This window comes from Triticum aestivum, chromosome 5B, assembly GCF_018294505.1.
Source record: "Triticum aestivum cultivar Chinese Spring chromosome 5B, IWGSC CS RefSeq v2.1, whole genome shotgun sequence".
Classification (NCBI taxonomy): domain Eukaryota; kingdom Viridiplantae; phylum Streptophyta; class Magnoliopsida; order Poales; family Poaceae; genus Triticum; species Triticum aestivum.
The window spans coordinates 206,726,773-206,798,861 of record NC_057807.1 but is presented as its reverse complement, the minus strand read 5'-3'; the positions used below and the strand labels follow the sequence as shown (position 1 = coordinate 206,798,861).

At 43.3% G+C, this 72,089-nt stretch overlaps 1 protein-coding gene across 5 annotated transcripts; it reads right to left on the bottom strand.

Annotated features, from left to right (window-relative positions):
• Positions 1-38,627: 38,627 nt before the first annotated feature.
• LOC123111020 (protein argonaute 1B) lies at positions 38,628-48,489 on the bottom strand. 5 transcript variants are annotated; one of them, XM_044531674.1, is made up of 23 exons: positions 48,216-48,489; positions 47,299-47,519; positions 47,010-47,212; positions 46,804-46,920; positions 46,608-46,723; positions 45,751-45,860; positions 45,426-45,532; positions 45,210-45,348; positions 44,996-45,085; positions 41,317-41,418; positions 41,174-41,245; positions 40,911-41,033; positions 40,640-40,805; positions 40,436-40,557; positions 40,230-40,370; positions 40,005-40,144; positions 39,859-39,921; positions 39,724-39,787; positions 39,506-39,641; positions 39,350-39,423; positions 39,169-39,263; positions 39,058-39,089; positions 38,628-38,955 (listed from the first exon to the last, which is right to left on the bottom strand). In XM_044531674.1, the coding sequence occupies exons 2-23, from the start codon at positions 47,515-47,517 to the stop codon at positions 38,837-38,839; spliced, it is 2,550 nt and encodes an 849-aa protein (XP_044387609.1). In that variant the 5' UTR covers positions 47,518-47,519; positions 48,216-48,489; the 3' UTR covers positions 38,628-38,836. The 5 variants fall into 5 exon arrangements, with proteins under 5 accessions (XP_044387609.1, XP_044387611.1, XP_044387610.1 ...); XM_044531676.1 differs by having other exon boundaries at positions 39,506-39,584; XM_044531675.1 differs by having other exon boundaries at positions 47,299-47,524; positions 48,216-48,476.
• Between the last annotated feature and the right edge of the window lie 23,600 nt (positions 48,490-72,089).

The following is a 72,089-nucleotide window of genomic DNA, read 5'->3' as shown; positions in this document are numbered from 1 at the left end:
TTATTATGTTAAATTGGTTTACTTTATTAGGTCAATTTAATTTATGAACGTTCGTTTGTTTAGATCTATTAGTGAACGTTTTCGTTCATTTAGTTCTGTAAGCGGAGGTTCATCCGATAGATTTTTTTTCTTTCTACTTTTATTTTCGGCCAGCGACCTATGCGCGAATAAGTTTTATCGCGATTTAACCCCTGATCTTAAAACTAGCGTAACTTTTTGCTTGTTTATCCAAATTTGATGAAACCAATGCCTAAATCTTTGTAACAATCTCTTCTTTCCAGTTAACCAACTAGAACATGATTTTGACAATTTAAAATTTGAGTTTAGTTCAGATTAGTAAACAATCTTGTTTCGTTTGTATCTTGAGTTTCGTATTTCCGTTTGAGTTGTTTCTTTTTGCAAATCATAGCAAATCACATGTACCTACTGTTAAGATCTAATTCACATGAAAATAATGTTGTTAAGTTTTGTTTTCTGTTTAGTTTAGATGTTTGCTTGTTTTGAGTTTGATTTGGATCTTTTCTCGATTTCTCTCTGTTTCGTTTGAGTGATTGCTTGTGTATGCTACTGTTTGTCTACGCTAGATTTCCCAGAGTGCGAAGCTTGTTACTACGAATCTCTAGAGTTTTCAGATCGTCAGCAAGACAAGTTACACTTTGGTCGTACTTTTCTATACCCAGTTTTACTATGCATTAGTTTTGCCCCTCAAATATTTGCATGAGTAGGATTGGGAACATGTGGTTTGGTTGTATTATTTGAGGTAGGAACCTAATACCTTTTGATCACCCTGGGAATATACGTTATGCTCTATTATTGCTTAGCCATGCTCGTAGATGGGGATTGGATCGTGATTCACATGGGAGTTATGAGAGTTGTTAATCAGGGATAACATTAAGGTGGCAACTTTAATACACATTTGGGTGGAGTAGTTGGGGCACCTGGAGAATCCAGTGTTTGTCCATTTGGGAAACCCGGAGTACCCGTGTGATTTTTCCTCGGTTCGCCACCCAGGCTCAAAGGGATCATATGATATTTCATGCCTAGACACTTCTGTGTGCGGCCACAAGCCATTATCGGCTCTGCATAGTTGAGTAAGTTGTATGAGCTCTCGAAGAGGTGGACTAGCAGATGTAGGAGAAAGTAGGTGTACCGGCCTGCCCGGAGTAGAGAGTTAATGCTTCAGGAAGACTATGTCTCGATCTTTCAATCATGGATGCGGTCGAGTCTTGTGGGGAAAAGTGCACAACCTCTGCAGAGTGTATAAACTAATCATGGTTAGCCGTGTCCCCGGTTATGGACATCTTGAGTATCTGAAATTGGATATTATTGTCGATCTCATCACTTTTAAATTATTTGAATTGGTTTTAATGATGATACTTGTTTAATTGGGATTTGAGTTGGAGGAACCTTCTCAAATATTGGTACAACTTGAGAGTAGTAAATAAAATTTATTCCTTTGTTGTAGGGAAAAACTAGCTTTATGCAAAATCGTAAATTTAGAGCCTCCACCAGCCAAATATCGCATGTAGATAGAGTTCTTGCATGCATTGCTTTACAGTGTAACTCTGCCAGCGTATTCAATGTGCTGACCTACACGGCTGCAATGTCTCATGTTGCAGACTACACAGACGATGAATAAGGTGTGATAGGTTGTTGTTGTACACACAGCTATGTCGTTGGAGTTGACGGACTCATTTACCTTCGAAGATTCCACAGTTATTTAGTTTAGATGGCCTTCAGCCATATTATATTTGTGTAATCATACTCTTTATGAGAACTTGATGTAATAAGTGTGTGATTGAACTTTGTTGTAATTCCTCGAGTACTGTGTGTCAGCATTACCGATCCATGGATGACACTTAAACACAGAGACTCTGGTCCATTGGGATCATGGTCGCTACAAGATGGTATCAGAGCACGCGCTGACTGTAGGACACGACCACTAGAATAAGCCACATGATTTCTCTACTTTGCTCATTTCTAATTCTCCTCTGTTTCTACTCTATAGATGGCGGACCCCAGGAACAAGTTCACTAAGCCAGATGACGACACCCTTTCGGACAACACTTGAAGGAAGTCACTAAGTACTTGAACATCGGACTACCAAGCTTCACTAGGACTTTCTCTGCAACTTTACCGGAAGAGGAGCGCTGCAAGATCAAAGTCTGGGTACCTGGGAGGACGTTTCGCCAACAATTGAGCCTATTGATTTCTACCTAGATGCACCAAGCTAGAGTTTGGGAAAGAGCATGGCAGCCCACATCACTTTTGGACGCATATGTGAAGTGTATCACAAGGAGCTGGAAAACACTATCTATCAAATATGCAGACGCCGAGACAAAGAATGGGAGATGATTCGAACCAGGAAGGATGGATCAATTGTAGCTTACATTCAGGAGATGGGTGATCATATTCGCCGACAAGAGAATCAACTATGCTTCAACATGAAGAAGATCAAGAAGCTGATGAAGAAGAATATCGAGCTAGAAGAGGAACTCAAGTTTACACGCGATGGATATGAGGAAGAGATTGTCGTACTACTGGAGAAGCATGAATATTTGAACAGGAAGCTAGGACTACCCATGGATAACCATAAGCGGGAACCTGCAAAGGAGATCCGTTCGGAGGACTACATCATCTTGGATGACACCGACACGGATAGTAATGCAAATGACGACAGTGATGATGACTACGTTGACGAAGCTGGAGCAGATATCATGGAGTCTTCCTCTGATCAAAATTTCTAGACGACCACCATGTTACTAGTAGTATTCTTCCAAGTAGTTAGCATTGATCGAGTTTTTAATCGTAGTTTAGATCGTTTGTGTGAACCTTGTGTGATATTGAATGAAGTGAATTGATTGTGTTTGTCTCATGTGCATATGGGTAGTGAATCTCTCTTAGACCTTATTCTATTCTGTTTTCTCACCCCTTCTAACCCATCAGATGCCTCTGAGACATGACAATTGATTCGTGTTCCCACCGGAGCTCACTCAGTTGATCCAGCGGTAGAATGCCTTGATGAAGTTCAGAACCAGAACCAAGGCAACAACAACAACACCAACCCACCGCCACCACCCCCTGTTGACAACCTAGCCTGTTTTCTAAGGTTGAATCAGCCGGTGTTCTCTAGCAGCACGGAGCCGATTATTGCAGATGTTTGGCTCCGCAAGATTGGAAGAGAGCTGACCACTGCAGGATGCACAGATGCGGAGAGAGTGCGCTTTGCCACACATCAGCTTGATGGACCCACAGCATCTTGGCGGGAGAACTTCACCACCACTTACCCCATTAATACAGTTACATGGGATCAGTTTCAACAGGCTTTCCGCACCGCCCATGTTTTAGTAGGAGCTTTGAGCATGAAGAAGCGTGAGTTTCGCAACTTGCGCCAAGGAGGTCACACAGTGGGATATGTGGATGATTTTAGCAAGTTAGCACGTTATGCCCTAGATGATGTGGCCACAGATGCCACGAAGCAGGAGAAGTTTCTGGAGGGACTGAATGATGAGCTGAGTATGCAGTTGATGGTGGCAGCATTCAACAACTACCAGGAATTGGTAGATAGGGCCCTCATGATAGAAGGTAAGCAACAACAGATTGACAATCACAAGAGGAAGTATGGACAGGGGAGGTACACTTCTGGAGCTCAACAGAAGCCCCGCTATTCCCCGTACTCGGGAGGACATACTCATAACCATGGAGGACATACACACAATGGAGGAAGTTCGCACAACCACAGTGTCCCCAAGAATGGCAATGGGAATGGAGGAAGCAACAGTCAGAACCGTTCCAACCCCGCAACACCAGCCAAGAGGGATCTGAGCCACATTACTTGTTTCAAGTGCGGGAAGACCGGACATTATGGCACTGAATGTCCTGAAGCAAAGAATGGAAATGGCAATGGAGGTTCTACAAAGAAGCCCAACCCCTTCACCAAAGGTCAGGTGAACCACGTCAGTGTGGAGGAGATTGAGGATCAACCCGACGTAGTTGTCGGTAAGTTTTTTATTAATGCATTTACAGCACTTGTTCTTTTTGATGCTGGTGCATCTCATTTATTCATATCAAGGGGATTTGTGGATAAGTATAAGTTGCCAATAGTAGCCCTCAAGTCACCTATGTTAGTAAGTTCCCCAGGAGCGGAGTATATGGCTAGTAGGGGATGCTATCAGTTGCCAGTAACCATAGGTAGACATGTTTTCCCCACCGACCTGATTGTCCTGGAGTCACAAGGATTGGATGTGATATTAGGCATGGATTAGCTATCCCAGTTTGAGGGAAATATCGATTGCGCCAGTAAATCAATTCTTCTCACCACCCTGGAAGGAAGGAGGATCAAGTATGTGTCTAGGCATGTGCCAAGAAGGACTCAGGTGAATTCCTTATCAGGAGTTGTTCAGGAGGAAGTACCAGTGGTGAAGGATTACCCTGATGTATTTCCTTAGGAGTTACCAGGCATGCCACCGGATCGAGAAATTGAGTTTTTGATTGAGTTATTGCCAGGCACTGGACCAATATCCAAGAGACCGTATCGGATGCCCGCAAATGATCTGGAGGAAATTAAGAAGCAGATTAAGGAGTTACTGGAGAAAGGTTATATTCGACCAAGTTCATCACCTTGGGGAGCCCCAGTGCTCCTAGTGGAGAAGAAGGATGGATCTCTAAGGATGGTTGTTTTTTATTGTGCACTGAATGAGGTGATGATCAAGAATAAATACCCTCTGCCGATGATCAATGATTTGTTTGACCAGCTGCAAGGAGCTAAAGTTTTCTCCAAGATTGATCTTTGATCAGGTTATCACCAGTTGAAGATTCGAGTGCAGGATATACCTAAGACAGCTTTTACCACAAGGTATGGGCTATATGAGTACACAGTTATGTCATTTGGTTTGACTAATGCCCCTGCCTATTTCATGAGTATGATGAACAAGGTGTTCATGGAGTTTTGGATAAGTTCTTCGTGGTGTTCATTGATGACATATTGGTCTACTCGAAGAATGAAGAAGAGCATAAGGAACATTTGCGTTTGGTTCTCGAGAAGCTTACGGAACATCAGTTGTATGCCAAGTTCAGCAAATGTGAGTTCTGGTTAAAGGGAGTTGGATTTCTCGGACAAGTTATATCCGGAGAAGGAATAGCGATAGACCCTACCAAGGTTGCTTCTGTCACTAAATGGTTGGCACCTACCTCAGTGGGAGAGATCAGAAGTTTTCTTGGACTCGCAGGTTATTACCGGAGATTTATTGAGAATTTTTCCAAGATTGCAAAGCCCATGACGGAGTTATTGAAGAAGGATACCAAGTTTAAATGGACTGAGGATTGCGAGGCCAGTTTTCAAGAGTTGAAGAAACGTTTGGTTACAGCCCCAGTGCTGATTCTCCCAGATATACGCAAGGATTTCCAAGTGTATTGCAACACTTCACGTCGAGGACTTGCAGGTGTGCTTATGGAGGACGGAAGAGTTGTTTCATATGCCTCATGACAGCTTCGACCTCATGAGTTGAATTATGCTACGCATGATTTGGAGTTAGCTGTCGTAGTGCATGCGCTCAAGACATGGAGACATTTTCTCATCGGTAACCGTTGTGATGTTTACACAGATCATAAGAGTTTGAAGTACATCTTCACACAAAAGGAGTTAAACCTCAGGCAAAGGGGATGTTTGGAGCTCATAAAAGATTATGATATGAGATTGCATTATCATCTCGGAAAGACCAATATCGTAGCAGATGCGTTGAGCGGTGAGAGTTATGTTAACACGCTCATCACCGTAGGATTACCTAAGGAGTTAGCAGACAACCTTCGAGAGCTATGCTTGGAGATAGTTCCGAAAGGTTATGTTGCAGCTTTGGAAATTCAGTCCACTTTGTTGAGTAAGATCAGAGAAGCCCAAAAGATGGACAAGGAGATTGCTGAGATAAAGGAAAGGATGAGTAAAGGAAAGGCTAAAGGGTTTCGTGAGGATGAGCACGACACCTTATGGTTTGAGGATCATATTTATGTGCCTAATGACCCTGAGATCAGGAAGCTGATTCTTCAGGAGGCTCATGATTCACCTTACTCAATTCACCCAGGCAACACTAAGATGTATCTGGATTTGAAGGAAAGTTTCTGGTGGACAGGAATGAAGAAGGATATTGCAGAGTATGTAGCATCAAAAACCAGCCGGATTGCTACAGCCGTTGCCGGTACCCGAATGGAAGTGGGATAAACTTGGCATGGATTTTATCACTAGATTACCCAGGACTCATTCAGGCTATGACTCTATCTGTGTTGTAGTTAATCGCTTGACGAAAGTAGCCCATTTCATCCCTGTGAAGACAACTTATATGAGTGCTAAGTTGGCAAAGATATACATGACCAAGATCGTATGTCTGCATGGAGTTCCGAGGACCATCGTACCAGATAGAGGAACACAGTTTACTTCAAAGTTTTGAAATCAGTTGCATGAAACTTTTGGTACCAGGCTAGAGTTCAGTACAGCCTTTCATCCACAGATAGATGGATAGATCGAGAGAGTCAATCAGATTCTGGAGGACATGTTGAGAGCTTGTGCGCTAGATTATGGATCTATTTGGGATGACAATTTGCCCTATGCAGAGTTCTCCTATAACAACAGTTACCAAGCCAGTTTGAAGATGGCCCCTTTTGAAGCTTTGTACGGAAGAAGGTGCAGGACACTATTATCATGGGATGAAGTTGGAGATCAACAGTTGTTCGGACCAAACTTAATCAGAGAGTCTAAGGAGAAGGTTAAGTTAATTCGAGACCGACTCAAGGTAGCCCAATCCAGGCAGAAGAGTTACGCAGATACAAAGCGCAAGGAGGTAGCTTATGAAGTCGGAGACAGAGCATATATTCATGTGTCCCCACTACGAGGAGTTAAACATTTTGGAGTCAAGGGAAAGCTAGCACCACGTTTTATGGGACCATACAGAGTTTTACAACGCATGGAGAAGTTGCCTACAAGTTGGAATTACCCGAAGGATTGTCAGGAGTTCACGATGTGTTTCACGTTTCCCAGTTGAAGAAGTGCCATGCAGAGATGGCCGGCATTCCTCTGAGAGATACAGTGTCGCTGGAAGCAATTCAGTTGAATAGTGATCTGACCTATGAAGAGAAGCCAATCAAGATTCTCGAGTTTTCCAGCCGTGTTACTCGCAGCAAGGTTATAAAGTTTTGCAAAGTTCAGTGGAGCCACCATACCGAAGAGGAAGCCACCGGGGAGGGAGAAGAAGATCTTTGCAAGGACCACCCAAACCTTTTTGCTGACCAACCCGAATCTCGAGGGCGAGATTCATCTTAAGTGGGTAGGTTTGTAACATCCCAATTTTCAATTTGGATGTTATAAATAGAGCATCATATGCATATCATATTTTATTTGCATTTTGGTTGTGATCCTAGAAATCTTAGGCAACTCAAGGACCCAAGGAGAGAGTTGGAGATTTCACAAAAAATTCATATTTGAATTTAGTTCAAATTTGAAAAGGGGATCAATTTGATTTTAATATTTTCTCTCCAGTTATTTCCAACAACAAAAATAAATGAGAGAAGATAAAATGACTTCTTCAACACAAGAGAAATATTGGAGAAGAAGTTTTAAAATCAAATTATTATTTTATTTGCTATTTTATTTGAATTAGAGAAAAAAATGCATTTTTGAAAATTGCATTTTGTTCCAAAAATGTTCATCTTGTCCTAAATATTAGGTTTGGACGGTGAAAATTGTTTATGGAATTTTTAGAATTTTTTTATATTTTATTAGGATTTTTTCTCCGCGGCGAAATTATTTTAAAAAAAGTTCCGGACTGAACTGGGTCGAAGGCCCAGCCGGCCCAGCTCGTATGCCACCGCCTCTACCGCCCGTGCGGACGCCGAACTCTGGCGAAGAGGAGTCCTAGTCAGACCCCCCCCCCATCGCCCCTGCCCAAGCCACGACCCCGGGGCCCCTTTATAAGGCCACTGCCGCCGCCCACCTCCCCTTCATCGCCCGCGCCGCCCGTGCCCGACCCGAGCCGCCGCCGCCTAGGAGTCGCAGTCGCCCCGCGCCACACCGTCGTCGCCTCGCGCCGCCGCCAGGAGCCCCGCCGCTGACGCCCGACGCCGCCGCCCCATCCTACGCCGCCGCCGGATCCTGCCGCCCCGCCGTTGACCGGTATAAAAGTCGTTTGGTTTTTTTTGGTTTTTCTCAGTTTAGTCGGTTTATAGGTTAGATTGGCTTATTTTATTAGGTAAGTTTAATTAACCAACATTCGTTTGTTTAGATCTATTAGTGAACATTTCCGTTCGTTTAGTTCTGTTAGCAGACGTTCGTCCAATATTTTTTTAATAAGTTTTATCGTGATTTAGCCCCTGATCTTAAAACTAGCGTAACTTTTTGCTTGCTTATTCAAATTAGATGAAAGCAACGCCTAAATCTTCGTAACGATCTCTTCGTTCCAGTTAACCAACTTGAACATGATTTTGACAATTTAAAATTTGAGTTTAGTTCAGATTAGTAAACAATCTTGTTTCGTTTCTATCTTGAGTTTCGTATTTCCGTTTGAGTTGTTTCTTTTTGCAAATCATAGCTAATCACATGTATCTACTGTTAAGATCTAATTCACATGAAAATAATGCTGTTAGGTTTTGTTTTCTGTTTAGTTTAGATGTTTGCTTGTTTTGAGTTTGATTTGGATCTTTTCTCGATTTCTCTCTGTTTCGTTTGAGTGATTGCTTATGTATGCTACTGTTTGTCTATGCTAGATTTCCCAGAGTGTGAAGCTTGTTACTACGAATCTCTAGAGTTTGCAGATCGTCAGCAAGGCAAGTTACACTTTGATCATACTTTTCTATACCCAGTTTTACTATGCATTAGTTTTGCCCCTCAAATATTTGCATGAGTAGGATTGGGAACATGTGGTTTTGTTGTAGTATTTGAGGTAGGAACCTAATACCTTTTGATCACCCCGGGAATATAAGTTATGCTCTATTATTGCTTAGCCATGCTCATAGACGGGGATTGGATCGTGATTCACACGGAAGTTATGAGAGCTGTTAATCAGGGATAACATTAAGGTGGCAACTTTAATACACATCTGGGTGGATTGGTTGGGGCACCTGGAGAATCCAGTGTTTGTCCATTTGGGAAATCCCGGAGTACACGTGTGATTTTTCCTCGGTTTGCCACCTAGGCTTAAAGGGATTATATGATATTTCATGCCTGGAAACTTCCATGTGCAGCCACAAGCCATTATGGGCTCTGGCATAGTTGAGCAAGTTGTATGAGCTCTCGAAGAGGTGGACTAGCAGATGTAGGGGAAAGTAGGTGTACCAGTCTGCCCGGAGTAGAGAGTTAATGCCTCAAAAAGACTATGTATCGATCTTCCGATCATGGATGCGGGAGAGTCTTGTGGGGAAAAGTGCACAACCTCTGCAGAGTGTATAAACTAATCATGGTTAGCCGTGTCCCCGGTTATGGACATCTTGAGTATATGGAATTGGATATTATTGTTGATCTCATACTTTTTAATTAATTGAATTGGGTTTAATGATGATACTTGTTTAATTGGGATTTGAGTTGGAGGAACCTTCTCAAATATTGGTACGACTTGGGAGTAGTAAATAAAATTTATTCCTTTGTTGTAGGGGAAAAGTAGCTTTATGCAAAATCATAAACTTAGAGACTGCACCAGCCAAATATTGCATGTAAATATTGTTCTTGCATTCATTGCTTTACAGTGTAACTCTGCCAGCATATTCAATGTGCTGACCTACACGGCTGCAACGTCTTATGTTGCAGACTACACAGACGACAAATAAGGTGTGATAGGTCGTTGTCGTACACTTAGTTATGTCGTTGGAGTTGATGGACTCATTTACCTTCGAAGCTTCTACAGTTATTTAGTTTAGATGGCCTTCAGCCATATTATTTTTGTGTAATCATACTCTTTATGAGGACTCGATGTAATAAGTCTGTGATTGAACTCTGTTATAATTCCTCGAGTACTGTGTGTCAGCATTACCGATCCAGGGATGACACTTAAACACAGAGACTTCGGTCCATTGGGATCGTGGTCGCTACATGGACATGTGCCCAAGAAGCTGAAGAGAGTGAACATGTTTGATGAGTTCAGATGATTGAAACTGAATTCAGAGTTGTTGCACTTGTAATTTTTTGGCAAAAACTACAATGAGACTCTTTGAAACTGTTAGAGTTCAGATGATTCAATGCTATTTGAAACTACATTCAGTGTTGTTGCACTTGTAATTTTATGGCAAAAACTACAATGAGACTCTTTGAAACTGTTAGAGTTCAGATGATTCAGTGTTGTTGCCAACATGAAAATTACAATGCACTTGTAATATTTGTACTCATTCAATGGATTGATTCACTGAATTCAAAATGAAAACTGTTAGAGTTCAGTGCAGAATCAGTGGCTTTATTCACTGAATTCAAAATGAAAACTGCAACGAATCAGTGGTTCATTTATCTCTTCACTGGTTTTGTACTTAACTGCATAAAATAAAAAAATATAAACAAAAGAAGGGTGGCCTGGGTCTCAAAACCAGGACCTGTTATATTGAACATTGGGGCCAATGCCAATGGGGTAAGTACTAGTGCTTTGATCAAGGGCGGGTACTAAACTAACTATTTAATAGTTGCTAGTGGCTTAACGGCCCATGCCTTTTCGGTTTCCTTCCCTGCTCTTTAAGCCCACCCACCCACCGCTCCACTCTCCACTCACCTCCAGTCCATAGTCCACCCACGTCGCCTCGGTTACCCCGCTACCAAACTCCCACTCCTCCGTCAAGAAACCCCCGCCGCCGAGCACCACACCGTCGTCGACGCCATGGAGAACAGCCCCGCCTGGCAGAGGCTCATCGACGACCTGGCAGGCAATGACAAGGCCATGCGTGCCAACCTGAAGGAGATCGGGCGGTGGTTCCCGAGCATCAGAATGATGCGTCACCACGCGCGTGGCCTCCTCAAGGTCATGACCGAGGACGAGCTGGACCGCGCCATCACCGACCCCAAAGGTATCTCTCCGGTGTTGGTCCTCCGTTTCGGGATGCAGGAGACGCGCTCCGACGACCCGCGGCAGCGCGCTCGGTGGTGGATATACCAGTCCGCCACCACGCCGCGGCAACTTGATCTGCATCACGTTTCCTCCAGGATGGAGCGCATCAAGGACGTCGAACCGGTCTGTTGGGGATCGTTGCAGAAATTAAAAAAATTCTACACATCACCAAGATCAATCTATGGAGTAACTAGCAACGAGAGAGAGGGGAGTGCATCTTCATACCCTTGAAGATCGCGAGTCGAAAGCATTGCAAGAACGTGGATGAAGGAGTCGTACTCGAAGCGATTTAGATCGCGGTGGACTCTGATCTAAGCGTCGAACAACGGCACCTCCGCGTTCAACACACGTGCAGCCCGGTGACGTCTCCCGCGCCTTGATCCAGCAAGGAAGAGGGAGAGGTTGAGGAAGAGGGCTCCAGCAGCAGCACGATGGCGTGGTGGTGATGGAGTGGCAGTACTCCGGCAGGGCTTCGCCAAGCTCTTGCGGAGGAGGAGAGGTGTTGGGGAGGGGAGGGGCTGCGCCTTGGATGTCGTGTTGCAGCCCTCCCCTCGCCCCTCTATTTATAGGGAGAAGGGGGAAGGGGGCCGGGGCGGCGGCCAAGGGGAGGGGGCTTGCCCCCCAAGCAAGGGGGCGCCCCCTTTAGGGTTTCCCCCCAACCCTAGGTGCATGGGCCCAAGGGGGGTGGCGCCCAGCCCTCCAAGGGGCTGGTTCCCTTCCCTCTATAGCCCATGAGGCCCTCCAGGACAGGTGGCCCCTCCCGGTGGACCCCCGGAACCCCTCCGGTGGCCCCGGTACAATACCGGTATGCCCCCGAATATTTCCGGTGACCGTATGACAACTTCCCATATATATAAATCTTCACCTCCGGACCATTCCGGGACTCCTCGTGACGTCCAGGATCTCATCCGGGACTCCGAACAACATTCGGTAATCACATACAAATCCTCCTAATAACCCTAGCGTCATCGAACCTTAAGTGTGTAGACCCTACGGGTTTGGGAATCACGCAGACATGACCGAGACAGCTCTTCAGCCAATAACCAACAGCGGGATCTGGGTACCCATGTTGGCTCCCACATGTTCCATGATGATCTTATCGGATGAACCACGATGGCGAGGATTCAAGCAATCCCATATACAATTCCCTTTGTCAATCGGTACGTTACTTGCCCGAGATTCGATCGTCGGTATCCCAATACGTCGTTCAACCTCGTTACCGGCAGGTCACTTTACTCGATCTGTAATGCATGATCCCGTGACCAACCACTTGGTCACTTTGAGCTCATTATGATGATGCATCACCGAGTGGGCCCAGAGATACCTCTCCGTCATACGGAGTGACAAATCCAAGTCTTGATTCGTGCCAACCCAACAGACACTTTTGGAAATACCTGTAGAGCACCTTTGTAGTCACCCAGTTACGTTGTGACGTTTGGTACATCCAAAGCACTCCTACGGTATCCGGGAGATACACAATCTCATGGTCTAAGGAAATGATACTTGACATTAGAAAAGCTCTAGCAAACGAACTACACGATCTTGTACTATGCTTAGGATTGGGTCTTGTCCATCACATCATTCTCCTAATGATGTGATCCCATTATCAATGACATCCAATGTCCATAGTCAGGAAACCATGACCATCTGTTGATCAACGAGCTAGTCAACTAGAGGCTCACTAGGGACATGGTGTGGTCTATGTATTCACACATGTATTAGGGTTTCCGATCAATACTATTATAGCATGAACAATAGACAATTATCATGAACTAGGAAATGTAATAATAACCATTTTATTATTGCCTCTAGGGCATATTTCCAACAGTCTCCCACTTGCACTAGAGTCAGTAATCTATTTACATTGTGATGAATCGAACACCCATAGAGTTTTGGTGTTGATCATGTTTTGCTAGTCAACGGATCTGCGACATTCAGATCTGTATGCGCTTTACAAATATCTATGTCTCCATCTTGAAATTTTTCACGAATGGAGTTGAAGCGACGCTTGATGTGTCTGGTCTTCTTGTGAAACCTGGGCTCCTTGGCAAGGGCAATAGCTCCAGTGTTGTCACACAAGAGAGTCATCGGGCCCGACGCACTGGGAATAACTCCTAGGTCGGTAATGAACTCCTTTATCCAGATTGCTTCATGTGCTGCCTCCGAGGCTACCATGTACTCCGCTTCACATGTAGATCCCACCACAACGCCTTGCTTGCAACTACACCAGCTTACTGCCCCACCATTCAAAATATACATGTATCCAGTTTGTGACTTGGAGTCATCCAGATCTGTGTCGAAGCTAGCATCAATGTAACCCTTTACGACGAGCTCTTCGTCACCTCCATAAACGAGAAACATATCCTTAGTCCTTTTCAGGTATTTCAGGATATTCTTGACCACTGTCCAGTGTTCCATGCCGGGATTACTTTGGTACCTTCCTACCAAACTTACGGCAAGGTTTACATCAGGTCTGGTACACAGCATGGCATACATAATAGACCCTATGGCCAAGGCATAGGGGATGACACTCATCTTTTCTCTATCTTCTGCCGTGGCCGGGCTTTGAGCTGAGCTCAATTTCACACCTTGCAATACAGGCAAAAACCCTTTCTTGGACTGATCTATATTGAACTTCTTCAATATCTTATCAAGGTATGTGCTTTGCGAAAGACCTACGAGGCGTCTCGATCTATCTCTATAGATCTTGATGCCTAATATGTAAGCAGCTTCTCCAAGGTCCTTCATTGAAAAACACTTATTCAAGTAGGCCTTTATGCTCTCCAAGAGTTCTATATCATTTCCCATCAATAGTATGTGCTACGTCTTGAGCTTGCGTTGGTTTTCCTTGAAGAGGAAAGGGTGATGCAGCAATAGTAGCGTAAGTATTTCCCTCAGTTTTTGAGAACCAAGGTATCAATCCAGTAGGAGGTTCCTCAAAAGTCCCACGCACCTACACAAACAAACAAATAACTCGCAACCAATGCAATAAAGGGGTTGTCAATCCCTTCACGGCCACTTGCGAAAGTGAGATCTGATAGAGATAGTATGATAAGATAAATATATTTTTGGTATTTTATAAGATAGATGCAAAAAGTAAAGATGCAAATAAAAGTAGATTGGAAGCAAATATGTTAAGAGATAGACCCGGGGGCCATAGGTTTCACTAGAGGCTTCTCTCAAGATAGCATAAGTATTACGGTGGGTGAACAAATTACTGTCGAGCAATTGATAGAAAAGCGGATAATTATGAGATTATCTAGGCATGATCATGTATATAGGCATCACTCCGCAACAAGTAGACCGACTCCTGCCTGCATCTGCTACTATTATTCCACACATCGACCGACTCCTGCCTGCATCTAGAGTATTAAGTTCATAAGAACAGAGTAACGCATTAAGCAAGATGACATGATGTAAAGGGATAAACTCATGCAATACGATATAAACCCCATCTTTTTATCCTCGATGGCAACAATACAATACGTGCCTTGCAACCCTTTCTGTCACTGGGTAAGGACACCGCAAGATTGAACCCAAAGCTAAGCACTTCTCCCATGGCAAGAAAGATCAATCTAGTAGGCCAAACCAAACTGATAATTCAAAGAGACTTGCAAAGATAACTCAATCATACATAAAAGAATTCAGAGGAGATTCAAATATTTCTCATAGATAAACTTGATCATAAACCCACAATTCATCAGATCTCAACAAACACACCGCAAAAAGAGTTTACATCGAATAGATCTCCACAAGAGAGGGGGAGAACATTGTATTGAGATCCAAAAAGAGAGAAGAAGCCATCTAGCTAATAATTACGGACCCGAAGGTCTGTCGTAAACTACTCACAACTCATCGGAGGGGCTATGGTGTTGATGTAGAAGCCCTCCGTGGTCGATTCCCCCTCCGACAGAGCGCCGGTGAAGGCTCCAAGATGGGATCTCGCGGATACAGAAGGTTACGGCGGTGGAAATTGTGTTTCGTTGGCTCCCTGGATGTTTTCGGGGTATGTTGGCTTATATAGGAGGAAGAAGTACGTCGGTGGCCGCCCGAGGGGCCCACAAGATAGGGGGCACGCCCAATAGGGGGGCGCCCTACCCTCTCGTGGCCACCTCGGCTGCTTCTTGACTTGCACTCCAAGTCCTCTGGATCACGTTCGTTCCAAAAATCACGCTCCCGAAGGTCTCATTCCGTTTGGACTCCGTTTGATATTCCTTTTCTTCGAAATACTGAAATAGGCAAAAAAACAGCAATATGGGCTGGGCCTCCGGTTAGTAGGTTAGTCCAAAAAATGAAATAAATGTGTAAAATAAAGCCCCTAAACATGCAAAAGGGGTAATATAATAGCATGGAACAATCAAAAATTATAGATACGTTGGAGACGTATCATGCATCCCCAAGCTTAATTCCTGCTTGTCCTCGAGTAGGTAAATGATAAAAAGAGAATTTTTGATGTGGAATGCTACCTAGCATAATTCATAATGTACTTTTCTTTATTGTGGCATGAATGTTCATATCCAAATGATTCAAAAATAAAAGTTCATATTGATAAAATAAATAGTAACACTTCAAGCATACTAATCAAAGTAATCATGTCTTCTTAAAATAACATGGCAAAAGAAAGTTCATCCCTACAAAATCATATAGTTAGGCTATGCTTCATTTTCGTCACACAAAGATGTTCCCAACTTCTATACCCCCGATGACAAGCCAAGCAATTGTTTCATACTTAAATAATCTCAAAAAAATTTAACCTTCACACAATACATGAGCGTGAGCCATGGATATAGCACTATGGGTGGAATAGAATATGATCATGGGGATTGTGTGGAGAAGACAAAAAAGAGAAAATCTCACATTGACGAGGATAATCAACGGGCTATGGAGATGCCCATCAATTGATGTCAACATGAGGAGTAGGGATTGACATGCAACGGATGCACTAGAGTTATAAATGAATGCTCAACAAAATAAAACTAGTGGGTGTGCATCCAACTTACTTGCTCATGAAGACCTAGGGCATTTGAGGAAGCCCATCGTAGAAATATACAAGCCAAGTTCTATAATGAAAAATTCCCACTAGTATGAAAAAGACAACTTATGAGACTCACTATATGAAAAAACATGGTGCTACTTTGAAGCACAAAAATATGAGACTCACTACATGAAGAACAAGGTGCTACTTTGAAGCACAAGTGTGGAAAAAGAGATAGTAACATTGCCCTTTTTATTTATTTGCTTTTTCCTTTTTTACTTTTTTGGGGCCTTTTTTTGGCCTTTCTTTTTTTTCTCTTTTTTTTCTTTGGGCATTGCTCTAATAATGATGATCATCACACTTCTATTGATTACAACATATGAGTTACAACTCGAAACTAGAACAAGATATGACTCTATATGAATGCCTCCGGCGGAGTACCGGGATGGTGCAATGAATCAAGAGTGACATGTATGAAAAATAATGCATGGTGGCTTTGCCACAAATACGATGTCAACTACATGATCATGCAATGGCAATATGACAAAAGTAAAGTATGTCATGATGATGATGAACGGAACGGTGGAAAGTTGCATGGCAATATATCTCGGAATGGCTATGGAAATGCCATAATAGGTAGGTATGGTGGCTGTTTTGAGGAAGATATAAGGAGGTTTATGTGTGATAGAGCGTATCGTATCACGGGGTTTGGATGCACCGGCGAAGTTTGCACCAACTCTCAAGGTAAGAAAGGGCAATGCACGGTACCGAAGAGGCTAGCAATGCCGGAAAGGTAAAAGTGCGTATAATCCATGGACTCAACATTAGTCAAAAGAACTCATATACTTATTGCAAAAATTTAGAAGTCATCAAAAATCAAGTACTACACGCATGTTCCTAGGGGATAGATTGGTAGGAAAAGACCATCGCTCATGTTTCAAATTTGTTACACAACTTTAACCATACGTGCATGCTACGGGACTTGCTAACTTCAACACAAGCATTCTATAAATTCATAATCACCCAACTAGCAGGACTTTAATATCACTACCTCCATATCTCAAAACAATTATCAACTATCAAATTGATCATAGCATCCAATTCACTTCCTATGATAGTTTTTATTATACCCAACTTGGATGCCTACCATTCTAGGACCAATTTTATAACCACAGCAAATACCATGCTGTTCTAAAAGACTCTCAAAAATATATAAGTGAAGCATGAGAGACTAGCAATTTCTTCAAAAATAAGTCACCACCGTGCTCTAAAAGATATAAGTGAAGCACTAGAGCAAAAACTATCAAGCTCAAAAGATATAAGTGAAGCACATAGAGTATTCTAGAAAATTCTAATCAAATAGGCTTTTCCCAAAAGGTGTGTACAGCAAGTATGATTGTGGTAAACTAAAAAGCAAAGACTACTATAATACACGATGCTCCAAGCAAAACACATATTATGTGGCGAAGAAAAATATAGCTCCAAGTAAAGTTACCAATGAACGAAGACGAAAGAGGGGATGCCTTCCCGGGGCATCCCCAAGATTAGGATTTTGGCTATCCTTTAATATCTTGGGGTGCCTTGGGCATCCCCAAGCTTGGGCTCTTGCCACTCCTTATTCCATAGTCCATAAAAGCTTTACCCAAAACTTGAAAACTTCACAACACAAAACTCAACAGGAAATCTTATAAGCTCTGTTAGTGAAAGAAAACAAAACCACCACATAAGGTAATGTAATGAACTCATTATTTATTTATTTTGGTGTTAAACCTACTGTATTCCAACTTCTCTATGGTTTATAAACTATTTTACTAGCCATAGATGCATCAAAATAAGCAAACAACACACGAAAAACAGAATCTGTCAAAAACAGAACAGTCTGTAGCAATCTGTAACTAACGCAAACTTCTCGAACTCTAAAAATCATACCAAAATAGGAAGTCCTGGAAAATTTGTTTATTGATCAGCAGCAAAACGAATCAACACAAAAGCACGTTCCTGTAATTTAACAAAATTATATTCGTGCGCGCAAAGTTTCTGTTTTTCAGCAGAATCAAATCAACTATCATCATAGGTTATCCTATATGTTCTACTTGGCACAAACACTAATTAAAAGATAAAAACACATCTAAACAGAAGGTAGATGCAAGATTTATTACTAAACAGGAGCAAAAACAAAAAAACATAAAGAAAATTGGGTTGCCTCCCAACTAGCGCTATCGTTTAACGCCCCTAGCTAGGCATAAAAACGAACATAGATCTAAGTAGTGCCATCTTTGGCACTAAATTCATAAGTAGAGAACTTGTGATCTCTAGGGATTTCTCCCCTTTTAGCAATGGCTAAACCTTTAGGCAAAAATTTAGGAAATTCATTGGTAGCAAAAGATTCCTTAACGATAGAGAGACAATTGGGAAGAACACTTATGGATTTGAGATCCGTGTCTCCCTTACTAGAAGATTCACCCTTATTTTTAGGAACATAAATAAACTTGGCAGTTTTAGTAGGGGGTTTTGGAGTGTTTTTCATGGGGGAAAACGCGGAACCTAAGTTTGTAATGATATCCTCAAGTTTACCGATTCTAGCAGAGTCTAGATCTATTTTTTTCATTGACTATAGGTTATTTTTCTTTAAGATTTTTCAAAGTAACTCCAACCCTAGATCCAAATTGGGTAATGTGATTATGAATCTTTTTATCCAAATTTTCAATCAACTCAACAGTGGCAATCTTATTTTCAATAATATCAAGCCGTTGCATCACATGTTCTAAAGTTAAAACCGTTCCATTGACCAAAAGAGGTGGTGGGCCAAACAAATCTAACATAGCATTATAAGCATCAAACGTATGGCTACTCATGAAATCACCTCCGGTAGCAATATCAAGAACACATCTATTCCAACGAGTAATGCCTACATAAAAATTGCGGAGAAGAACGGATGTAGCAAGCTTCCTAGTAGCTTTATATTGGGCATTGCAAATTCTATGCGAAGCATCTTTTAAATTTTCTCTCTCCCTTTGCTTAAAATTGAGAATTTCTTGTTCGGGAGTGAAAATAAGGATAGGAGGACTAGCCATAATGACAAGGTAAACGAACTAACACATGAGCAAACAAAAGGCAAGCGAAAGAGAGAGAGAGAGATTGGGAAAGAGAGGGTGAATAAAACGAAAAGGGTGAAGTGGGGGAGAGGAAAACGAGAGGCAAATGGCAAATGATGTAAATGCAAGGGAGATAGGTTTGTGATGGGTACTTGGTATGTCTTGACTTGAGTGAAGACCTCCCCGGCGACGGCGCCAGAAATCCTTCTTGCTTCATCCTGAGCTTGCGTTGGTTTTCCTCGAAGAGGAGAGGGTGATGCAGCAATAGTAGCGTAAGTATTTCCCTCAGTTTTTGAGAACCAAGGTATCAATCCAGTAGGAGGCTCCTCAAAAGTCCCACGCACCTACACAAACAAACAAAGAACTCGCAACCAACGCAATAAAGGGGTTGTCAATCCCTTGATGGCCACTTGCGAAAGTGAGATCTAATAGAGGTAATAAGATAAGATAAATATATTTTTGGTATTTCATAATATAGATGCAAAAAGTAAAGATGCAAATAAAAGTAGATTGGAAGCAAATATGATAAGAGATAGACCCGGGGGCCATAGGTTTCACTAGTGGCTTCTCTCAAGATAGCATAAGTATTACGGTGGGTGAACAAATTAATGTCGAGCAATTGATAGAAAAGCGAATAATTATGAGATTATCTAGGCATGATCATGTATATAGGCATCACGTCCATGACAAGTAGACCGACTCCTGCCTGCATCTACTACTATTACTCCACACATCAACCGACTCCTGCCTGCATCTAGAGTATTAAGTTCATAAGAACAGAGTAACGCATTAAGCAAGATGACATGATGTAGAGGGATAAACTCAAGCAATACGATATAAACCCCATCTTGTTATCCTCGATGGCAACAATACAATATGTGCCTTGCAACCCTTTCTGTCACTGGTAAGAACACCGCAAGATTGAACCCAAAGCTAAGCACTTCTCCCATGGCAAGAAAGATCAATCTAGTAGGCCAAACCAAACTGATAATTCGAAGAGACTTGCAAAGATAACTCAATCATACATAAAAGAATTCAGAGAAGATTCAAATATTATTCATAGATAAACTTGATCATAAACCCACAATTCATCAGATCTCGACAAACACGCCGCAAAAAGAGTTTACATCGAATAGATCTCCACAAGAGAGGGGGAGAACATTGTATTGAGATCCAAAAAGAGAGAAAAAGCCATCTAGCTAATAACTATGGACCCGTAGGTCTTTGGTAAACTACTCACAACTCATCGGAGGGGCAAGGATGTTGATGTAGAAGCCCTCCGTGGTCGATTCCCCCTCCGGCAGTGTGCCAGCGAAGGCTCCAAGATGGGATCTCGCGGTTACAGAAGGTTAAGGTGGTGGAAATTGTGTTTCGTCTGGCTCCTGGATGTTTTCGGTGTATGTAGGTATATATAGGAGGAAGAAGTACGTCGGTGGATGCCCGAGGGGCCCACGAGACAGGGGGGCGCGCCCTATAGGGGGGTGCGCCCTCCTATCTCGTGGGAACCTTGGCTGCTTCTTGACTTGCACTCCAAGTCCTCTGGATCACGTTCGTTCCAAAAATCACGCTCCCGAAGGTTTTATTCCGTTTGGACTCCTTTGATATTCCTTTTCTTCGAAATACTAAAATAGTCAAAAAACAGCAATATGGGCTAGGCCTCCGGTTAGTAGGTTAGTCCCAAAAATGATATAAATGTGTAAAATAAAGCCCATAAACACCCAAAAGGGATAATATAATAGCATGGAACAATCAAAAATTATAGATACGTTGGAGACGTATCAGTCATCAAAAATCAAGCACTACGCGCATGCTCCTAGGGAGATAGATTGGTAGGAAAAGACCATCGCTCGTCCCCGACCGCCGCTCATAAGGATGCACAAGCCAGGTAAACTTCATGTTTCAAATTTGTTACACAACTTTAACCATACGTGCATGCTACGGGACTTGCTAACTTCAAGGCAAGCATTCTTTAAATTCATAATCGCCCAACTAGCATGACTTTAATATCACTACCTCCATATCTCAAAACAATTATCAAGTATCAAATTGATCATAGCATCCAATTCACTTCCTATGATAGTTTTTATTATACCCAACTTGGATGCCTACCATTCTAGGACCAATTTTATAACCAAAGCAAATACCATGATGTTCTAAAAGTCTGTCAAAAAGATATAAGTGAAGCATGAGAGACTAGCAATTTCTACAAAAATAAGTCACCACCGTGCTCTAAAAGATATAAGTGAAGCACTAGAGCAAAAACTATCAAGCTCAAAAGATATAAGTGAAGCACATAGAGTATTCTAGCAAATTCAATCAAGTAGGCTTCTCCCAAAAGGTGTGTACAGCAAGGATGATTGTGGTAAACTAAAAAGCAAAGACTAATATAATACACGACGCTCCAAGCAAAACACATATCATGTGGCGAATAAAAATATAGCTCCAAGTAAAGTTACCAATGAACGAAGACGAAAGAGGGTATGCCTTCCCGGGACATCCCCAAGCTTAGGCTTTTGGCTATCCTTGAATATCTTGGGGTGCCATGGGCATCCCCAAGCTTAGGCTCTTGCCACTCCTTATTCCATAATCCATAAAAGTTTTACCCAAAACTTGAAAACTTCACAACACAAAACTCAATAGGAAATCTTATAAGCTCCGTTAGTGAAAGAAAACAAAACCACCACATAAGATACTATAATGAACTCATTCTTTGTTTATTTTGGTGTTAAACCTACTGTATTACAAGTTCTTTATGCTTCATACCACTTAATACTAGCCATAGATGCATCAAAATAAACAAACAACACACGAAAAACAGAATCTGTCAAAAACAGAACAGTCTGTAGCAATCTGTAACTAACGCAAACTTCCGGAACTCTAAAAATCCTACCAAAATAGGAAGTCCTGGAAAATTTGTCTATTGATCAGAAGCAAAAAGAATCAACGCAAAAGCACGTTTTCGTGATTTAACAAAACTAAATTCGTGCGTGCAAAGTTTCTGTTTTTCAGCAGAATCAAATCAACTATCATCATAGGTTATCCTATAGGTTCTACTTGGTACAAACACTAATTAAAAGCTAAAAACACATCTAAACAGAAGGTAGATGCAAGATTTATTACTAAACAGGAACAAAAACAAAAAACACAAAGAAAATTGGGTTGCCTCCCAACTAGCGCTATCGTTTAACGCCCCTAACTAGGCATAAAAGCGAAGATAGATCTAAGTAGTGCCATCTTTGGCACTAAATTCATAAGTAGCCCGCATGATAGATTCATAACATAATTTGAATTTCTTTCTTGGAAAGTGCTCCATGCCTTTCTTTAATGGAAATTGGAATCTAATATTCCCTTCCTTCATATCAATAATCGCGCCAATCATTCTAAGGAAAGGTCTACCAAGAATAATAGGGCAAGAAAGATTGCAATCTATATCAAGAACGATAAAATCCATGGGCACCAAATTTCTGTTTGCAACAATGAGAACATCATTGATCCTTCCCATCGGATTTTTAATGGTGGAATCCGCAAGGTGCAAATTTAAAGAGCAATCATCAAGATCATGGAAACCTAGAATATCACATAAAGTTTTCGGAATCGTGGAACACTAGCACCCAAATCACACAAAGCAAAACACTCATGAACTTTAATTCTAATCTTTATAGTAGGTTCCCACTCATCATTAAGTTTTCTAGGTATAGAAACTTCCAAATTAAGTTTTTCATCATAAGATTGCATCAAGGCATCAACGATATGTTTGGTAAAAGCTTTATTTTGACTATAAGCATGAGGAGAATTAACAACGGATTGCAACAAGGAAATACAACCTTCTAAAGAACAATTATCATAATCAAATTCCTTGAAATCCGAGATAGTGGGTTCAATACTATTTAAAGTCGTGACCTCTCCAATCCCACTTTTACCAAATTTAGTATCAAGATCTAAAAACTCCGAATTCTTGGGACGCCTTCTAGGTAAAGTTGACTCATCATCAGTCCCATAATTATCAAGATTCATATTGCAAAACGAAGATCTAATAGGAGACGCATCAATAACTTTAAGATCTTCATCATTATTTTCATGGAAACTAGAAGAACACGCCTTTACAAAGCAATCTTTCTTAGCATGCAATCTAGCGGTTCTTTCCTTGCACTCATCAATGGAAATTCTCATTGCTTTTAGAGACTGAATGATATCATGCTTAGGAGGAGAAGATCTAAGTTTAAGAGAATCAACATCAAGCGAGAGTCTATCAACATTCCTAGCCAAATCATCAACTTTGAGCAATTTTTCTTCAAGCAAGGCATTAAAATTCTTTTGAGAGATCACAAATTCTTTCACACTATTCTCAAAATCAGAGGGCATCTTATTAAAATTACCATAAGAATTATTGTAGGAATTTCCATAATTATTAGAGGAATTACTAGGGAACGGTCTAGCATTAAAGTTTCCTCTATAAGCATTGTTTCCAAAACTATTCCTACCAACAAAATTCACATCCATAGATTCATTATTATTCTCAATCAAAGTAGACAAAGGCATATCATTGGGATCAAGAGGAGTATTTTTAGTAGCAAACAATTTCATAAGTTCATCCATCTTTCCACTCAAAACATTGATTTCTTCTATAGCATGCACTTTTTTACTAGAAGATCTTTCGGTGTGCCATTGAGAATAATTAGCCATAATATTATCAAGAAGTTTTGTAGCATCTCCTAACGTGATTTCCATAAACGTGCCTCCCGCGGCCGAATCTAAGAGATTTCTAGAAGCAAAGTTCAAAACGGCATAAAATTTTGTATGATCATCCATAAATTCAAACCATGAGTAGGGCAATTGCGAAGCATCAATTTCATTCTTTCCCAAGATTGGGCAACATGCTCATGATCAAGTTGTTTAAAATTCATAATATCGTTCCTAAGAGTGATAATCTTAGCGGGAGGAAAATACTTAGAGATAAAAGCATCTTTGCACTTGTTCCAAGAATCAATACTATTTTTAGGCAAAGACGAAAACCAAACTTTAGCACGATCTCTAAGTGAAAACGGAAATAACTTCAATTTAACAATATTGTTATCCGTATCTTTCTTCTTTTGCATATCACACAAATCAACAAAGTTGTTTAGATGAGTAGCGGCATCTTTGCTAGGAAGGCCGGCGAATTGATCTTTCATAACAAGATTCAGCAAAGCAGTATTGATTTCACAAGACTCAACATCATTAAGAGGAGCAATCGGAGTACTAAGGAAATCATTATTATTGGTATTTGAGAAATCACACAATTTGGTATTATCTTGCGCCATGGCAACAAGTAATCCAACACACAAGCAAACAGAAAAAGGCAAGCGAAAAAGAGAGGAGATTGGGAAAGAGAGGGCAAATAAACGGCAAGGGTGAAGTGGGGGAGAGGAAAACGAGAGGCAAATGGCAAATAATGTAAATGCGAGGGAGATGAGTTTGTGATGGGTACTTGGTATGTCTTGACTTGAGCGAAGACCTCCCCGGCAACGGCGCTAGAAATCCTTCTTGCTTCGTCTTGAGCTTGCATTGGTTTTCCTTGAAGAGGAAAGGGTAATGCAGCAATAGTAGCATAAGTATTTCCCTCAGTTTTTGAGAACCAAGGTATCAATCCAGTAGGAGGCTCCTCAAAAGTCCCACGCACCGACACAAACAAACAAAGAACTCGCAACCAACGCAATAAAGGGGTTGTCAATCCCTTCACGGCCACTTGCGAAAGTGAGATCTGATAGAGATAGTATGATAAGATAAATATATTTTTGGTATTTTATAAGATAGATGCAAAAAGTAAAGATCCAAATAAAAGTAGACTGGAAGCAAATATGAGAAGAGATAGACCTAGGGGGCATAGGTTTCACTAGAGGCTTCTCTCAAGATAGCATAAGTATTACGGTGGGTGAACAAATTACTGTCGAGCAATTGATAGAAAAGCGGATAATTATGAGATTATCTAGGCATGATCATGTATATAGGCATCATGTCCGTAACAAGTAGACCGACTCCTTCCTGCATCTACTACTATTACTCCACTCATCAACTGACTCCTGCCTGCATCTAGAGTATTAAGTTCATAAGAACAGAGTAACGCATTAAGCAAGATGACATGATGTAGAGGGATAAACTCATGCAATATGATATAAACCCCATCTTTTTATCCTTGATGGCAACAATACAATACATGCCTTGCAACCCTTCCTGTCACTAGGTAAGGACACCGCAAGATTGAACCCAAAGCTAAGCACTTCTCCCATGGCAAGAAAGATCAATCAAGTAGGCCAAACCAAACTGATAATTCGAAGAGACTTGCAAAGATAACTCAATCATACATAAAAGAATTCAGAGGAGATTCAAATATTTCTCATAGATAAACTTGATCATAAACCCACAATTCATCGGATCTCGACAAACACACCACAAAAAGAGTTTACATCGAATAGATCTCCACAAGAGAGGGGGAGAACATTGTATTGAGATCCAAAAAGAGAGAAGAAGCCATCTAGCTAATAACTATGGACCCAAAGGTCTGTGGTAAACTACTCACAAGTCATCAGAGGGGCTATGGTGTTGATGTAGAAGCCCTCCATGGTCGATTCCCCCTCCGGCAGAGCGCCGACGAAGGCTCCAAGGTGGGATCTCGCGGATACAGAAGGTTACGGCGGTGGAAATTGTGTTTTGTTGGCTCCTTGGATGTTTTTGGGGTACGTAGGCTTATATAGGAGGAAGAAGTACGTCGGTGGCCGCCCGAGGGGCCCACGAGACAGGGGGCGCCCTATAGGGGGGCGCCCTACCCTCTCGTGGCCGCCTCGGCTGCTTCTTGACTTGCACTCCAAGTCCTCTGGATCACATTCATTCCAAAAATCATGCTCCCGAAGGTTTCATTCCGTTTGGACTCCGTTTGATATTCCTTTTCTTCGAAATACTGAAATAGGCAAAAAAACAGCAATACGGGTTGGGCCTCCGGTTAGTAGGTTAGTCCAAAAAAATGATATAAATGTGTAAAATAAAGCCCATAAACATCCAAAAGGGGTAATATAATAGCATGGAACAATCAAAAATTATAGATACGTTGGAGACGTATCAGTGTGTCATCTACATATAATATGAGAAATGCTACACAGCTCCCACTCACTTTCTTGTAAACGCAGGCTTCTCCATAAGTCTGCATAAACCCAAATGCTTTGATCATTTCATCAAAGTGAATGTTCCAACTCCGAGATGCTTGCACCAGCCCATAGATGGAGCGCTGGAGCTTGCATACCGTGTTAGCATTCTTAGGATCAACAAAACCTTCCGGCTGCATCATATACAATTCTTCCTTAAGAAAGCCGTTAAGGAATGCCGTTTTGACGTCCATTTGCCATATCACATAATCGTAGAATGCAGCAATTGCTAACATGATTCGGACGGACTTAAGCTTCACTACGGGTGAGAAGGTCTCATCGTAGTCAACCCCTTTAACTTGTCGATAACCCTTAGCGACAAGTCGAGCCTTGTAGATGGTAACATTACCATCCGCGTCCGTCTTCTTCTTAAAGATCCATTTATTTTCTATCGCTCGCCGATCATCGGGCAAGTCTGTCAAAGTCCATACTTTGTTTTCATATATGGATCCTATCTCGGATTGCATGGCTTCAAGCCATTTGTTGGAATCTAGGCCCGCCATCGCTTCTTCATAGTTCGAAGGTTCACCATTGTCTAACAACATGATTTCCAGGACGGGGTTGCCATACCATTCTGGTGTGGAACGTGTCCTCGTGGACCTACGAAGTTCAGTAGTAACTTGATCCGAAGTACCTTGATCATCATCATTAACCTCTTCTCTAGCCGGTGCAGGCACCACAGAAACATCTTCCTGAGCTGCGCTACTTTCCGCTTCAAGAGGCAGTACTTCATCAAGTTCTACTTTCCTCCCACTTACTTCTTTTGAGAGAAACTCTTTCTCCAGAAAGGACCCATTCTTGGCAACAAAGATCTTGCCTTCGGATCTGAGGTAGAAGGTATACCCAATGGTTTCCTTAGGGTATCCTATGAAGACGCATTTTTCCGACTTGGGTTCGAGCTTTTCAGGTTGAAGTTTCTTGACATAAGCATCGCATCCCCAAACTTTTAGAAACAACAGCTTAGGTTTCTTCCCAAACCATAATTCATATGGTGTCGTCTCAATGGATTTCGATGGAGCCCTATTTAAAGTGAATGCGGAAGTCTCTAAAGCATAGCCCCAAAATGAGAGTGGTAGATCGGTAAGAGACATCATAGATCGCACCATATCCAATAGAGTGCGATTACGACATTCGGACACACCAGTTCCAGGAGGCGTGAGTTGTGAAACGATTCCACATTTCCTTAAGTGTTCCAAATTCATGACTTAAATATCCCCCCCCCCCACGATCTGATCGTAAGAACTTTATTTTTCTGTCACGTTGATTTTCAACCTCACTTTGAAATTCCTTGAACTTTTCAAAGGTCTCAGACTTGTGTTTCATTAAGTAGACATACCCATATCTACTCAAGTCATCAGTGAGGGTGAGAACATAACGATAGCCACCGCGTGCCTCAACGCTCATTGGACCGCACACATCAGTATGTATGATTTCCAATAAGTTGGTTGCTCGCTCCATTGTTCCGGAGAATGGATTCTTGGTCATTTTGCCCATGAGGCATGGTTCACACGTGTCAAATGATTCATAATCAAGAGACTCCAAAACTCCATCTGCATGGAGCTTCTTCATGCGTTTGACACCAATGTGACAAAGGCGGCAGTGCCACAAGTATGTGGGACTATCATTATCAACCTTACATCTTTTGGTATTCACACTATAAATATGTGTAACATCACGTTCGAGATTCATTAAGAATAAACCATTGACCAGCGGGGCATGACCATAAAACATATCTCTCATATAAATAGAACAACCATTATTCTCGAATTTAAATGAGTAGCCATCTCGAATTAAACGAGATCTAGATACAATGTTCATGCTCAAAGCTGGCACTAAATAACAATTATTGAGGTTTAAAACTAATCCCGTAGGTAACTGTAGAGGTAGCGTGCCGACGGCGATCACATCGACCTTGGAACCATTCCCGACGTGCATCGTCGCCTCGCCCTTCGCCAGTCTCCGCTTATTTCGCAACTCCTGTTTTGAGTTACAAATATGAGCAACCGCACCGGTATCAAATACCTAGGAGCTACTACGAGTACTGGTAAGGTACACATCAATAACATGTATATCACATATACCTTTGGTGTTGCCGGCCTTCTTGTCCGCTAAGTACTTGGGGCAGTTCCGCTTCCAATGACCACTTCCCTTGCAATAAAAACACTCAGTCTCAGACTTGGGTCCATTCTTTGGCTTCTTCCCGGCAGCTTGCTTGCCGGGCGCGGCACCTCCCTTGTCGTCTTTCTTGAAACCCTTTTTACCCTTGCCCTTCTTGAACTTAGTGGTTTTATTCACCATCAACACTTGATGTTCCTATTTGATTTCCACCTCCGCTGATTTCAGCATTGAATATACTTCAGGAATGGTTTTCTCCATCCCCTGCATATTGAAGTTCATCACAAAGCTCTTGTAGCTCGGTGGAAGCGACTGAAGGATTCTGTCAACGACCGCATCATCCGGGAGATTAACTCCCAGCTGAGACAAGCGGTTGTGCAACCTAGACATTTTGAGTATGTGCTCGCTGACAGAACTATTTTCCTCCATCTTACAACTATAGAACTTGACGGAGATTTCATATCTCTCAACCCGGGCATGAGCTTGGAAAACCATTCTCGGCTCTTGGAACATCTCATATGCTCTGTGCTGCTCAAAGCGCTTTTGGAGCCCCGGTTCTAAGCTGTAAAGCATGCCGCACTGAACCAGGGAGTAATCATCAACACGCGACTGCCAAGCGTTCATAACGTCTTGGTTCGCTGGGACAGGTGCTTCACCTAGCGGTGCTTCAAGGACATATGCTTTCTTGGCAGCTATGAGGATGATCCTCATGTTCTGGACCCAGTCTGTATAGTTCCTACCATCGTCTTTCAGCTTGGTTTTCTCTAGGAACGCGTTGAAGTTGAGGACAACATTCGCGTGGGCCATTTGATCTACAAGACATATTGTAAAGATTTTTAGACTAAGTTCATGACAATTAAGTTCATCTAATCAAATTATTTAATGAACTCCCATTCAGATAGACATCCCTCTAGTCATCTAAATGATACACGATCCAAGTCAACTAGGCCGTGTCCAATCATGAGACAGACTAGTCATCATCGGTGAACATCTTCATGTTGATCGTATCTTCTATACGACTCGTGTTCGACCTTTCGGTCTCTTGTGTTCCGAGGCCATGTATGTACATGCTAGGCTCATCAAGTCAACCTAAGTGTTTTTGCATGTATAAATCTGGCTTACACCCGTTGTATGTGAACGTTAGAATCTATCACACCCGATCATCACGTGGTGCTTCGAAAACAACGAACTTTCGCAACGGCACACAGTTAGGGGGAACACTTTCTTGAAATTATTATGAGGGATCATCTTATTAATGCTACCATCGTTCTAAGCAAATAAGATGCAAAAACATGATAAACATCACATGCAATCAAATAGTGACATGATATGGCCAAAATCATTTTGCTCCTTTTGATCTCCATCTTTGGGGCGCCATGATCATCATTGTCACCGGCATGACACCATGATCTCCATCATCGTGTCTTCATGAAGTTGTCTCGCCAATTATTACTTCTACTACTATGGCTAACGATTTTGCAGTAAATTGAAGTAATTACATGGCGTTATTCATTGACAAGCAGGTTATACAATAAATTAAGACAACTCCATGGCTCCTGCCGGTTGTCATACTCATCGACATGCAAGTCGTGATTCCTATTACAAGAACATGATCAATCTCATACATCACATATATATCATTCATCACATCCTTTTGGCCATATCACATCACACGGCATATGCTGCAAAAACAAGTTAGACGTCCTCTAATTGTTGTTGCAAGTTTTTACGTGGCTGCTATAGGTTTCTAGCAAGAACGTTTCTTACCTACACCAAAACCACAACGTGATATGCCAATTTCTATTTACCCTTCATACGGACCCTTTGCATCAAATCCGATCAGACTAAAGTGGGAGAGACAGACACCCTCTAGCCACCTTATGCAACTAGTGCATGTCAGTCGGTGGAACCTGTCTCACGTAAGCGTACGTGTAAGGTCGGTCCGGGCCGCTTCATCCCACGATGCCGCCGAAACAAGATAAGACTAGTAGTGGCAAGTAAATTGACAATATCGACGCCCACAACAAACTTGTGTTCTACTCATGCATAGAAACTACGCATAGACCTAGCTCATGATGCCACTATTGGGGATCGTTGCAGAAATTAAAAAATTTCTATGCATCACCAAGATCAATCTATGGAGTAACTAGCAACAAGAGAGAGGGGAGTGCATCTTCATACCCTTGAAGATCGCGAGTCGGAAGCGTTGCAAGAATGTGGATGAAGGAGTCATACTCGAAGCGATACAGATCGCGGTGGACTACGATCTAAGCGCCGAACAACGGCACCTCCGCGTTCAACACACGTGCAGCCCGGTGACGTCTCCTATGCCTTGATCCAGCAAGGAAGAGGGAGAGGTTGAGGAAGAGGGCTCCAGCAGCAGCACGACGGCGTGGTGGTGATGGAGTGGCAGTACTCCGGCAGGGCTTCGCCAAGCCTTGTGGAGGAGGAGAGGTGTTGGGAATGGGAGGGGCTGCGCCTTGGATGTTGTGTTGCAGCCCTCCCCTCGCCCCTCTATTTATAGGGAGAAGGGGGAAGGGGGCCGGCCCCCTCTAGATGAGATCTAGAGGGGGGTGGCGGCCAAGGGGAGGGGGCTTGCCCCCCAAGCAAGGGGGGCGCCCCCTTTAGGGTCCCCCCCCCCCCAACCCTAGGCGCATGGGCCCAAGGGGGGGTGGCGCTCGGCCCTCCAAGGGGCTGTTTCCCTTCCCTCTACAGCCCATGAGGCGCTCCGGGACAGGTGGCCCCTCCCAGTGGACCCCCGGAACCCCTCCGGTGGCCCCGGTACAATACCGGTATGCCCCCGAATGTTTTCGGTGACCGTATGACAACTTCCCATATATAAATCTTCACCTCCGGACCATTCCGGGACTCCTCGTGACGTCCGGGATCTCATCCGGGACTTCAAACAACATTCGGTAATCACATACAAATCTTCCTAATAACCCTAGCGTCATCGAACCTTAAGTGTGTAGACCCTACGGGTTCGGGAATCACGCAGACATGACCGAGACAGCTCTCTGGCCAATAACCAACAGTGGGATCTGGATACCCATGTTGGCTCCCACATGTTCCATGATGATCTTATCAGATGAACCACGATGTCGAGGATTCAAGCAATCCCGTATACAATTCCCTTTGTCAATCGGTACGTTACTTGCCCGAGATTCGATCGTCGGTATCCCAATACCTCGTTCAATCTCGTTACCGGCAAGTCACTTTACTCGATCCGTAATGCATGATCCTGCGACCAACCACTTGGTCACTTTGAGCTCATTATGATGATGCATCACCGAGTGGGCCTAGAGATACCTCTCCGTCGTACGGAGTGACAAATCCCAGTCTCGATTCGTGCCAACCCAACAGACACTTTCGGAGATACCTGTAGAGCACCTTTATAGTCACCCAGTTACGTTGTGACGTTTGGTACATCCAAAGCACTCCAACGGTATCCGGGAGTTACACAATCTCATGGTCTAAGGAAATGATACTTGACATTAGAAAAGCTCTAGCAAACGAACTACACGATCTTGTGCTATGCTTAGGATTGGGTCTTGTCCATCACATCATTCTCCTAATGATGTGATCCCATTATCAATGACATCCAATGTCCATAGTCAGGAAACCATGACCATCTGCTGATCAACGAGCTAGTCAACTAGAGGCTCACTAGGGACATGGTGTGGTCTATGTATTCACACATGTATTACGGTTTCCGATCAATACAATTATAGCATGAACAATAGAAAATTATCATGAACAGAGAAATATAATAATAACCATTTTATTATTGCCTCTAGGGCATATTCCAACACGGTCTTCCCCGCGCCTGTCAACACGGCGTACTAAGACTGCCTCCAGCCCGACCTGCTGATGCACGACGACGTCTCTGATGCCGACTCGTCCTCGTCGGAGTACGACTCCGATGACACCTCTGGCTACGATGCCGACTCGTCCTGGTCGACTGGCTGAGAGGAGCCGGAGGTGATTGTCCTCTCTAACAATGAGCCAGAGGTCAAGGTGGCGGCGCCCGTCGTCCTCGAGCCGGAGGTCCGGATGGTGGCCCTCGTCGCCAGGGAGGGTGACAAGCACCGCCCCATTGACGTCGAGCTACTTCCAGATGTTCCTAACATCATCAAGCAGGAGGTAGAGGTGGTCTTGGGCCTGGAAGCACATGACGTCGCAGCACATCCAGAGAGGAAGAAGAAGAGAAGGTGACAATTGCCATGGAGGTTCGCCGCTAGGTGCGCCTCCAGAAGATGAAGAATGAAGATGAAGAGGATGCAGTTGCCAACATGAAGAAGATGCAGTTGCAGTTAGTTAGGTATGTTGAAATATACAAATTTTCAGCATATAAGTTATGAAATAGTGTAGTTTGTTAGGTGTGCTTGTATATTAAGCACATAAGTTATTTCTAATTTATGTTGGCAATGTTGAAGTACTAAGTAAGTTGAACTTATGTTTATGTTGTTGATGATGTCTTGTTGAACTAAGTAAGTGGCAATGATGATGTTATTGATGTTGTCTTATTGATGTTGTTGATCCTGTCTTGTTGCTATATAAGGCAACAATCCAAAAGTGTGTGGGTGCTATATAAGGCAACAATCCAAAAGAAGAATATTTGTCTTAACTAAATTTTGTCTTAACTGAACTTTGTCTTAACTGAACTTTGTCAGATAACTAAATTCAATCAACTAAAATTTAGTTAACTATAAAATTTCAGTTATCTTAACTGAACTTTGTCTTAACTGAACTTTGTTAGAAAACTACAGTTAATTTTTTTATTTAATCAAAATTTGATACATATGTTCAGTTTGCAGCAAATTCAGCAATACAATTTAGTTAACTGACATATAACTTCAATTTGAGTTAACAACAATGGCAACAGCAGCAGCAACTATAGTTATCTGATTTTATTAGATATATTTACTTAACTAAATTTGGTAACTAGCCCTTCTTAACAACAAAAATGTCCTCATAGCAAAAATGCCCTAGGTTAACTACACATGTTAGGAAAGATAGAAATTGAGTTAACAAAAATGGCTTGATAACAAAAAATGCTCTTGGTTAACTACATTGACACAAATTCAATCAAATTAAGTTACAAATAAGAGGAAAAGAGATACAAATCCAGGAGGAGGTTCATGTTCATTTGACAGACAATACACATTCTAGGAAAGATACAAAGTCATTTTTTTACAACGACACATTCAATCAAATTCATTTAGCATGCCCTTCAGCTTCCTTATCTTCTCCTTGGTGGCCTCTTTGTGGTTGAATAGGTCACCAATCATGTACTCAAGCTTCCTTTTCTCATGCTTCAAATCATCCCTCTCTTGAATCACTTGGTCCCTCTCCTGCACTGCTTGGTCCCTCTCTTTCTCTGCTTTAACCCTGAAGACCTGATGAATGTTGGTTACTAACTTGTCTGTCATCTTCTTCTTCTCAAGTTCTTCCTTTAGATCAGTCAGAGCAAGTTGTGTGCTGCCTAATTGGCTCATTGCCTGCTCCTTCTCAGCCACCATCTTAGCAAAATCAAGCTTTAAATGCCTCAACTCATTCTCCATCTTCTTCTCTTCAAGAACCTTCAAGTTTTCTTCAGCACTCACAACATTCTGTCTGAGCCTTTGTTTTTTCTCCTCTTCATACATGGTCCATATACTATCTAGGCTCATCTTCAGAGCATTAGGCCACTCAGGGTCAACCCACTCAACATATTTGCATTTAGGTACTTCCTAACAATTTATACCAAACAAAAAATTCAATTAACTGCTAGTATTCAGTTCTATGCATGATGATGAAACTTAAAACATACTTCAAATGACTTCCTGTTTAACAGTGCCAAATGCAAAAAAATACTAACCTTCTGTGCACAAGCTAGAAACCTTTTGCCACTATCAACAGATTCAAATGCCACATGCTTCTCACACAAAGATCCATGCCCACATCTAAAGCTATGCAGATCTGTAGCCAAGCCACTCCATTCCTCACAGGAAATTGTGGCAGGTGGCTAAAAAAAAGAGAGACATTTGGAATCAATTGACAGAGAAGCCCTAGCTAAGAAACCCTAGACCGGGTGGGGAGCACACTAACCTTGCTGGTTACAGAGTCATCTTTAGAAGAACTGGGAAGATCATCCCAGGACACCATGGTTACTGTTGGATGCAAATGAGAAGGGGATCTGGTGGTGCTATTGGATAGAGGGGAGAAGGGATCTGGTGGTGCACGAAATTGAAGATGAAAGATGAGGAAGAAGGAGGGGATCTGGTGGTGGTGGTGGACCAAAGCTACATCTAGTGTGCAAGTTGTTGGGTGGGTGTTTGCAGCAGGTGCAAGTACATGCTTGCTTTTGAGTTTAGTTGTGTTGAGAAAGGGGACCTGGGTTGACATGAGTCACAGTTATGACAACAATTAGTTAACATAAGTTAGTTCAGTTATGACAGCAATTAGGTTAAGTGCATTTCTGTCAGCAATTAGTTATGACAGCAGTTTTGTCAGTAATTTCAAAGCAATGAGGATAAGTACAATAGAATTAGGAGAAAGTACACTTCTGTCAGAATTAGTTTAACTACACTTTTGACATCAAATACAGTTCAAACATTAGGACAAAGTCTTCAGATTACTGATATATTATCCATTACAACAAGCATTACAACCAAGACTTCATACTGAGCAAACAACCACATTGGTTTTAGTATGCTCAATTTAGAACAAGAGATCTCTTGGAACACCTACACCTACTCATTTAACAACACTTCACTTCTTCATAATTAAGGTGCAACACATCACACAAAGCACTACAACAACAGCCATCAGCAGCTTTAGCAGCAACAAAATCTCTCTGCCTAATCCTAACAGCATAGCAACTTGCTGCTTGGTAGCATACTTATTCTCAGTGGAGCTGACATAATTAGTTCTGCCTATAGTGCCTCTTCCAGCCATGCCTCTTCCAGTCATGCCCCTTCCAACTGTGCTTCTGCCTGCCATTGATTCAGTCCTCTGCATCTCAAGCTCTTCCCTCCTGTCCTCAGCTGCACCAATTGCATCTACAATAGCATCACTAACCAGATGCCTTGTTTCAACCAGATGCACCACATATTCAAGCTCCCAGCGCCAGAAATCACAGAGAAAAAATTACAGAGTGACAGTAAAGTTCAGAGTGCATGAATCAATGGCAGACTAGTTAACCAACTAGTTCTGTGAGTAATTTTGCAACCAAGGACAGTCTAAACTACTGTATTACTCAAAGCAATGACTAGTTAACCAACTAATGTGCCTAATTTAATCAGTGCTCTGCTTCAATACGGTTGCTAAGAATTGACATGGCATGAATCAACAAGTAGCTAGGAACTGGCACTTACAGTGTGCTTTACGCACTTGTAGAAGATCCACCCATCGTGCTCATCGGTGCTAGACCGGTAGAACCTCACCTACTCGCCGCAATCCGGGTACCCGGTCAATGGTACAGCAACGGAGCGGCCACGCAATGCATTGCGGACGGAGCTGGAAGACAACATGACGATGGGGACGGAGGCGGCGGAGGAGGGCGTCGGCAATGGCTATGGCGGCGGAGGGCGTGGATGTCGGCAATGGCTGTCGCAGCGGGGACGGGAGTTGGGAGGAGAAGAAGAGGATAAGCGAGTGGCTGACCAGGTGCGCGGTCGATCCGACTAGGTGCGAGTGCGACTAGGTGCGACCAGCTCATGGTGTTTTGGCAACCCCCCCCCCCCCCGATCAACTAGTATTCACCCCTAGGATCGAGTATGTGGCGGTCAAAGCGAGCTGGCGGCCGCTGACTCGGCCAAGTCAGCAAATACGTACACAAAATCGTATACATGGACCAAAGTGAACCCCTCGCATAAGTATGTGAACAGTAGTTAGGGTATTTTGAAGTAGTGATACCAATCTGTCACCTGGCTCAAGTTTGGTGACCTACAGTGAATTTTTTCTCTTCTACCAATTGATTGGCGTAGAAGGAGTGGAAGCTGAGGCGGGGCTGGCGTGCCAATTATTTGGATCTGATCCAAACGCCACCTCAAGGCTAGTCAATGACCAATTTTTTGGTCGGGCAACTCACGGCTCTAAACCAAGCAGCCTCGTAATGACGCCGCTGATTAAGGGAGATGAAGCAGATGGTGTGGTGGAACTTTATAATTATAAAGTAGAGAAGAAGATATGGGATTGGAGATGGGGACGTCCATCATGTAAGTATACACCTTGCAACGCAATCTGTGGGCTGGCTAAACATAATTAATGACACGGGATCATGCATAAAGTGGAGGGGGCTGGGCTTTGGTCTATTTGCATGCAAGTGGAAACTGAAGGCCTGATGTGGAACGTACGGATGTTTAGAATTGCTGACTTGGCTAGATGCTGATGTGGACAGCTTGCATGTTTAGATAAATATGATAGTGGGGATGAACTTCTTAGGGATATAGGATAAGCCATACAATGAAGCTATGGGAGAGAGTCATTGAGCACCACTTAAGAAGAATGACAAGCGTGACCAAAAATTGGTTTGGTTCATGCCTAGGAGGTCGATCATGGAGCCACTTTCTTCGTACGACAACTTATGGAGAGATACATGGAGCAAAAGAAGGACCTGCATATCATGTTCATTGACTTGGAGAAGGCCTATGATAAGACAGCGCAGAATGTCATGTGGTGGGCCTTGGAAAAACTCAAAGTCCCAGCAAAGTACATTACCCTCATCAAGGATATGTGCAATAATGTTGTGCCAAGTGTTCGAACAAGTGATGGCGATGACTTCCCAATTAAAATAGGAATGCACACCAGGGGTCAGCTTTGAGCCCTTATCTTTTTTGCGTTGGTGATGGATGAGGTCACGAGGGATATACAAGGAGATATCTCATGGTGCATGCTCTTTGCGGATGATCTGGTGCTAGTCGATGATAGTCGGACAGGTGTCAATAGAAAGTTAGAGTTATGGAGACAAACCTTGGAATCGAAAGGATTTAGTTTTAGTAGAACAAAAATCGAATACATGAGGCGCGGTTTCAGTACGACTAGGCATGAGGAGTAGGAGGTTATCCTTGATGGGCAGGTGGTTGCTCAGAAGAACACCTTTCGACATTTGGGGTCAATGCTGCAGAAGGGCGAGGGTATTGATGAAAATGTGAACCATCGAATTAAAGTCGGATGGATGAAGTGGGCCAAGCTTCTGGCATTCTCTGTGACAAGAGAGTGCTACAAAAGCTAAAAGGCAATTCTATAGGACGGCGGTTCGACCCGCAATGTTGTATGGCGCGGAGCTTTGGCCGACTAAAAGGCGACATGTTCAACAGTTAGGTGCCGCAGAGATGCGCATGTTGAGATGGATGTGTGGTCACACAAGGAAGGACCGAGTCGGGAATGATGATATACGAGATGGAGTTAGGGTAGCACCGAAGCTTGTCCAACATCGTCTGAGATGGTTTTGCCTCCAAAAGCTCTGCTCAGGTGCATAGCTGACGGCTAAAGCGTATTGATAATGTCAAGAGAGGTTGGTGTAGACCAAACTTGACACGAAAAGAGTCAATAAAGAGAGATCTAAAGGATTGGAGTATCACCAAGAACTAGCCATGGATATGGGTGCATGTTAGTCCGCTATCCATGTGTCAGAACCATGAGTTTGTCGCGAGACCTTATGGGTTTCACCTCTAGTCTATCCCAACTTGTTCGGGAGCAAAGACTTTGTTGTTATTGTACCATAGTAGCACAATTATGAGAACAGCATTTTGGAGCTCGGCCTCCATAGAGGCTGGATTTTTTGAAAAAAATCATACTTTTTGATTTCAAAAAATATCTAAAAAAAACTGTACAGGTACTGAGGTACGCAAGATGTGATATGTATGTGTAAAATTTTAGAACAAAATACCTTTGGGCTTTTGAGATGAATAGTATCATTTATTGAAAAGCCACATATTTGCTTATTTTGTACAACCCTCATTTCAACATATTTCATCGTGTATGTCTATATTTTTTTAGAATTGTTTGAAATGTAAAAATATGAATTTTGTTGAACTTTGAATTTTTCAAAAACCAGCCTCCATGGAGGCCGAGCTCCAAAAGCAATTTTCGCACAATTATGAAGTACAAAATTGTCCCACTTACGGCCAAGCACGGAAAAATGGAAGAATAACGAAAAGAAATTTGAAACCAAAAGAAGATGTAATTAATTTATTCAAGCATAACAAAAAAAAACTAATATCCAGCACATTTCAGAAACACGTTGAAAAAATGGCACATGATAATTGTTGTGGCTAATTCAAAACAGAAATGGATACATTTGAAATGGAACTTCAATTTTCAAATGTAAATACAATTTTTCAAATTAAAACAAGTACGTTTAGACAAAGCTCGGCAATAATTTTTCATTTCTTCAACTCCACCACAACCACTTGAAGGCCCTGCGCTTTAGCAGAAGAACATGCCACGTTTTTTCACATTGTCCTTGATATCAGGTAGGTTTCCCTTGTACCCAATATAGAGCCGAGCCCGCGATGCCAAAAGATGGGCATAGTGAACAGGAGGCACTACAGAGAGAACAAACCCATCGTAACAATATGATCTGACAAAGAGATCCAGTACTTCAGAGGGGAAGTTAAAAATAGCCAAACATTGCTACTTGTACTAACCAATTGAAACAGAAGAGGTGCACCTCGCGTCCCTGCAACATTAGATCGACAGTGAGTTCAACGGTTGAAACTTTGATATGCACACAAATGATCTTGACAGGATATAATTACGTATAGCATAGATGGTTAGTGAGAATTAGCAAAGCGTTGGCCATAAAATTGTTCTCGTCCCAGAGAACATGATAACGAACAGGCCGGCTGACTCCCTGGGATATTTCGAAAAATACCAATCAGAACATTGTAAGTAAAAAATATCATTGTGTACTCTATTTGTATAATGAGAATGACCAACCTTAGTGCCAGCATGGCTACACAAGTAAAAATCAAAGTCAGTGGGATGGCATATTTCTTTATCAACCACAGTACCTGAGATGAGATAATAAAAAATAACACCGATTTCAAAATTCAGTATTTATGACTAGGGCCAACATGATATGCAAGAACGAACCTGGCAATACATTTCCACTTTCAAAAATTGTGCTCCCAACACCATAGTTACCAGCGAACAAACGTGTGTGGTGCTGTTTCTGAACCATAATAATGGTAACTTGTGGATTATAAATAGGATCCAGCGACGCACATGCCTAAGTTTATCATACAAAAATATCAACACAGCAAAGCAAGATAAAATTTAATTGCGCAAACTAATGTAGAAATAAGATTCACCTTTTTAATGGCAGAAAGTTCATGCTCAATAACCATATTGAGCCGTCCTTTGCTGACAACATCCCTAAAAGATACAAGAATATAAAAAACACAACCAAAAGAGCAAAGAAAACATAGCCAAATAGATATTAACACCTGTAAAATATGATCCTCCGGGGTATATGTCCAGTCGACCTCATGAAAGAAATGAGGTGCTCTCTGCATAGTTTATAGTTAAATGTACATAAGACATATCATGTAATAATGTAAAATTTATATATTTAAGAACGACAATATCATACTTGATCATTCCACCAGATATACGTCCACTTCCACAATCATTTTCGTTAAAAAGGCCTTGTATAATCTCTTCATGACGGGCTTGCCGCCGGACTAATCCAGCATAGTTGGTAACCTCCGGCCAGTCTTGAGAAGCTACAACCTTCACAAAGCATGAAATTGTTGAAGATAGTACGTGAAGAAAGACACCATGTCTGGCAACTTGAATGATGACAATGCGCTCTTACAGCTGCAATAGAAGGACTAGAACGTCCTTCTCCATGATGAGGATGACTGACATCGGCACCAAATATAATAGTTGGTGTGTTACTAACACGTGGGAGATTCCCTACCACAGCATCAAGAAGTACAGTATTTCTTCCCCCCACCTATAAAATCAAATGAATGTAACATATTGCACAACTGGCCCAAAAATTACTAGAACAAAACATACCTTCATGTTGATTTTAAGGGCAATATTTGTAAGATATTGTGGTTTCATCTTTAAAACATGCTTTGCAAGACAACATTGAGAGACTAGCCCAAGATCTGTCTCACATATTCTTTTGATATCACCTGAGGAATGAAAAAATATTAATATAACAAATATTCTAATCAGTCAATGTTCAAGCGTATTTTGAAGTAACAAAAGGAGTACCATAAAGAGTGCCATTCTTGTCGGGCAGTATTACAATCAGCAGGTCAAGTTCTTTGTGCAGTGGTCTGAGTATTGCCATGAAACGTTGGTAATGTTTCTTGAGAAACGGTCGTACATGATTAGGTTTAGCATTCACTAGAGGGAGCACAGGGTCACCCTTAAAGTTCTACAAATTGACACAAAAGAAATGATGAATTGCCTTGCAGCAAAAAGGCACTTTTGAAGGAGTAATCTGATAGCAATATTTAGATTGGATCACAAAGAAACCTACCATTCCAGAGATTAGGCACGTCACAGCCAACTCATCACAGAAAGCCACAGCAGCAGCATGCGTGATATCTGAAGCGAAGTTAATGCATGCCCAGGTGTTAACTTCTCCTCCCTTGACCATTTGCTACAACATAAAAATAACCCAGAAAATTAATGCTGGAGATAAAAGAATTCCATAAAATAAAGAAGCTATTGAATTACAAAAATATATGGAGGGATGAAGAAGAAAAATAGTTTTTCTGATTGGTGGAATGACTTCCATACCTTAAGCCGCATATTCCACTTGCCAACTTTTGGCAAGAATTCCTTCACTTTGCCTTGGTCATTAAATTTGAGCTAATACAATAAAAATATTGTGAAATACAGAGAAACATATGCCACCAGTAGATATTCACCACGATACTTACCACAGGAGGAGGTAGCACACGACCCTTGACTATTGTGAGTTTGTTCTCAAAAGTTATGCCAAATTCCTTTGCATACGGGTCCTCATTGTATGGGTTCACTGTCTGTTAAATAAGATAAAACAAGACAATGACAGATTATATACCTGTTCTAAAAAGAATAAATGTAACTGATTACATATGCAACAATTGACAGCGCAAGAAACAGAAACATAAAACTGATCCTAACTGAATATTAAGATAGCACAACACTAAAAGTATAATGCAGCACTGGAACTAAAACTACTTTCCAGGTGCAACAACCCCGACACCCCACTAAAGGAAGGCATAAGACAAATTCACCCCCTCGTGTTTAGTACTGCAGTATCTCAACACCCTAAAAAATTTAGTAAAGAAAAGGGGGCATACTACTCGCGGTTAGAGGTGGGATTGGATCCAGACTATCTAAACGGGCTTTGTAGCAAAACTAGTTTGGAATCCAATTGGATTGGAGTTTGTGGACAGTTGACACCCCCAAGGTACACTGTACAGGGATGTTGATATTAGTTGGTAGGTTTATTCTTGCCTATCTGCTTCTGAACTTGCACAGCCCATCCATGGGCCGCTCCTCCCTGTGTGCAGCCCATGGTAGGGCAGCAGCTTTAGCTCACACAAGCCAACGATTCCACAGATGCTGGTGATGAGCCTGACAGCAAGCAGGATACAAAACAGGATGGAAATAGATGGCACACGGTAACTGAAGAAAGCAATCTGAGTTGACCCGATGAGGACACCACGGAGTGTGTCTCCCGATGTCACTGAAAGCATGGTTGAAGCAACGGAGGACAGCAAAGCAGGTAGGCGCACAAGCGGAAAGAGATCCCTGGTTGGTTGATGGAGACGGCACCATGGAGAATTCATGAGGCAGCACCGAGGAGAAGCTCAAGTTTGTGTTAAATAATCCATTGAATTTTGAATATCCAGGTTCTTAATTTGGACATTAGATGGATATGTGACCATTGGAATTGGATATTGACCAAATCCCATTTTGAATCGCAGTACAAGCAGAAAGAGATCCGTGGTTGGTTGATGGAGCCGGCGCCATGGAGAATTCATGAGGCAGCGCCGAGGAGAAGCTCAAGTTTGTGTTAAATAATCCATTGAATTTTGAATATCCAAGTTCTTAATTTGGACATTAGATGGACACACCACTGGAATTGGATATTGACCAAATCCCATTTTGACTCGCAGTACATCTAAAACCGATGCAAGTGACATGTTGATGGATGAAAGAGATTCGAAACGACAACACAACAACAGTGCAATTCAGATGAGAAAAGAATTAGACAAAGGATAGAAATGGTGCGAGCAGGTGTGAACTCAGACCGAGGGAGCCGTGAGTGCCATATGTTAGAAATAAGGAGAAGAGAGCGAGGGAACAAGACAGAAACAAGAAGTGGTAGTTCAGAACTTTTAAATGATTGATTTTCTGAGGATAACCGTCTCTTTTAATATAATGATAATAGGATATCGGGGTTTTCAGTTCAAGCAATAAGGCTGCTATTACACTAAAACTTCAGAGAAAACTGGACGTACTCCATCAATCACGACAACAAATACAAATACATGAATGGATCTATATATGGGAGTAGTACAGCTTTATACATAAATAGGTAAAATCTTTGGTCTCTACAGGAAACTAATGGGGTGTCTTTGGTCTCTACAGGAAAATAATGGGGTGTCGATACAACAAGCAACTTCTAGCAACAAATAGTTATGATTCTGTTTCCCCTAAATATTTCCCACTTGCCCCACACCAATTTGTAGGATAACAATTTCTCCTCCATTTACATCATAGTGCATTAAAATGAAGTACACCTTTCGATATTTGGGGTCAATGTTGCAGAAGGATTTGGGGGGGGGGGGGGGGGGGGGGGGGGGTATTGATGAAGATGTGCAGTGGCGCCAAACTTCTGACATTCTCTGTGACAAGAGAGTGCCACAAAAGCTAAGAGGCAAGTTCTACAGGACGGCGGTTCGACCCGCAATGTTGTACGGCGCTGAGTGTTGGCCGACTAAAAGACGACATGTTCAACAGCTAGGTTTATGGGTTTCACCTCTAGCCTACCTGATGCGGAGCATCCTATGGTCGTCCCCATGGACCTACCTACGTCTCACCAAGTGCCAAGTGGACCGATGACACAAGCACATGCAAGAGCTCTTGAGACCGAGGTGATATTCCATATGACCCAGGTGAGACATGGCTACTACCTAAAGCCGGAATGCTATGTGTGATTAGGTATGAAGAAGACCACCTCGGAGATGCTCAGGATGATGGACAAGCCCTCAAGTACATGGACGAAGCCATACCCGTAGGGTATGGGACGGGTAGAGCAATACCATGCCCATGCCCGTGTAGTTAATGGGTACAAAATTCTACCCATACCCGACGGGTACCCATAGCCATTGGGTACCCAACGGGTTAGATCAAAAGGTACACACGTTATTCGCAATTTTACATTCATCTATAACACATTTGAAAAAAAACATTCATCTCAACTCAATAACAGATAGATGAGTACATGACAATTATCTCGATTAAAATTGAATTGGTGACAACTTTATCACAAGCTCATGACATAACTTTACCAGAGGTACACTCGTGAATCACGGGTAAGATCCACATGTCAGTATAAACAGGTAGGGTATGGGTATATCCATGGGTAAAAGGCTATACCAATGCCCTACCCATGACATAACAGGTAGGGTATGGGTACTACCCATGGGCATAAAATTGTGCCCATACCCTGCCCATGCGGGTACGGTATCCATAGGTACCCGCACGCGTAGGTAAAATGCCATCCTTAGACGAAGGAGCACGTCGAGAGGAATCGGAGACAGCTCCCAGGACCCGGACATCCGGCCCCTGGAAGCCTCAGCCACGGCAACCGCCCGGAAGCCGAACCCCTACAGGCACCGGACATCTGGCCCAGGCCCGGACATCCGGCCCCTGCCCGGAAATAGAGCGTCCAGAATCGGCCGAAGCCAGCCCGGACATCCAGCCCGACTTGAAGGCCCGGACATCCTGCACGTGCCTGTGCGCAGAGAACGGGCCAAAGGCCCATGTATCTTTCCTTTCCCCTCCTACCTTGTGGACTACCCCTATACATAGACCTCCTCCTCCACCATCTAGGGTTAGCAAAGGATTAGCTCATTGAGACAGAGCTTTGCTCATCCACTTATCCCTACTCCCATGGAAACCAAGACCTCCATGTGAGAAGATCCCCCAAGTGGATTCAAAACCCCTTCATGAGAAGATCCTTCTAGGATTCGAGACCCCTTCATGGGATGAACTAGCTAACGTTTGTATCGTTCTTTGTTGACTTTGGATCGTGTATCTCTCCGCATGTATGTGGATCTAGCACATGTGTGATTGCATCTCGTCTATTTGAGTGATTTGCCTCTTTGTGTTCTTCGTGTTCTTCCCCCTTTCCCCTCCAAATCGTGAAAGATCGACATCATAGGGTTCCACCCTACATCACTACCCCAACTTGTTTGGGACTAAAGGCTTTGTTGTTGTTGTTGTTGTTGTTGAGGTACGGAGCCATTGCTTAAATAAGTCATGTGAAGGAAGAAAAAAAGAAAGACATAAAAACAGGCATGCAAATGTTAAACTGCACACCGCCGTGCAACTGTGTGTTACCTGTAAAATGGTCTTCTCACGGTCCATAGGGTGCTGGCAAGCGACACTAAGAAGATACGATATCTGTTTTGCGTCAGAAATCTCACAGACCTAAATTTTCAAAGTATTGCAAAGCAGATTGTAATATGATGAAGTGTAGATAGCATTTATAATAGTACTGAATAATGCAAGTATGGCGCAAAAAATATCCGTAGCAGATTTTTAGTATACTGACCTCCATTGGTAGGTAAGTTGTTGGCTTCTCTTGATCACGAACTTTCAAACATGGTACACGAGACCGAATAGTACATCGATATGTTTCCTTGAAGTACTCTAATACTGTCTTCCCAGTACCACTATCATCACATGGGCAACTATCACGAGAAAAACCAGTCAAACAATGTTACCAGACATAAGAGAAGCTTCATATATGAGTGCTTGAACTACATACGGTAGTTGGCTTGACCCTTGTGACGTAAGGCCAGTTATACGATATTTCTTGTCCGCATTTTTTTCAAGTGTGAAATTAACTTCTACATCACACAGATCTTTACTTACCTGTCCATGAGCGAGGGGCAAACTTATTAGTAAGGAACTTTTTTTATCTATATTACTAGGGAAGTTAGCACAAAGTTGGAAGTACTGCTAAAACATCATAGTGTAAGTTATAATCAATGATAACACAAGAACACGACCTTCAGCCGTTAGCACAAAGTTGGAAGTACTACTAAAAAATCATAATGTAAGTTATAATCAATGATAACACAAGAACACACCTTCAACCGTTCACAAAAGTCAAAGGGGTCATCTGATATGTCCCTGTTCAGAAGCAGTGCAACTAAATTGATCACAGGTAGAGGATTGATGAATGGTTTACAGGATATATCTGCAAGAGAGAAATGTCAAGGTACCTTCAGATGCGAGGTATGAACAGAGGCAATTTCATAGCCTACCTTGCAATCCCATAATGCCCGACTTATAAACAGAATGATTACGTATTCTTTCGAACTTAACATGCATAGCAAGTGTGGAAGAAACATTAAAGCCAATAGATAATATTCAAAGTGCCAACTGCCTAGTATGATTGTATGAATGATGCCCTCTATGTACCATGACCTACACTATTCATTATGTTGCAGCTGCATGGATCCTAGTCCAGAATCAAGTCTGATTGGTGCCATCTATTATCTATGTATCATCATTGTAAACTACCATTCCTTATCTTGAAGTTGTGTGCTCCCACTGCATTGATAGCTCTTGTACCAGTACCATGACAGTAAACTACCATTCATTCTCTTGCAGCTGCATGGATGCCCAGTACTACAGTACAAATGGCATGATCTCACATACATTCTTAATAGTCGAAGATGGAAAGATTTTTCTACATGGTTTTTTTCTTGAACAGTTTTCTTCTTATTTGTTGTTGTTAATATATTACTTCAAGGAAGCCAATGGTATTATCAGTAGCCAACCACTTCAGCTCTGCTCAACCAAAGCAAGGACTGGCTGCATAGTTTACCTACTGCAACTCATTCTGCATACAAGCATTACAATATGGCAATACTTTTGTGAGAGAAATTTTCTCTTCACGGAGCTGGAGTATGAAACACCAAGGTCGTGATTGGGATCTAACCGATATTTAATGAAATTCCCATCTGTGTGTTTTGTATTGTCTGATAAAAACCACAGCAGTTTTTCAAGCCCTCGCCAGGTTGAGATTTATAAAATGACCGGCCAACTAGGCAATACCTACAGATGAAGACAGGAAGCCTTTTTAGCAATCAACAAAAATAATGACGCTGAAAGAGATTGGTGAGAAAAAATATAACCTTCCAAGGAACAATTCATGTAGAATAGTATTAAATGCTTGATAGAATTCTTCACCATCAATTCGTCCGAACAAAACTTTATCCAATGTTATCTGGACCCTAAAATGTCTCTTACCCCTTGAGGGAGCAGCAACATCAGTAAGCAACATTAATTAGATCAGGGTTATTGATATGTCCAGAATATCATACCCCTCTGGTAGTATTACCTTGGGAGGCCACAAAGAATATTTTCCTGGTCAGGTAGTGTTACTTTAAAAGCCTCACAAGTAAATGGAAATGGACGAGATGTATATAAGCTTTTCTTTCCATCATATGCAGGAAGACGACCACCCAAACGTGATTGCCCATACAGCTTTGCAAGTTGTATCATGACATCACCAGCTGAAGTAGGCTTAGGATCTATTAATACCTGTAAGATAGTACAAACAAATTAGAGTTGTGATGTTAAAAAATAAATCATACAATATGACAAAGTTGTCATGAAAGCCGTCTTACATGATATCGGCAAAGAGTTTCATTATAAGTTAGTTTAAAATGGTTTGCCTTCACAATATAGCTTTCACCAGCAGAAACGAATCCAGGGCGCTTTAAGCTTTCGCCGGGAACAAATTTTTGGAGTTCAGGAATCGAGCATGAGACTGTACTTGATGGCCCAGAACCTATCCTGCCTCCGCGACCACCACTTGAGTGACGGTTTTTATTCTTTCTCACCATGGCTAGTCTCCAAAGAGACGCATAAAGTATATGTAAGAAGGTCAAAATAAAGAATTAAGCAGCAAGAGAGATATTGCAAGGTCAAGAGCAAAGTGTGCCAAGTTAAACTTGAAAGAATGCAGCATATAATAACTGAGAACAGGCTAAAATTGAATAGGGGAAATGACCATTGCATGAAAATATCATTCACTGCAGATATAACTGCCTGGTACAAAAGGGGGAGAAGAGAAATTTCGTTCTTTTCAGACAAGATAATATTTTTTTCATATCATAACCTCCACTTAAGCCGGACTGTAAGTTACTCCCTCCGTCCCAAAATAAGTGTCTCCACTTTGTACTAACTCTAGTACAAAGTTGTACTAAGGTTGAGACACTTATTTTGGGACGGAGGGAGTATTTCTTTATATGCTCAGTGTAAAAAGATACTGTCATGTAATGTAAGATTGTAAGTTCTTACCATTACATATAACAGCATAAGATGCAAGAAAATAGAAACTCAATAATTACAATTCGACATATCATATCATAACCTTCACTTTATTTTAAGTCTCAAATATATATGTTCGTTTTTATTTTTATTTTTGAGGGAAGCCCATCATGATTAACCTTATCAATCAGGACAGCTTGGGGGTTCATCAACCCATATATATGATCAATTATACTCCATAATAACGTGAAAATAGAGTCTCAGGGCTTACCGACACAACCTCGCCCACCAGCCACCACCGCTCGATCGCCCCCTTGCCCACCGCCTAGCTCTTCCGGAGGGCAAGATCACAACAAACTGTCGCCCAGATTCTAGCGCGCCCAAAGCCCCCAAACAGCTTTCAGGCCGCCGAGAGACCGAGTATCTATCTGACAGTCTGCGTCCGAGCAGATGCGCCCCACGTATTCACCTAGGGTTTGTAGATAGAACATAGAGCACAGCTCAAAAACCAAAAGGCGAAACAGAGTACTCTGGCGGTAGTCGACTCAACAGGGTGGGCCCCTGCTTCTCTCCAATATCTCTATTCCTAAGGGAGCAGTTGGTAGTCTCGCTTCCAGATTTTTTTTAGTCCCATCTTCCACGGTTTTTTTTCGTCCTAAAAAAATCTACGAAATTTCGTAGGTTAACCAGGGACAACTCCCACCTCCCAGGTTTTTTTCGTCCCATCTCCCATGGTTTTTTTTGGTACCTCGTCCCACCTCACACTAAGCCGCCACGAACCGCAAAAACCGCCTACCTTAACCAAATCAACAAATCTCTCTCATTAATGCAATTTTCTTTAGGAAACAAATAATGGATTCTTTCCTACCTTAGCCAAATCAACGGATCTTTTCTATTAATGCAATTTGCTTTAGCAAACAAATAATAGATTCTTTCCTACCTTAGCCAAATCAACGGATCCCTCCCATTAATGCAATTTGCTTTAGCAAACAAATAATAGATTCTTTCCTACCTTAACCAAATCTACGAAATCTCTCTCATTAATGTAATTTGCTTTAGGAAACAAATAATAGATTTTCAGGAAACAAATAATCTCTAATCTCTAATAATTTCTATTCCTAATGAAACAGTTGGTAGTCTCCTCCCACCTTCCATGGTTTTTTTTGGTACCTCCTCCTACCTTCGCTGGTTTTTTTTCGTAGATTTTTTTCGTTCCCTCCCCTCACTTCATCGGTTTATTTTCGCGTCACCCTCTCACACAACGAAAGAAATCTAAACAGATCAGAACTTTTCATACTGGCGCAAGTTATTTAGTAATGTAGAATCAATCACGAACAATCTCTAAAGATCAAATCTAAATTAATTAACCTTACCTTAAATCACTCAGTTACATTAATTAGAAAACAAATAATTGATTTTCAAAAAATCGCTCAATCACGTAAACCTTACCTTAACTCACGTATGGTAATCAATCTCCAAACAAAGGAAACAATACATCGAGGGAGCAGTAAATAAACTCCCTTTCTTATGACATGTATATGATATTTCCTTCCCTCTACGTTGTCGAGCGTTCTTGATTCTCGAGGCCGATGCTTGGGCTGCGTCACTGGGTCGCGACGGTGCTGGAGGACGAGGACGGCGAGGCCGGGTGCCGCGGCACCGCGTTGGCCGCGGCCGGTGAAGGGGGCAAAGAAGGGCGGCTTCCCTGGCCCTGGCCATGGCCGTGACCCTGTGAGTTTGTGCGGTGGAAGTGGCACTTGAAGGACACGGCGTGGGTGGCCGACGCGCAGACGCGCTTGGAAGCGGGCCCGTGGCCCGTGCCGGACGGCGCCGACGCCGACCCGGGCCACCTCCTCCGCGTATTCTTGGAGCTGTGGCTGGCCGATTTACATGAAATTAATTCCCTCAGTTATGATGGCAAATATAATACACATAATCCATATTGTTATGTACTAGCTTGTGTGTGTGAAATAGATGGATTATGGTCCCGTACCCAATAAGATGGATATGTGTGTGTTAGAGAGAGAGAGAGGGAGAGGGGGAGAGAGTGAGGAAGAGGGAGGCAGAGAGTGTGTGTGAGGAATTGATGATAAAAAAGGTCGCCAATGTCACTTGATATATATGAGAATATTAATATTGAACTTTTAAAGTTAATGTGGCCCCGTTGCAACGCACGGGTGTTCTTCTAGTTATAAGTAGGATTCGTCTAGGTCGCGGCGGAGAGAGAGGGTCGGGATGAAGATGAACAGTTCCTTTATAACTAGGATTCGGTAGTCTTTTATTTCTGATCAGGAGGCTAAATGGGCTTTTTCTCTCGAATCGGAAGAAGAAAGACGGCGGCAGGTATACCTGGGCACATCTGGGCATACACCTGGGCATATCTCGGACCGAGCCGGGCCAAAAAAAAGGCCTGGTGCTAAAAACCTAGGCCTGAGCCCGGCCCAACCCGGCCATCGGGCCTACCAAATCAGGCCCAAGCCCAGCCCAAACCTGAGAAACCCGCCGCAGCTCAGTCGTCCCGGCCCGTCTATGGCTAAAATCATGTTTTTTGCAGGCCCAAGCCCGGCCCGGTTATCCGTCGGGCTCAGTTTCCTGGCCCGAGCTCAGCCCAATGGCACACTCGGGCTTAGCCCGGCCCGGGATTTTTGGGCCGACCGGGCCGGGCTGCCCATGGTCAGGTATAGCGGCAGGTGACAAGAAAGAGTCAAATCCAGAGAGCTCATATATGCCGCTTATTGCAGCAAGTAGTCCTGGGTCGCACGAGAGGCGGCTTACCTGGGCCAGCCCATTCGCTTTACTTCACGGGATGAAAATATAGCAAAAATGATAGGCGAACCCGTGACCAGCTATAGAGGCTCGCTATGAGCTAGTCACTATGACAGGCGTCCTATTGCGAAAGATCTACGGCGCAAATGTAAAAGAAACTACCGACAACGGTAAAAAGTAAAACCAGATCCGGAAAATCCAGAAAACATGTTGGCGAAGGGTCGAACACATGTCCATAACCACTCACTAACTAAGGTTATGTGTCTAACCAGGTACATATCATCTATTATACGTGGTAGATTAAAACTTTTTAAGAAATTTCAAACATGATTTTATAAAAGGAAAAACTTTTTGAAACCCAAACAATATTTGGGAACATAAAATAGGAAAATAAATTTGAATACGAGAACATTTTTTGAACTTATGAACTACTTCTTTTAAACACAAAACATTTTATGAAAAACAACAACAAAAGTGAACATTTTTCACAATTTCAAACTATTTTTTACAAATCTAGAGCATCTTTTGAATTTGTGAATTAATTTTGCAAACATAAACATTTTTTGAATTGTGAATTAAACTGAAAAGTGTAGCATTTTTTGAATATGTGACAAATTTTTAAAACAGGAAAAAAATTGAAATACGCATACATTTTTTTTTGAGAACAAAAACTAAAAATGCTAACATTTTATTGAATTTCTAAACAATTTGAAAATTGAATAATTTTTAAATATATGAGAAACTTCGAAAACGTTTTTTTTTGGAATTTGTGAATAAAATTTGTAATCAGGAATATTTTTCAAAATTATCAAACATTTTCAATTTGTGAACAAAATTATATCATGTGAACATTTTTTGAATTTGAGATTTTTTTTGGAACGGAACTTTTTCTGAAACAATTATTTTTTTCGTTTTTGAACAAAATTTAAAAAGGCGAATTTTCGAACTTTTTTGTAAACATTAAAAACTTTCGAATTTGTGAACAAAATTTTATATCACAAACATATTTTGAATTATTAGAACAAATTTCAAAATTGAGAACAATTCTGAAAATCCCAAAACAAATTTCAAAGGCGACCATTTTTTGAATAAGTGAACAGAAATTTGAAAACAAGAACATTTTTTGAATTTGTGAACAATTTGTGCAATCCCGGTCATAATTTGAAAAGTTGTGATAAATTTGAACAAGAAAGTTTCGAACAATTTTTGAAAACAAAAAATTTTGTGGAAATTTTTGAAAAATGCACAAAAAGTTGAATTTATGAACAAGTTTTTAAAACACAACCATTTTTAAAAACATTGAATGTTTTCTAAAAGCACGAACATTTTTTTAAGTTTCAGAACAATTTTCAAAACATGAACTCTTAAAAAAAACTTGAAAAATATAAAAGAAACAAAAAAAGAAGCAGCAAAAGGAAAATAAAAGAAATTTGTAAGCTACTTTAAATAATTTCATAATATATGGTGAACAAATTTTAAATACACAATGAACATTTTTTAATCTATGTTAAACAATTTTATTATATACAATGAACATTTTCTTAATATGATGAAGATATTTGTAAAGAGAAAATAAGAGAAACAGAAAATAAAAAAATGAAACATAATAGAAAAATGAAAGGAAAAAGGGAACTGAAACAGAAAATACAAATACGGTAATGCTCTATGTTCGTGCATACAGGCCCACATAAAGTAAGGTCGGTCTGTGTTTATTTGACGGTACTCACGCTATCAGGTTAGTTCCTTATGATGGGTTGTGATGTACATGAATTTAACTACCCTTTCAGTGCTGCAATTAAACTCATTTTCATGATGGAATAAATTTCTGCATCAACATGATTGAATCTGTTGTCGATAAAGAAAATGTTGGCTCGGATGTTATGGGCACAACCTGTGAGATGGTTGTTGTGTGGATAGAGAATCAGCTCCATGGAAACAAAACAAAGGAGCTGATATTGCAATAGGTTAACCAGGTTACTTTGTAATTTGCCTTGCCCTTTACCATTCTCTGATGCAATATAATTCGTGAAAGAAAGGTAACAGGTGACAATATTTTTGCCTTTTATTCTAGTTGCATGAGCGTCTACGAAGCCCGAACAGGGAGTCAACAGTCAGATGCTGTCAGATCTCGAAAATGCGGGTTCTTTTACGACCACCATGGATCCCTCACCCCAAGTCATGATCCAGTTGTTGAATGTCACAAGAAAAATTTATGTGTAAGCAATGTTGCAGCCCCATCTCGCTCTCATACAATATTCTATGTTTTGCAAGTTTATGTTGGCCACCTATTTGTTAATATGCTTCTCAAGGTCTTAAAATACTCTCTCTATCTGTCTCTCTTTCTCTGTCATCCATCATGCTCTGTTTTGCAAATTGTGCTAGCCACCTATTTGTTAATATGCTTCTCAAGGTCTAAACATATTTTATTAGATTTTTCTCACATTGTACAAGGATTATACTGAACAAAATTTAAAAGAGTGGAATCACATATCCAAAAGGCCAATTCATATAGAAGCAAATGACCTATTGAACATTGCTAATAATGATGCTACTATTTTTCAGAATAAACCCGAACCTACATGAACCATATAGTAGTGGTGAAAAAATGGATAGAGTGATAAACAACTATTGAATTTTTCTTATTCAGATTTAAGGGACCTCATTCCCCAAGCTACTCGACGAAAAATAAAATGTATGCATGCGCCAATGAAGTCCAAAAATTAATCCTCATGTGTGTCCAAATATTTTGTCTGAGAAGTCCGAATGTTCAGTGTTGGAAAAGTATACCTCCCGCTGATAGAACAGGGGAAAGATCATTTCGTTGATGGCGAGTTCACACTGATGCTGATCACCGGCGCGCGTTGGCAGTGTCATGCTGCTTGGTGGGCGCTGCAACTACACAGCTAAGCGGGAGATAGGTGAGGTGGGCCTGAGATCTGGAGCATCCAGCTAAGATAGTTGATTTTTGTGCTAAGTAAATAGGCAATTTTTTGATTAATTTAATTCACGAGTATATAACTAGCATGGCATTGACACAAATAAACGCATACTGATATTCAGTCAAGCAAGCACATACTACGCTAATTGCAGAAAGATCTACGTATAACGCTAGCATGGCTAAAACAGAAAACAGTAGGAGTGGGATAAACGAGTTATACCCTCCAGTAGGCCATACAGAGGCCGCGATGGTGGTGGCGGCAGCAGCGTCTTCGGTGGCCTTCTTGTCAGCTTCAAGTTTCTCGGTAGCGAGACGGTCGGCGTCGGACTGCGACGTGGTGATGATGAAGATGCGCGGACATAGAGGAAGTAGACGAACAGCGAGCAGTCGCGTAGTCGCTTCCCAAAAACCTATTCGCCTCTCTCCCGTACAGGAACCGGAGAGACGGGGTTTCGGAGACCTGCTCTCCCGTCGACCGTGTACGCAGCGGACGGGGTGGAGTCACCGGCGGCGGCAGCAGCAAAGGAACGACGGTGGGCGGTTCGCGTGGAGCAGATGTGATCTGATCGTGACGGCTAGGGTTAGGAGACACCACACACTTATATAGGCGCAGCCGCGTGGAGAGACGTGGTCTCGACCCACGTCCGAGTCTGTGACAGCCCACGATCCAACGTCTCAGGTCGTGGCCCAGCTGTCAGAAACTCTCCGTTAGTGACTGGCAAAAATAAGCGCGTAGGTGTGAGCTCGGCTCGGCTCATTCCCGCAATCCGCGGCGCGTCGCTACTACGTCTTGAGCTTGCGTTGGTTTTCCTCGAAGAGGAGAGGGTGATGCAGCAAGTGTAGCGTAAGTATTTACCTCGGTTTTGAGAACCAAGGTATCAATCCAGTAGGAGGCTCCTCAAAAGTCCCACGCACCTACACAAACAAACTGAGAACTCGCAACCAACGCAATAAAGAGGTTGTCAATCCCTTCACGGCCACTCGTGAAAGTGAGATCTGATAAAGATAGTATGATAAGATAAATATATTTTTGGTATTTTATAATATAGATGCAAAAAGTAAAGATGCAAATAAAAGTAGATTGAAAGCAAATATGATAAGAGACAGACCCGGGGGCCATAGGTTTCACTAGTGGCTTCTCTCAAGATAGCATAAGTATTACGGTGGGTGAACAAATTACTGTCGAGCAATTGATAGAAAAGCGCATAGTTATGATATTATCTAGGCATGATCATGTATATAGGCATCACGTCCATAACAAGTAGACCGACTCCTGCCTGCATCTACTACTATTACTCCACACATCGACCGACTCCTGCCTGCATCTAGAGTATTAAGTTCATAAGAACAGAGTAACGCATTAAGCAAGATGACATGATGTAGAGGGATAAACTCATGCAATATGATATAAACCCCATCTTGTTATCCTCGATGGCAACAATACAATACGTGCCTTGCAACCCTTTTTGTCACTGGGTAAGGATACCGCAAGATTGAACCCAAAGCTAAGCACTTCTCCCATGGCAAGAAAGATCAATCTAGTAGGCCAAACCAAACTGATAATTCGAAGAGACTTGCAAAGATAACTCAATCATACATAAAAGAATTCAGAGAAGATTCAAATATTATTCATAGATAAACTTGATCATAAACCAACAATTCATCGGATCTCGACAAACACACCGCAAAAAGAGTTTACATCGAATAGATCTCCACAAGAGAGGGGGAGGACATTGTATTGAGATCCAAAAAGAGAGAAGAAGCCATCTAGCTAATAACTATGGACCCGTAGGTCTGTGGTAAACTACTCACAACTCATCGGAGGGGCAAGGATGTTGATGTAGAAGCCCTCCGTGGTTGATTCCCCCTTCGACAGAGTGTCGGCGAAGGCTCCAAGATGAGATATCGCGGATACAGAAGGTTACGACGGTGGAAATTGTGTTTCGTGGTGCCCCTGGATGTTTTCGAGGTACGTAGGTATATATAGGAGGAAGAAGTATGTCGGTGGCCGCCCGAGGGGCCCACGAGACAGGGGGCACGCCCTACAGGGGGGGGGGACTCCTATGCCGTGGCTTCCTCAGAAGCTTCTTGACTTGCACTCCAAGTCCTCTGGATCACGTTCGTTCCAAAAATCACGCTCCCGAAGGTTTCATTCCGTTTGGACTCCATTTGATATTCCTTTTTTTCGAAATACTGAAATAGGCAAAAAAACAGCAATATGGGCTGGGCCTCCGGTTAGTAGGTTAGTCCAAAAAATGAAATAAATGAGTAAAATAAAGCCCATAAACATCCAAAAGGGGTAATATAATAGCATGGAACAATAAAAAATTATAGATACATTGGAGACGTATCAAGCATCCCCAAGCTTAATTCCTGCTTGTCCTCGAGTAGGTAAATGATAAAAAGAGAATTTTTGATGTGGAATGCTACCTAACATAATTCACAATGTACTTTTCTTTATTGTGGCATGAATGTTCATATCCAAATGATTCAAAATAAAAGTTCATATTGATAAAAGAAATAGTAACACTTCAAGCATACTAATCAAAGTAATCATGTCTTCTTAAAATAACATGGCAAAAGAAAGTTCATCCCTACAAAATCATATAGTTAGGCTATGCTTCATTTTCGTCACACAAAGATGTTCCCAACTTCTATACCCCCGATGACAAGCCAAGCAATTGTTTCATACTTAAATAATCTCAAACTTTTTCAACCTTCACGCAATACATGAGCGTGAGCCATGGATATAGCACTATGGGTGGAATAGAATATGATGATGGGGATTGTGTGGAGAAGACAAAAAAGAGAAAATCTCACATTGACGAGGATAATCAACGGGCTATGGAGATGCCCATCAATTGATGTCAACATGAGGAGTAGGGATTGCCATGCAACGGATGCACTAGAGTTATAAATGAATGCTCAACAAAGAAAACTAGTGGGTGTGCATCCAACTTGCTTGCTCACGAAGACCTAGGGCATTTGAGGAAGCCCATCGTAGGAATATACAAGCCAAGTTCTATAATGAAAAATTCCCACTAGTATGAAAGAGACAACTTATGAGACTCACTATATGAAAAACATGGTGCTACTTTGAAACACAATATATGAGACTCACTACATGAAGAACAAGGTGCTACTTTGAAGCACAAGTGTGGAAAAAGAGATAGTAACATTGCCCTTTTTATTTATTTATTTTCTTTTTTTTGGGCCTTCCCTTTTTTTCTTTTGGCCTTTCTTCTTTTTTTTTCTTTTTCTTTTGGGCAATGTTCTAATAATGATGATTATCGGTGTCAAAACCGGCGGATCTCGGGTAGGGGGTCCCAAACTGTGCGTCTAGGCGGATGGTAACAGGAGACAAGGGACACGATGTTTTTACCCAGGTTCGGGCCCTCTCGATGGAGGTAAAACCCTACTCCTGCTTGATTAATATTGATGATATGGGTAGTACAAGAGTAGATCTACCACGAGATCAAAGAGGCTAAACCCTAGAAGCTAGCCTATGGTATGATTGTTGTTCGTCCTACGGACTGAAACCCTCCGGTTTATATAGACACCGGAGAGGGCTAGGGTTACACAGAGTCGGTTACAATGGTAGGAGATCTACATATCCGTATCGCCAAGCTTGCCTTCGACGCCAAGGAAAGTCCCATCCGGACACGGGACGAAGTCTTCAATCTTGTATCTTCATAGTCCAGGAGTCCGGCCAACGGTGATAGTCCGGCCATCCGGACACCCCCTAATCTAGGACTCCCTCAGTAGCCCCTGAACCAGGCTTCAATGATGACGAGTCCGGCGCGCATATTGTCTTCGGCATTGCAAGGCGGGTTCCTTCTCTGAATACTTCATAGAAGATTTTGAACACAAGGATAGTGTCCGGCTCTGCAAAATAAGTTCCACATACCATCGTAGAGAGAATAACATTTACACAAGTTCAATTTGCTGACGTATTCCGTGGCGTGACATCACACCACGGCCAGGCCTTTTTTCGAATCGTTTTTACTGTTCCACCTCAGTGCGTTTAGCGAAGCGGTTTCCTTGGCACGTCTTGTCAAAGTAGAGATCGTGTCCCCTTATTCCGGGATTCTCATCAATACGGGTGTGGCCGTGTGGGTAACCCAACCGCGCCATTGATTACGGTGCTTGGGAGATAAGCGAGTTTTACCAGGCTGGTGGGGACGCATAGTTTCGCCCGTCCATAAAAGGGGATAAGGATCCACCTTTTTACCTACACCTTCTTCCTCCTTTGCTTATCCATTTCCGCGTACTCGAGCTCCAGCGCCCAAGTCCGCACATCTCGCCTCAACCTTCCCCAGCCATGTCCGGAGCGGGAGGCAAGTGGATGGCCTCCTCCATCACGGAGGGGCACATCAAAAAGTCGAGGAAAGCCGGATACCTGCACAACGACATTGCGCACCGGCTTCCAGACAAGGGGCAGCTCGTCCCCACCCCCAGGCCCCATGAGAGGGTGGTGTTCCTTCCTCACTTCCTCCGCGGACTGGGCTTCCCACTCCACCCATTTGTCCGGGGGCTCATGTTCTACTACGGCCTAGATTTCCACGATCTGGCCCCGAATTTCATCCTCAACATCTCGGCGTTCATCGTCGTGTGCGAGGCCTTCCTCCGCATCAAACCCCACTTCGGCTTATGGCTGAAGACCTTCAATGTCAAGCCGAAGGTAGTGGGCGGCCAGCAGGCGGAGTGCGGAGGCGCCATGGTGGGCAAGATGCCCAACGTCATATGGCTCGAGGGCGCCTTCGTGGAAACCATCAAAGGGTGGCAATCGGGGTGGTTCTACATCACCGAGCCGCGTGACCCTGAATGGGCAGCGGCCCCCGAATTCAGATCTGGCATCCCCACACAGCTCACCTCCTGGAAAGAGAAGGGCCTGACATGGGGTGATTCGGAAGAGCTGACCGGACTCCAAACCTGCGTCCAAAACCTTGTGAACAAGAAGATCAAGCTCATCAACGCAGTCCAGGTCATGCTCATCCGCCGGATCCTCCCGTGCCAGCAACGGGCTTTCAACTTGTGGGAGTTTGATCCGGCACAGCACCAGACCTTGAGCAGGCTCTTCGACACTACGTACGAAGACGCCTGGAAGGTGTTGTTCAAGGGCACCGAGGCTCCCGCATCCGCTACCGAAGATCGCGGATTCAGCTCGCAGCGTCAAGCCGACGAGGTAAGCTATTTTACCCTTTACGGGACACTTGTTTTTCATAGTTTGACTCTATGCGGGATCTAAACTCCCTTACCTTTGACAGGCCTGGCAGAAGAAGTCCAGGCAGGTTAACTGTCCGGCTCCCTTGCCAGAAGACCCAGCGGACGCCCAATTAACGGGGCTGCTAGCTCCGGCGCCTTACGTGGTGCCGGAGAAGAAGGCCAACAAGAAGGCCACGGGAACCCAAAAGAGTTCCCAGCGTCAGGTGTTATCGGACTCGTCGTCCGATGACTCCGAGGCGGACTCCTCCCGCGAAGACGAGGAGGAGAAAAAAGAGGCCTCTCCCTTAGCGGGGGGAGAGAACAAAAGGAAGGCCTCCCCAACGGGGGAGGCCGAAGGGTCCAAGAAGGGAAGGACCCTCCCCCCAGACTACTCCACCAACGCCGACGACGATGAAGAGGAGTGGCCACCAAGGACTAAGCTCCTGGCGACTTCGTAAGTGTCCGGATACCAGAATAACTCATGGTGTTTCATTTGTTGCATGGAATCTCTTAACGCCGAATATAACCCTGCAGCCCGCCCAAGGACGGGTTCGACACTTCAACGAGTGGCTCCCTGGCGCCATCGGACATGGATAGCACTTCACATCCGGCCGTCTCCTCTCCTCACGCTGCGGATGACGCCGGGGTGGGGTCCCAAAAGGGGCCCAGCCAGGAGGAGGAGGTTCCGGAGGTGCCGCAGGGCAACCTCCCGGACTTTGGGCACGAGGGGGATCAACCCCCAAAGGGTTCTGAGTTCGGCCCTGGGCCGGACTCCGCACTGGAACCTTTACTGGTTCCGGAGTCCGGCGGGCGGCCCCTTCGTAAGAAGGGCGAGACTGCGACGCCGGTGACCTCCTTCCAACCGGAGGCGCCGGATAATTTGCTGGAGGCGCTTAACGGCGCCTCCATCGACGAGGAGCACTGCACTGTTATGAGTGCGGTGATCCAGAAAGTTCAGTCCGCCAAGAGCGGGCTGACTGAAGCCTGTACCAGCCTTCTAACAGGCTTTGAGGTATGTAATTAAGATATGTAAAAATAGTACCGCATAGACAGTAGCCCCTGATGCTCAGTTTGGTGTTCGGAAAGAAAAGCCGAACTGAGGATCTAAAAAGATATACGCAGGAGTCTAACATAAGCATGTCAATATGGGAATGCAGGTTGCGCTGCTGACCTCTGCCGCACTGACTGCGGAGGTCAATGCATTGAAGCAGGACCTCGAGCGGTCCGAGAACGAGCTCGGCCTTGCCAAGAAGCAGCTCGAGGAAAAGGAAGGTAAGTAGTACCTTATGGAAGTATATAAAATATGTGGTTGCAAAAAATTATAGGAATAACGTGAGAATTGCAGGGGCCATGAACGAGGTAGCGACCCTGAAGGAAGCGGTGTCCAAGGCCGAAAGCAATGTGGCTGCGGAACGCACTGAGCGAGAGAAGCAGGAGGTGCGGGTGGCGGAGGTGCGGCAAGAGCTCCAGGCTCTCGTGGAAAAACACGAGAGGTTGGAGTGTGACTCGAAGACTCGAGAGTCCGAGCTCGCCTCGGCTCTTGAGAGTGCCAAAGCCGCTAAGGCCAAAGCCCAAAAAGCCCTCCAGGAAATTGAGGCAATAAAGAAGATAGCGGCGGGTAAGACATTCTTCATGCAAAGCAAGCACGTGAAAGTGAATTACTTGTTACTTACCCGAATCCGGAGCTCTCCAGGAGCATTTGCAGATCCGCCCCACAGTGTGTCCGATGCTGCTGCATTCTACCGGGCCGAGGAAGGGAGCTCGACGGAGAAGGTATTCTGGTCTCAGTATGCTGAGGCCGAACACCCGGTGCCCTTGAGCGACCAGCTGAAGCAGCTGGTCGAGCTCCATAAGGTGGCCGAATAGGCCATGAAGGGCCTCATAGCTCGGCTGTGGCCGAAGGAGGCCATGCCTGGGAGCTACTTCGAGCTGGTGCGGCGGCTAGTGGACGCCTGTCCATGGATTGAAGTCGTCAAGCGCTCCGTCTGCATCGAAGGTGCCCGTAGGGCCCTTGCCCGTGCTAAAGTGCACTGGGGCAAGATGGACGCTGAAAAGCTTGTGACGGACGCTCCACCGCCGGGCAGGGAGTATCGCAAGCCCGAGATGTATTATGAGAACGTCCTGAAGGGTGCCCGCCTTATAGCGGGTGAATGCTCCAAAGATGTAATTTTTGAGTAAACTCGCATTTGTTATCCTGTGCGCTGAAAACTTTGTTCATATGCGCTAAGCAACGCTTGTTAATTTAAAATATTACCTTCTGTGCGGCCGTTTATCAAATTTGAGAGATGGCAAGTCATTGGCTTCAGCCCCCATGCCACGAGTGCTGGGGTGTTCGGGATAAATTTGAGCGCTCTTGTTCCCATTTTTGGGTCCTTCGAGGGAGGCACTCAACACAACGAACGAGGCAACCGGACTTATAATGCTTGAACACTCCCACTTAGCCATAGAATTCTATAATTTTAAATTTCGGTGAAGCCCCTAGTGTTCGGAAGACCAAATTCGGGGCGCTATCCACGCCTGGGCCGGACAAAGCCGACTCCTCGCTCTAAGCGACATAAGTCTTTAGGGACTCGAAAAAACCTCTCGAATAGCGACCGGCTCTCGCCCTATCATGACGGTCAGTTTTAGCTTTCTCCACCGAGGTGCTCAACCCAGCTCAACTAGGGCACAATCGCAGTGGTTCTCCCAGCGCTACCTTAGCCGATATAATGGAACATAAGGTACCAAAACATAGGAGCCGGGCAAACCCAACTATTGACCCAAGACATGATTCGGAGCCGATGCATATAATGCTATAAGTTCGGGGTGCCGCACTTGTGAAAGTGTTCGGACTTATCACACCATATTTTGGGGAACTTAAGCCCCTGGTGTATTTGGCCGTACCAAAGCGTACGGATGCGACATGTCATAAGTGAACATATATTAAAAAAAGGAATGCAATAATAGGCAAAAGCTGTGCATTGTTTATTAAAAAAAGCTGCGGTAAAAGTAGAATGATACAAATAGTGCGATAAGCAAGGGACGGGACTATTTGACATGTCGCCCTCCAGGAGCGTGCTGCGGGATGATATGTAAAACAATTATACTGCTCGTTATAGAGACACGTGTACACTCGACGTAGCTTTCTGCTTCCCTGGCTGTTGCATCGTGTATTCGGCAATTCTACTGCTGGACAGGGCTTATTGAGAAAGGAGTCCTGAAAGTAAGAGAAAAAAAGAAGAATGACACAATTGGGAGCCCATGGCGCGGTTGAGTCGCTCTCCGGGCATGCCGTGGTCGTGCACCTACCCCTATGCCCATGGTATCTCCAGAGCGTAGTTATGTACGCGTGGTACTGGTCTCGCAATTTCGCGAGGGCTGGGGTTGGGGCTGCATTGCTACGCGTGCTCGGAACATGCCAGGCGGTCTTGTTGTAGGATACTCCAGGCGCGCTTGACGGTGTCCGGCGCTTAACAGCCGGACTCGAGAATTGCCTTAAGAGGCTGCTTTGTACTTCCGCTGTGAGAGCCGCTGTATGCTCCTCCGTCCGGAGAGAGCGTTCGGTGTTTCCGTTGACCGTAATGACTCCTCGAGGGCCTGGCATCTTGAGCTTGAGGTATGTGTAGTGCGGCACCGCATTGAACTTTGCAAATGCGGTTCGTCCAAGCAGTGCATGATAGCCGCTGCGGAACGGGACTATGTCGAAGATTAACTCCTCGCTTCGGAAGTTATCCGGGGATCCGAAGACCACTTCAAGTGTAACTGAGCCTGTACAGTTGGCCTCTACACATGGTATGACACCTTTAAAGGTCGTTTTTGTAGGTTTGATCCTTGAGGGGTCTATGCCCATTTTGCGCGCTGTGTCCTGGTAAAGCAGGTTCAGGCTGCTGCCGCCGTCCATCAGGACTCTAGTGAGGTGAAATCCGTCAATGATTGGGTCAAGAACCAATGCAGCGAATCCGCCGTGGCGGATGCTAGTGGGGTGGTCCCTTCGATCAAAAGTGATCGGGCAGGAGGACCATGGGTTGAACTTTGGGGCGACTGGCTCCATCGCGTATACGTCCCTCAGTGCACGCTTCCGCTCCCTTTTGGGTATGTGGGTTGCGTATATCATGTTCACCGTCCGCACTTGTGGGGGGAAACCCTTCTGTCCTCTATTGTTCGGCGGCCGGGTCTCCTCCTCGTCATCGCTATGCAGCCCCTTGTCATTGTTTTCGGCAGTTAACTTGCCTGCCTGCTTGAACACCAACAATCCCTGTTGGTGTGATTGGCTGGCTTTTCGGGGGTGCTGTGTATCTGGCACGAGCGATTGAGTATTCGGTCCAAATTGGACGGGCCCGGAGTATTTCTTTTGAATGGCTTTTTCCGTTGACCGGGTTTAGAGCCTCTGAATCCGGCATTGACTGCCGTATCCTCAGTATTGCTGCCGTTAATGCGGTGCTTGTGCTTGTTGCGACGCGACCTACCGTTGGTGTCCTTGGTATCCGAATTACCAGGGCTCTTGGTCATGTTGTTACTACGAGCTAGCCAGCTATCCTCTCCCACGCAGAAGCGGGTCATGAGTGTTGTGAGGGCTGCCATGGATTTCGGCTTTTCCTGTCCTAGGTGCCGGGCAAGCCACTCATCGCGGATGTTGTGTTTGAAGGCTGCAAGGGCCTCTGCATCCGGACAGTCGACGATTTGATTTTTCTTGGTTAGGAACCGTGTCCAGAATTGTCTGGCCGATTCTTCTGGCTGCTGAATTATGTGGCTTAGGTCATCAGCGTCTGGTGGTCGCACATAAGTGCCCTGGAAGTTGTCGAGGAATGCGGCTTCCAGGTCTTCCCAACAACTGATATACTATGCTAGCAAGTTGTTAAGCCAATGTCGCGCTGGTCCTTTAAGCTTGAGTGGGAGGTATTTGATGGCGTGTAGATCATCACCGAGGGCCATGTGGATATGGAGGAGATAGTCCTCGATCCAGACCGCCGGATCTGTTGTGCCATCGTATGATTCAATGTTTACGGGTTTGAAACCCTCAGGGATTTGATGATCCATCACTTCGTTTGTGAAGCATAGTGGGTGTGCGGCGCCTCTGTATTGGGCTATATCACGACGCAGCTCAAATGAGCTTTGTCTACTATGTTCGGCCCGGCCGGAATTGCCATATCCGGCGTGACGGTTATCATCACGTATCGTGGGGCGCCTACGCGATCCGTGGATCGATCTTGTTTGCCTTGCCTTGTCCTCGAGTATATCCCGCAGGTCTGACGCATTTTCCGGCGCCTTGGTATTTTTTGAGCGGCGCCGGGGTGCGGCTTGAGTGTAGGGCCGAGAGGCCTCTCTGTCGCGGCCACGAGGTGGCCGGTCGGCCGTATTATGCGTTGGTGATGTAGGTTTAGGTGCTTCCTCCTCTAATCGGGGTAGCAGCCTGCATTTTGGGTAGCTCTTGGAGGGGCGGTCGAGTTTAAACTCTTCGGCCGCAAGGACTTCAGTCCATCTGTCGGCTAGCAAGTCTTGGTCAGCTCTAAGCTGTTGCTGCTTTTTCTTGAGGCTGCTTGCCGTGGCCATAAGTTTGCATTTGAAATGCTCTTGTTCGATGGGATCCTCAGGCACGACAAATTCGTCGTCGTTGAGGCTTGCCTCGTCTTCGGAGGGAGGCATATAATTATCGTCCTCTACCGCTCTGTCTGCTGCTCTCTCATGAGGGCTGACTTCTCCATCCTCCTGCGCTGAATCCTGCTGGAGGGGGTTGTCTTCGGCACTGTCCGGGGTGTTATTGTCTCCGGTGCCAGAATCTCCATTTTTGATGTAGCGGGATTTAGAGCGGCGCCGCTGACGCCGGCGCTTAGGTTGTTTCTTGGAGGGGTCGTCCTTCGTTGTTCCATCGCCATTCCCATCCTTTGGGATGTCCATCATGTAAATTCCGTATGACGAGGTGGCCTTCCAGTGCCCTGTAGGCGCTGGTTCTTGGTCGTCTCCTGCATTGTCGTCCATACCGTCGATGTCTTCAGAGTCGAAGTCTAGCATGTCGGTTAAGTCATCGACAGTGGCTACGAAGTGGGTGGTGGGTGGGCTTTGAATTTCTTCGTTGTCTGCATCCCAACCGTCCTGACCATAATCCGGCCAAGGCTCTCCTGATAAAGAGAGAGACTTTAGTGAATCCAGGATGTCGCCAAAGGGCGAGTGCTGAAAGATGTCCGCGGCAATGAACTCCATAACCGGCGCCCAATCGGATTTGATTGGCAGGGGCGCGGGAGGTTCGGAGTCCGAAGAGGAGTCCGGCACCTCGGAGTCACGGGCTTTGCGACGGACAGGGATGGTGTTCGGCTCAATTGCCGTAGAGATCGTAGCCCCTGAGGCGGTTTCCAGCCACTCGTCCTCGACTGGCGAAGTCAGCTCTGAGCTAGGGGTCGGAGCAGACGCTGGTGCGGCCTCCAGGGTACTGTCCGACGGTAGAGCTAGATCATACCCATCGAGACAGTGCGGCGCGCTTGGCTGTGGCTCGAATCCATCGAAGATCAAGTCTCTGCGGATGTCAGCCGTGTAGTTCAAACTCCCAAATCTGACCTGATGGCCAGGGGCGTAGCTTTCGTTCTGCTCCAGATGGCCAAGTGAATTGGCCCGTAGTGCAAAGCCGCCGAATACGAAGATCTGTCCAGGGAGAAAAGTCTCACCCTGGATCGCGTCGTTGTTGATGATCGAAGGAGCCATCGGGCCTAAAGATGACGACACAAAGGAACTCTCAATGAAAGTACCAATGTCGGTGTCAAAACTAGCGGATCTCGGGTAGGGGGTCCCGAACTGTGCATCTAGGCGGATGGTAACAGGAGACAAGGGACACGATGTTTTTACCCAGGTTCGGGCCCTCTCGATGGAGGTAAAACCCTACTCCTGCTTGATTAATATTGATGATATGGGTAGTACAAGAGTAGATCTACCACGAGATCAAAGAGGCTAAACCCTAGAAGCTAGCCTATGGTATGATTGTTGTTCGTCCTACGGACTGAAACCCTCCGGTTTATATAGACACCGGAGAGGGCTAGGGTTACACAGAGTCAGTTACAATGGTAGGAGATCTACATATCCGTATCGCCAAGCTTGCCTTCGACGCCAAGGAAAGTCCCATCCGGACACGGGACGAAGTCTTCAATCTTGTATCTTCATAGTCCAGGAGTCCGGCCAACGTTGATAGTCCGGCCATCCGGACACCCCCTAATCCAGGACTCCCTCAATGATCATCACACTTCTATTGATTACAACATAAGAATTACAACTCGAAACTAGAACAAGATATGACTCTATGTGAATGCCTCCGGTGGTGTACCGGGATGGTGCAATAAATCAAGAGTGACATGTATGAAAAATAATGCTTGGTGGCTTTGCCACAAATACGATGTCAACTACATGATCATGCAATGGAAATATGGCAAAAGTAAAGTATGTCATGATGATGAACGGAACGGTGGAAAGAACTCATATACTTATTGCAAAAATTTAGAAGTCATCAAAAACCAAGTACTACACGCATGCTCCTAGGGGATAGATTGGTAGGAAAAGACCATCGCTCATCCCCGACCGCCACTCATAAGGATGCACAAGACAAGTACACTTCATGTTTCAAATTTGTTACACAACTTTAACCATACATGCATGCTACGGGACTTGATAACTTCAACACAAGCATTCTTTAAATTTATAATCACCCAACTAGCATGACTTTAATATCACTACCTCCATATCTCAAAACAATTATCAAGTATCAAATTGATCATAGCATCCAATTCACTTCCTATGATACTTTTTATTATACCCAACTTGGATGCCTACCATTCTAGGACCAACTTTATGATAATAGCAAATACCATGCTGTTCTAAAAGACTCTCAAAATAACATAAGTGAAGCATGAGAGACTAGCATTTTCTTCAAAATTAAGACACCACCGTGCTCTAAAAGATATAAGTGAAGCACTAGAGCAAAAACTATCAAGCTCAAAAGATATAAGTAAAGCACATAGAATATTCTAGCAAATTCTAATCAAAATAGGCTTCTCCCAAAAGGTGTGTACAGCAAGGATGATTGTGGTAAACTAAAAAGCAAAGACTAATATAATACACGACGCTCCCAGTAAAACACATATCATGTGGCGAATAAAAATATAGCTCCAAGTAAAGTTACCAATGAACGAGGACGATAGAGGGGATGCCTTCCCGGGGCATCCCCAAGCTTAGGCTTTTGGATATTCTTGAATATCTTGGGGTGCCATGGGCATCCCCAAGCTTAGGCTCTTGCCACTTCTTATTCCATAGTCCATAAAAGCTTTACCCAAAACTTGAAAACTTCACAACACAAAACTCAACAGGAAATCTTATAAGCTCCATTAGTGAAAGAAAACAAAACCACCACATAAGGTACTGCAATTAACTCATTCTTTATTTATTTTGGTGTTAAACCTACTGTATTACAACTTCCTTACAGTTTTGTAAACTATTTTACTAGCCATAGATGCATTGAAATAAGCAAACAACACACGGAAAACAGAATCTGTCAAAAACAGAACAGTCTGTAGCAATCTTAAACTAACGCAAACTTCTAGAACTCTAAAAATCCTACCAAAATAGGACGTCCTGGAAAATTTGTTTATTGAACAGCATCAAAAAGAATCAATGCAAAATAACGTTCCTGTGATTTAACAAAATTATATTTGTGCGTGCAAAGTTTCTGTTTTTCAGCAGAATCAAATCAACTATCATCATAGGTTATCCTATAGGTTCTACTTGGCACAAACACTAATTAAAATATAAAAACACATCTAACCATAGGATAGATGCAAGATTTATTACTAAACAGGAGCAAAAATAAAAAAACATAAAGAAAAATTGGGTTGCCTCCCAACTAGTGCTATCGTTTAACGCCCCTAACTAGGCATAAAAGCAAAGATAGATCTAACGAGTGCCGTCTTTGGCACTAAATTCATAAGTAGCATGCATGATAGATTCATAAGGTAATTTGACTTTCTTTCTTGGAAAGTGCTCCATGCCTTTCTTTAATGGAAATTGGAATCTAATATTCCCTTCCTTCATATCAATAATCGCACCAATCGTTCTAAGGAAAGGTCTACCAAGAATAATAGGGCAAGAAAGATTGCAATCTATATCAAGAATGATAAAATCTACGGGCACCAAATTTCTATTTGCAACAATAAGAACATCATTGATTCCTCCCATAGTCTTTTTAATGGTGGAATCCGCAAGGTGCAAATTTAAAAAGCAATCATCAAGATCATGGAAACCTAGAATATCACATAAAGTTTTCGGAATCGTGGAAACACTAGCACCCAAATCACACAAAGCAAAACACTCATAATCTTTAATTCTAATCTTTATAGTAGGTTCCCACTCATCGTTAAGTTTTTTAGATATAGAAAGTTCCAAATTAAGTTTTTCATCATAAGATTGCATCAAGGCATCAACAATATGTTTGGTAAAAGCTTTATTTTGGCTATAAGCATGAGGAGAATTAACAACGGATTGCAACAAGGAAATACAACTTTTTAAAGAGCAATTATCATAATTAAATTCCTTGAAATCCGAGATAGTAGGTTCAATGTTACTAGAAGTTGAGGATTCTCCGATCTCACTTTTACCAAATTTAGCATTAAGATCTAAAGACTCCGAATTCTTGGGACGCCTTCTAGGCAAAGTTGATTCATCATCAGTCCCATTATCATCAAAATTCATATTGCAAAACATAGATCTAATCGGAGACACATCAATAACTTTAAGATCCTCATCGTTATTTGAAGGAAATATGCCCTAGAGGCAATAATAAAGTTATTATTTATTTCCTCATATCATGATAAATGTTTATTATTCATGCTAGAATTGTATTACCCAGAAACATGATACATGTGTGAATACATAGACAAACATAATGTCACTAGTACGCCCCTACTTGACTATCTCATTAATCAAAGATGGTTATGTTTCCTAACCATAGACATGTGTTATCATTTGATTAACGGGATCACATCATTAGGAGAATGATGTGATTGACTTGACCCACTCCGTTAGCCTAGCACTTGATCGTTTAGTATGTTGCTATTGCTTTCTTCATGACTTATACAAAGTTCCTATAACTATGAGATTATGCAACTCCCGTTTACCGGAGGAACGCTTTGTGTGCTACCAAACATCACAACGTAACTGGGTGATTATAAAGGAGCTCTACAGGTGTCTCCAAAGGTACATGTTGAGTTGGCGTATTTCGAGATTAGGATTTGTCACTCCGATTGTCGGAGAGGTATCTGTGGGCCCTCTCGGTAATGCACATCACTATAAGCCTTGCAAGCAATGTGGCCAATGAGTTGGTTACGGAATGATGCATTACGTAACGAGTAAAGAGACTTGCCGGTAACGAGATTGAACTAGGTATTGGATACCGACGATCGAATCTCGGGCAAGTAACATACCGATGACAAAGGGAACAACGTATGTTGTTACGCGGTTTGACCGATAAAGATCTTCGTAGAATATGTAGGAGCCAATATGAGCATCCAGGTTCCGCTATTGGTTATTGACCGGAAATAGTTCTAGGTCATGTCTACATAGTTCTCGAACCCGCAGGGTCCGCACGCTTAACGTTACGATGATAATTTTATTATGAGTTTATAAGTTTTGATGTACCGAAGGTTGTTCGGAGTCCCGGATGTGATCACGGACATGACAAGGAGTCTCGAAATGGTTAGACATAAAGATTGATATATTGGACGACTATATTCGGACACCGGAAGTGTTCCGGGTGATTTCGGAGAAAACCGGAGTGCCGGAGGGGTTACCGGAACCCCCCGGGGAAGTATTGGGCCTTAGTGGGCCTGAGGGGAGAGAGAGGGCAGCAGCCCAGGAGGTGGCGCGCCCCCCATGGGGAGTCCGAATTGTACTAGGGGAAGGGGGCGCGGCCCCTCTTTCCCTCTCCCTCTCCCTCTCTTTCCTTCCCCCTTCCTCCTTCCTAGTGGGACTAGGAAAGGGGAGTCCTACTCCCACTAGGAGGAGGACTCCCCCTCCTTGGCGCGCCCCCTAGGGCCGGCCGGCCTCCCCCTTGCTCCTTTATATACGGGGGCAGGGGGGCATCCCATGAGACACAAGTTGATCATCGTGATCGTTCCTTAGCCGTGTGTGGTGCCCCCCTCCACCATATTCCACCTCGGTCATATCATTGCGGTGCTTAGGCGAAGCCCTGCGTCGGTAGAACATAATCATCGTCACCACGCTGTCATGCTAACGGAACACATCCCCAACACCCTGCTGGATCGGAGTCCGGGGATCGTCATCGAGCTGAACGTGTCCTGAACTCGGAGGTGCCGTACGTTCGGTGCTTGGATCGGTTGGATCATGAAGACGTACGACTACATCAACCGCGTTGTCATAATGCTTCCGCTTTCGGTCTACGAGGGTGTTTGGACAACACTCTCCCCTCTCGTTGCTATGCATCACCATGATCTTGCGTGTGCGTAGGATTTTTTTTGAAATTACTACGTTCCCCAACAGTGGCATCCGAGCCAGGTTTTATGCGTAGATGTCATATGCACGAGTAGAACACAAGTGAGTTGTGGGTGATACAAGTCATACTGCTTACCAGCATGTCATACTTTGGTTCAGCGGTATTGTGAGATGAAGCGGCCCAGACCGACATTACGCATACGCTTATGCGAGACTGGTTTCACCGTTACGAGCACTTGTGCTTAAAGGTGACTGGCGGGTGTCTGTCTCTCTCACTTTAGTTGAACTGAGTGTGGCTATGCCCGGTCCTTGCGAAGGTTAAAACAACACTAACTTGATGAACTATCGTTGTGGTTTTGATGTGTAGGTAAGAACGGTTCTTGCTGAGCCCATAGCAGCCACGTAAAATTTGCAACAACAAAGTAGAGGACGTCTAACTTGTTTTTGCAGGGCATGTTGTGATGTGATATGGTCAAGACGTGATGCTATATTTTATTGTATGAGATGATCATGTTTTGTAACCGAAGTTATCGGCAACTGGGAGGAGCCATATGGTTGTCGCTTTATTGTATGAAATGCAAATGCCCTGTAATTGCTTTACTTTATCACTAAGCGGTAGCGATAGTCGTAGAAGCAATAGATGGTGTAACGACAACGATGCTACGATGGAGATCAAGGTGTCGCGCCGGTGACAATGGTAATCACGACGGTGCTTCGGAGATGGAGATCACAAGCACAAGATGATGATGGCCATATCATATCACTTATATTGATTGCATGTGATGTTTATCCTTTATGCATCTTATCTTGCTTTGTTTGATGGTAGCATTTTAAGATGATCTCTCACTAAATTATCAAGAAGTGTTCTCCCTGAGTATGCACCGTTGCTAAAGTTCTTCGTGCTGAGACACCACGTGATGATCGGGTGTGATAGGCTCTACGTTCAAATACAACGGGTGCAAAACAGTTGCACACGCAGAATACTCAGGTTAAACTTGACGAGCGTAGCATATACAGATATGGCCTCGGAACACGAAGACCGAAAGGTCGAACGTGAATCATATAGTAGATATGATCAACATAGAGATGTTCACCATTGAAACTACTCCATCTCACGTGATGATCGGACATGGTTTAGTTGATTTGGATCAGGTGATCACTTAGATGACTAGAGAGATGTCTGTCTAAGTGGGAGTTCTTAAGTAATATGATTAATTGAACTTAAATTTATCATGAACTTAGTACCTGATAGTATTTTGCTTGTCTATGTTTGTTGTATATAGATGGGTCGTGTTGTTGTTCCGTTGAATTTTAATGCGTTCCTTGAGAAAGCTAAGTTGAAAGATGATGGTAGCAATTACACGGACTGGGTCCATAACCTGAGGATTATCCTCATTGCTGCACAGAAGAATTATATCCTGGAAGCACCACTGGGTGCCAGGCCTGCTACAGATGCAACTGACGACGTTAAGAACGTCTGGGAGAGCAAAGCTGATGACTACTCGATAGTTCAGTGTGCCATGCTTTACGGCTTGGAACCGGGTCTTCAACGACCTTTTGAACGTCATGGAGCATATGAGATGTTCCAGGAGTTGAAGTTAATGTTTCAAGCACATGCCCGGATTGAGAGATATGAAGTCTCCAATAAGTTCTATAGCTGTAAGATGGAGGAGAATAGTTCTGTCAGTGAACACATACTCAAAATGTCTGGGTACAATAATCACTTGATTCAACTGGGAGTTAATCTTCCTGATGATAGTGTCATTGACAGAATTCTTC

Excerpts from the sequence above, each read along its gene's own strand:
- LOC123111020 (XM_044531674.1), bottom strand. The coding sequence starts at position 47,517 with ATGGTGAGAAAGAATAAAAACCGTCACTCAAGTGGTGGTCGCGGAGGC. Across the intron at positions 41,419-44,995 it reads GTGAGAAGACCATTTTACAG|ACAGTGAACCCATACAATGA; the intron begins GTAACACACAGT and ends CTTATTTAACAG. Across the intron at positions 41,034-41,173 it reads AGTGGAATATGCGGCTTAAG|CAAATGGTCAAGGGAGGAGA; the intron begins GTATGGAAGTCA and ends TTTATGTTGTAG.